This window comes from Gossypium arboreum, chromosome 10, assembly GCF_025698485.1.
Source record: "Gossypium arboreum isolate Shixiya-1 chromosome 10, ASM2569848v2, whole genome shotgun sequence".
NCBI classification, from domain to species: Eukaryota; Viridiplantae; Streptophyta; class Magnoliopsida; order Malvales; family Malvaceae; genus Gossypium; species Gossypium arboreum.
Window position 1 is genome coordinate 9,535,859 of NC_069079.1, and position 72,089 is coordinate 9,607,947.

Here is a 72,089-nt window from a genome sequence, read left to right on the forward strand (position 1 = left end):
ACTAAAACTCACAAAAAACCCTAAAAATCATGATAGTTACCCTGGAACATCATTACGGTACAAGAGGAAAAACAAGAGCAATGGATCAAAGGTTAGAGAGATTGGAACAAATGCAAAAAGAGATGCAGGATCAATTACAAACACGTATGCAAGAACAACTTGCCAAAATCCAGTAAGATATGAGGGACCAGATGCTGGAGTCCCAGAAAAGCATGATGGACCAACTAACACGTTTATTGGCTAGCGGATTAGAAAAAGGGAAAAGCCCCTTGATCAATGCGGGAGATGATAATGAAGATCCTACCTACCCTCCGGGTTTTACCCCAGTAGATGTTCAGACACAACCTGATATGTATCCAAGAAGGCCATCGATCACAATTAGACCCCAACCATTTCAGGCTGGTGTTTCGGCACCGATGAATTATCAGGCTGGCTCAGGCTCTAATCCGAGGGATAACCCAACTAACCCTGTGGTCCTCAATCTCGATGAAGTAACAGAAGCAGAAAAGACAAGTGTAGAACTCCCGAGAGAGCTTGAAGAAAGGTGTAGATGGTTAAAAGAAAAATTTAAAGAAATGGAAAGCACCGACTATCGTGGTGGAATCGACGCTAAGGAATTAAGTTTGGTTCCGGACCTGGTACTCCCTCCCAAGTTCAAACTCTGAAATTTGAGAAATACAACAGGACTAGTTGTCCCGAAGCTCACATCACTATGTTCTGCAGATGAATGGCAGGCCATGTCAATAATGACCAATTATTAATTCACTGCTTCCAAGAAAGTCTGGTTGGGGCCGCTTCTAGATGGTACAACCAACTGAGTCATACCCAGATTGGTTCATGGAAAGATCCAGCACAAGCTTTCATGAAGCAGTACGGACATGTAGCAGACATAGCCCCTGATAGAATCACTTTACAGAATATGGAGAAAAAGCATAATGAGAGTTTTAGGCAGTATGCCCAGCGATGGAGAGAGGTGGCCACACAAGTCCAACCCCATCTATTGGAAAAGGAAACCACTATGCTCTTCATCAACACCCTGAAGGCACCTTTTATTAACCACATGCTAGGTAGCGCAACCAAGAGTTTTTAAGACATAGTAATGTCTGGAGAAATGATAGAAAATGCGATAAGATGTGGGAAAATAGAGGCTGGGGAACACGCCAAGAGGTTAGGGCCAATAAAGAAAGAGCACGAGGTGAATAATGTGAGCTCATATTCGAAATCAATCACCGTAAGCAAACCGAGGTCGACAACTACTGGACAGCAGGGCCCACCTAGACAAGAGCCCAACACAAAACAAAATAGGGAGAAACTCCAACTTATGCCCATTCTAATGACGTACAAGGAGTTATACCAAAGTTTATTTGATGCAACTGTCGTGTTTCCCTTCTATCTAAAGCCAATGCAACCTCCATACCCCAAATGGTATGACGCAAATGCCCAATGCGAATACCATGCGGGAGCGACAGGACACTCGATAGAAAATTACACCACTTTCAAGAAATTGGTTGAAAGACTCATCAACATGGGGATCGTGAAATTTGATGATACATCCAGTACAAAGAATCCATTACCTCACCATGGGGATAAGGGAATAAATGCGATAATCGAGAGTTTGAGGAAAGAAATTAAGATGAATATTACAAAAGTGAATACCCCGTTGAGAGAGGTTTGGAAGAAAATGGTGGAAAGAGGGTTGATAACACAGAATTCAAGGGTTAGACCCCTAGAAGCAAAGAATTATTACGAGTTTCATGATCAAGAGGATCATGAGATTCAAAAATGCAGGGAATTCAGGGCTTTGTTACAAGGATTGATGGATGATAAGAAGATGGAATTCTTCGAATATGTCGGGAGCCCAGAAGAAACAGATGTGTGTGCCTCCGAAGAGGGATCGATGAAGGATGTTTACAAAGTCAACTACCCAGTAGTTATCATATCACGTCCGAGAATGAATGAAGCTGGGGCACAAGTTGCGCTAAGGGTTATGATCCAAAAGCCCGTTGCTTTCCCTTATAAAGATAGCAAAAGGGTACCGTGGAACTATAGCTGCAATGTGACATTCCCGGGAGAGGAGACCCCGATTAATGCGTTAGAGGAAGTTCAAGACGAGGGTTTTTATACGTGCAGCTGAAGGTGTTATACCCCGAATACAAAATTCGAGCAGGTTAAAGAAAAATCATTAGCAATTGAGCAAAAGAAAGAGAAGCCGGCGGGGCCTGAACCAACTGTTAATGAATCAGTGACTGAAAAAGAAGCAAAGGAATTCTTAAAATTCCTAAAGCAGAGCGAATATAGTGTCGTAGAACAGTTGCACAAACAGCCAGCTCGTATATCGGTACTGGCATTACTCTTAAGCTCCGAAACCCATCGCAGCGCATTGATGAAGGTGCTGAATGAAACTTATGTTGATAACGATATCTCTGTAAACAAACTAGACCGCTTAGTCAAGAATATAAGTGCCGACAACTTCATATTCTTCAATGACGATGAGGTACCTCTAGGAGGCCAAGGATCAACTAAATCTTTGCACATCACGACTCACTGTAAAGGGTACACATTACCGGAGGTATTGATTGACAATGGGTCTGCATTGAATGTCCTACCCCTATCTACGCTGAGTAGGTTGCCAGTGGATAGTTCCTATATGAAGACATGCCAAAGTCTAGTGAGAGCTTTTGATGGCACGGAAAGGAAGGTAATGGGGAGAATTGAAATACCCCTCTTAATCGGGCTGAGCACGTAATAGATAGATTTCCTGGTCATGGACATTAAGCCTTCCTATAATTACCTATTGGGGAGGCCATGGATACACTCAGCAGGGGCAGTCCCTTTATCGCTGCACCAAAAGTTGAAATTGGTAACCGAAGGTCGGTTAGTAATGATCAATGCTGAAGAAGATATCATCGCAGCAATAACCAATGACGCTCCATATTTAGAGGCAAATTACGAAGCAATCGAGTGCTCTTTTCGATCTTTAGAGTTCGTGAACGTGACATTCATTACCGAAGGAAATAGGATTCCAATGCCCAGGTTATCTGAGACTATAAGAATGGGGCTACGACCAACTGTTGGAAAAGAGGCCCTACCAGGAAAAGAACTTGGGAGATACCTCCAAGGAAGGATTAATGCACCAATGGTGAAGGACAAACAAGACCGTTTTAGGTTAGGATTTAAGCCAGACACGAAAAAAAGAAAGAAAGAGCTAGAAAAGAAGCAAGAAAGAAGGAGAGCGCGATTGAGCGGATGAGGAATCGAATGGGAACCAATGATCTTCCCCCATATATCGAAGACTTTTGTGTCTGGAGGGGTCATTCACTCCGAGCGGAAGACGTCAGGAAAAGAAATTGTGGAAGGAATAATGGAGAGTTTGGACATCAACACAACATATGAAGAAGGAACTGGGGTAGAGAATTTGTCGGGCATTCGCCCCTATGAGTCGGGAAGTGTTCTGAATAATTGGACTGCAGAAGAGATTCCTGTAGTCTTTAGAACTAACTCAGAGTAATGTCCAAAACACACTTATTGCTCTAGGCCTAGGAGTAATAAGTGTCCTTTTGTGAAATAGGCTTATGTTCGAAATCGTTATTTCAATGAAATGCATCCTTTTGACTTATTCCGTGCAAATATTCTTTTATTCTTTCATTCATGATCATACCATAAATATCATTATTCTTAGATTCTCTTATTCTTTGTATCTTCCTTCGCACCTATAATAGGTCTCCAGATATCAATGATGTGAGTGACGTTGCTACTAATTCAGAGTCTCTTTTTGAGCGGGATATGTGTCTAGAGGGATCTCAGGACTTTGAGGATGACGGAGACTGTAACTTATCCCCTGATTTGTTAATGATGGTAGAACACGAGGAGAAACAGATTCTACCCCACAAAGAGACCGTAAAAGTCGTGAACTTGGAAGATAAACTAGAAAAGAAAGAAGTAATGATCAGACTTGCATTACCACAGAGACAAAGCGGGACCTTATTGAGTTACTCCAAGAGTTCAAGGATGTCTTTGAATGGTCATATCAAGATATGCCTGGGCTAAGTATTGACATTGTGGTACACAGGCTCCCTATCAAAGAAGAATGCAAGCCAGTTCAGCAAAAGCTTCGAAGGACGCGGCCCGATGTTTTGTTAAAAATAAAAGAGAAGGTCAAGAAGCAATTTGACGCTGGTTTCTTACAAATAGTTTAGTACTCGGAATGGGTAGCCAACATCGTCCCCGTCCCTAAAAAAGATGGAAAAGTACGGATGTGTGTAGACTACAGAGACTTAAACAAAGCCAGCCCGAAGGATAATTTCTCGTTCCCTCATATTGACACCGTAGTGGATAACACGGCAGGTTACTCACTCTTCTCCTTCATGGATGGTTTCTCAGGGTACAATCAAATCAAGATGCATCCTGAAGACATTAATAAAACCACATTTGTGACCATGTGGGGAACCGTTTGCTATAAGGTGATGTCGTTCGGATTGAAAAATGCGGGAGCAACATATCAGAGAGCCATGGTAACCCTATTCCATGATATGATGCATAAAGAAATTGAAGTCTACGTCGACGACATGATCGCCAAATCTCGAACTGAAGAAGAGCATGTGCAAGTCTTGAGGAAATTATTTTTGAGGTTTAGAAAATTCCAGTTGAAACTCAATCCAGCAAAATGTACCTTCGGGGCCAGGTCAGGAAAACTGCTAGGATTCGTGGTCAGTGAAAAAGGGATTGAGATTGACCCAGATAAAGTCAAAGCCATACAAAAGTTACCTCCACCACGTACTCAGAAGGAAGTTCGGGGATTCCTAGGAAGATTAAATTACATCGCTCAGTTTATTTCACAACTAACCGAGAAATTTGACCCCATATTCCGTCTCCTTAAGAAACACAACCCTGGTGTTTGGGACGAGGGATGCCAGAAGACTTTCGACAAAGTTAAGCAATATTTGTCTAATGCCCCAGTGTTGACACCACCTAGTCCAGATAAGCCATCGACATCAGATTTGACGGTACTTGAAAATTCTATGGGATGCGTGCTTGGCCAACACGATGAATCAGCAAGAAAAGAAAGAGCGATATATTACCTCATTAAAAAGTTTACTGAGTGTGAGACGAGTTACTCATTCATTGAAAAGTTGTGTTGTGCCTTAATCTGGACAACCCGAAGACTGAGACAATACATGTTGTACCACACAACTTGGCTGATCTCTAAAATGGATCCTCTAAAGTTGTTGATAGAGTTGACTGCTTTGAACGGGAGAATGGCCCGATGGCAAATTCTACTTTCTGAATTTGATATAGTCTATGTGAACCAGAAGGCCATAAAAGGGAGTGCGATAGCAGATTTCCTAGCCAGCAGAGCCCTAGAGGACTACAAGCCTCTGAACTTTGACTTCCCAAATGAAGATCTATTTTATATAGCAACCACTGAAGAAGACCCTCAAGAAGGTCATCTTTGGAAGGTAAACTTTGACGGAGCATTAAACGCTGTGGATAACGGAATTGGGGCAGTCCTGGTATCCCCGAACGGAGATCATTATCCATTCACTAGTAAATTGGATTTTGACTGCACGAACAATATGGCAGAGTACGAAGCATGCATCATGGGAATTCGCACGGCCATAGGGCGTAAAATCAAGGTGTTAGAAGTATACGGAGATTCTGCCCTAGTGATTTATCAACTCAAAGGTGAATGGGAGACATGAGACCCCAAATTAATCAATTACCGAAGGCTGATCCTTGAGTTAATTAAAGAGTTTGATGATATTGTCTTCTACTACCTCCCGTGAAAAGAAAATCAGATGGCTGACGCCCTAGCAACTTTAGCCTCTATGATCAAGGTGAACAAGCAAAAGAATGTGAAACCAATCCAAATGAGCATTTATGAAGCTCTGGCTCATTGCTATAACCTCGAAGAAGAAGAAGAAAATGATGATCACCCTTGGTACCACGATATCCTGCGATATGTGAAGAATCGTGAGTACCCCGACCAAGCTACTGAGAATGACAAAAGGACATTGAGAAGACTAGCCAGTGATTATGTCTTAGACGGGGAGATCCTATACAAAAGAAGGAAGGATCAGGTACTGTTGAGATGTGTAGATGCTATTGAAGCTAAGAAAATCTTGGAATAAGTCCATGAGGGCGTCTGTGGGACACACGCTAATAGTTTTACAATGGCCAGGAAAATTATGAGGTTCGGTTATTATTGGTCCACCATGGAAGGAGACTGTATTAACTACGCTAAAAGATGTCATAAGTGCCAAATCTATGGAGACAAGATTAATATACCTCCCTCACCTCTGCATGTCATGACTTCGCCATGGCCTTTCTTGATGTGGGGCATGGATGTGATTGGGCCAATTTCGCCAAAAGCTTTAAATGGGCATCGTTTCATCTTTGTGGTCATTGATTATTTCACCAAATGGGTGGAGGCCGCTTCATATGCCAATGTCACTAAATCAGCAGTTAGCAAGTTCCTGAAAAAGGAAATCATCTGTCAATATGGAATGCCGGAAAGGATCATATCTGACAACGCATTGAATTTGAACAACAGCATGATAGCAGATGTCTGCAGTCAATTCAAGATCAGATATCACAACTCGTTACCGTATCACCCAAAGATGAACGGTGCAGTCAAAGCAGCCAATAAGAACATCAAGAAGATTGTGGGAAACATGACAGAAACTTATAAAGATTGGCATTAGAAGCTACCATTCGCCCTCTATGCTTATCGAACGTCTATCAAGACTTCTACCGGGGCAACGCCTTTCTCATTGGTCTATGGAATGGAAGCGTTTTACCTATCGAGGTCGAGATTCCTTCCCTCAAAGTTTTGTTAGAAGTAAAGTTGAACGAAGTAGAATGGATCCAGTCCTGATACGATCAGTTGAATTTGATTGAAAAAAATAGGCTAAGGGTTATTCGTCATGGTCAGATGTACCAAAAACGAATGATGCGAGCTTACAACAAAAAGGTTCGTCCCAGAGAATTCCATGAATGAGACCTAGTATTGAAAAAGATCCTGCCCATACAAAAGTATATCAGAGGAAAATGGATGCCTAATTGGGAAAGACCTTATATGGTAAAGAAGGCATTTTCTAGAGGAGCATTGATATTGGCTGAAATGGATGGCAAGACTTTACCCAATCCCATGAATTCGGATTCGGTTAAGAAATACTTCGCCTAAATAAAAAAAGGGAGAGGCCAAGGTGAAAACTCGCAAAGGGTACCTTGAGACCAAAAGGATTTTGAATTGAAAACCCGTAAAAGGAGGATTCAAATATTGATCAAATGTGGGGCATACGATACCTAAATTAACAAGGAGGAGAGACGTTACATCTTGGGGCATCTACAAGGATACTCTAAATCCCCTAAAAACATATCGAGCAAAAAGGGAATCCTCAAGAAGTTCGTACATAGAAGCTCATGCTACGATATCTAGGGCACCTATTTTCTTTCTATCCATTTTGTATTCCAGCAATATTTGTTCCCCTCAAGTTTTGTTTCTGACAAATTTCATTCCTGTCATTGTTGTGATCTTTTTCAAGCATTTTGCATTGAAATGATGATTAATAGACTAAAGTCATTTTTGCAAAAAGAGTTCTGCATATTACTCTGAAAGTTTCTAAATAGTACAGGAACCTGAAATAGAGCTATTATTTAGAACTAACCAAACTTAAAGATTAGGAGCATTTGAGAAGAAAGAGTTTAAATCAGGACTACCTCTCCAGGTTTTCTGTTCAAAGAACTAAGCTGAACAAGAAGACAAAGTACCGTTTCAGTGAAAAAACCTTGATGAACAAAGAGCAATGACAACCCAAGCATTAAAAAGGGATCCATTCTCACTCATACATTTATTCGACACATTCATGACACATCTAGTTAGGAGCGTTTGATTATAGCTTCCTAATTACTTGGCATAAACATAGATGCATGAAACTGATTTTACAGATCATGTTCCTAAGAGGATGGTGCAGTGGAATCGGTAAATCCACGAGCCTTATCTCCCTAAGCAATAGGGTAACAGACCAAATTACAGATCTTAACCCCCTAAGCAGTAGGGAAACAGATCGAAGTCGAAGGGTCTTAAACCCCTAAGCAGTAGGGTAACAGACCAAATTGCAGATCTTATCTCCCTAAGCAGTAGTAGAGTAGATCGAAGACGAAGGGTCTTAAACCCCTAAGCAGTAGGGTAACAGACCAAATTGCAGATCTTATCCCCCTAAGCAGTAATGGAGCAGATCGAAGATTGACAAACCTTACCCCCCTAAACAGTAGGGTAACAGGTTGAATTCACAGATCTTAACCCCCTAAGCAGTAGGGAAACAGATCAAAGGTGACAAGCCCTAAACCCCTAAACAGTAGGGTAACAGGCTGAACATTGACGAATCTTAACCCCCCAAGCAGTAGGGAAACATAGCAGAAGTAATGGGCCTTAAACCCCTATGCAGTAGGGTAACAGGCTGAAAATTACAAATCTTTTCTCCCTGAAATGGCGTTGGAGCGGCTCGAAGCTACAACAGATCTCCTTGAAGTTTTAGCGGAAAAGATTGAAGTCACAAGTCTTATCTCCCTGAAGATTACAATGGAGTAGGCTGAAAATAGCGAATCTTATTTCCCTGAAGCTACAGTGGAACAGATTGAAGCTAAATTACAGATCCTATCTCTCTGAAGTTGAAGTGGAATAGACTAAAGATAGCAAATATTATTTCTCTGAAGTTGCAATGGAGCGAAGTAAAGCGACGAGTCGCACTAGATGGGAATGAAGCTACCTGAAGAATAAGAGCACCAAAGAAGTGGAGACTCGAGACCGGACAAGATTGGTCTTTCGAAAGTCTTTGCTCTATTCTCATTACATGACAACAAGCAAAAAGGGGCAGCTGTACAACCCAATCCTTGCCCGGGCCCAATATTACCTCACAAGCCCAATTTGCCCTACCCAATTACACCTACCCAAACCAAATACCCAACTTAAACCAAAATTCTTAGCCCAGACAAATCAAAACCCTAGCCCAACCCAAACACAAAAGAAAAGAAAAAAGCTAAGAAAACCCTAAGCTGCTTCAGCCACTTGCTCCTGTCCCATCCACCACCGCCTCTGCTCCCACCGACAGGTCAAGTCCACCGTCATTCACCTGCAAGCATTAAACGAGAGAAAAAAGAAAGCAAAAAGGAGCAGTGTGCACAAATATATAAACTAAAACGAAATTGTAAAAAGGATTCAGTTTTTTGGTGAGAAATAAAAAGAAGCATTTGATTTTAAAACACAAAATCAGTGAGTCAAAGGCACAAAATATCCAATCAAGAGAAAAACATTAAAAGAAGAAACGAAAACATAGAATCAAAAATCAGAAAAACAAAGGTGATTTCATTTTCTTTCGATTTATTTCTGTTTTCTTTCTTTTCTATTTTCACGCCCTTTTATTCGCATATATATACATATATTGTAAACAAAAAAAATAATAATAGAAAATAAATAAAAAAAAAGAAGAAAAAATATACCTCACGCGGTGGCCGGTGACGGTGCCGGATCGGCGACGGCGGGAGTGCGTGGTGGCCCTCCTGGCCGGAATCTGGGGCTTTCCCAGAAGAAGGGAAGAACTCTTCCCATTTTTTTCTGAAATAGCAAAAGAATGCATGTTTTTTAAAAAATTTTGGGTTTATATAATGGCATAATACGGCGCCGTTTTGGGCCTTAACTCACAGAGCCAAAACGATGCCGTTTCACGTGACCTATGCGCGACCCGACCCGATGCCTGAGGATCCGCGTGTTTTGCTGCTACTGGGATAATTACTTGCGTGGTCCTTCCGCATTTCTGTCATGTTTTAATCCAATTTTTTTTATTCCTTAATTATGCCTTGTAATTTTAATCTTTCTTAATTTGATCCTCTAACCATTTGAGGGATAGTTGATGGAACGACATCGTTTTAGGGATAGGGTATAATAGCGGAATTGGTCCCTCCATTTATCTCGCGTGTTTTATTCAGCCTTCTCTTTTTATTTTTATTTTAAATTGGCCTTGAACTTTCGTTCTACACTCAATTTAGTCCCTAGTTTAGTTATTTAGCTCCTCTATTATTAAGTTAGATAATTTTATTATTTTCTTTTACTACTATTTGTTATATTTTACTATTATAATTATATTTTTACTACTTTATTATTATTACTATTATTATATATTAGTGTATATCTTCATATATATATATATATATATATATACCTACACATGGTATTGTTTTTTATTACTTTAATTTAATATTTTTATTATATTTGCTTTTTGCATTTCTATATTATTATTATTATTATTATTATTATTATTATTATTATTATTATTATTATTATTATTATTATTATTATTATTATTATTATATAGTAGTGTGTATTTTTACTATATACGTATATACATATATATTTATATATAGTATTATTATTTACTTTACTTTAATGTTATTATTATCATTATCATCTTTGTAATTACTATTACCATTGTATTTTGATTATTATTGTTTTCATTTCCTTATTATTCATCTATTATGTTTCTTATCTATTTATATTTCCATTATTATACTATCTCTATTATTTATTAGCATTTTATTTTTACTATTATTAGCATTAGCATTTTTTAGGCGATCTTATATATATGTATTATGTTTTAATACTATTTTAATACCATACATGTTGTATATATATATTTTTAATAATAACTATATTATGTATATATTTTCATATATATCATGTATATACATTTTAAAATTATATCTTTATATATATTATGTATATATATTTTAATACTACATATATATTTTATTTCTATTATTACGTATATTTTAATACATACATGTATACATTTATATATCGTCATCATTTTTATATATTATTACTGTTTTCAACAAATATCGTATATATATTTTTTAATCTTGTATTATACATTTTACATATATGTATGTTCCTTACCGTTTCATATTTACATTCTTACTATTATTACTTATGTTATTCCTATTATTATCGTTTTCGTTATCACTGTCATTTTATTTTGCCATGTTTTATTTATTTATTTTGTTTATTTATTGGCCTATGTATTCGATCATCTCATTTTCCTCATGCGTTTGTTTACTAACCTTGCTATTATTTCACCTTTCATAATTGCTCGTATTATTATGTTAGACACTATCGTGCTTATTATTACGTATTAGCACCATAATTTGCTTTCATGTTTTACTATAAATCACATTATGTTTTTCACCCGATGCCTTAACCCAAAATAATTCTTTCATAAAAGTAAATACTCCGTATTTGGTAATTCGAGACAATCGTGCCCTAACTTACTGGGTTTCGATATTTCTCTTTTAACCTAAATCACGGAATATTCTTTTAAACCACAATACGAATTTTAAAAATGCTTATTTTCGGGGATGCGAGTGTGGTGCCCTAACTTACCGGGTATGACATTTTGTTACTTCGAAATAAGATTTTTCGCAAATAAAGGCGATATTTGGTGTTCGAAAATTCGAGGAAACGTACCCTAACTCACTGGGTTTCGATTTTCCTCGTTCACCCTAACTAACCGAATATCCTTTTAAACATGTTAATTTTAAATAAAAGGCAAGCTTGTTCTCAAAGTTCGAGATGCTGTGTCCTAACTTACTGGACATGGTGTTTTATTAGTTCGAGACAAGAAGGTCTTTAACATTTGAGCATTTTTTTTTTGCAAAAAAGGGATCGCATTTCAAAGTCTTTCAAGTTTTCAAATTTTCGACAACAAGGACACTAATTAATCAACTAGGTACCAATTTTGGGCGTTACAAGGGTGCTAATCCTTCCTCGTGCGTAACTGACTCCCGAACTCATTTTCTGATTTTCTTAGACCAAAAATTATCGTTTTAGTAAATCTTAACTTTTATTAAAATGATTAATTTAAGGTGACCCGATCACACCTCATCAAAAAGGATTGGTGGCGACTCCAGTTCTTCGTTTCCATTTTCAAAATCCAAGTCGATTCCCGTTTTCCAAAAAAATGGTTACGACAACTGCATTACATTGTGTCAACAAAATTCTCATATGAGCAAGGTAAAGAACATAGAACAATCAATGCTTGATCCTTGTCCATGATTTTAATACCAATATTATTGAGATGCATAATAATAAAGTTGAAAGTGTTAAGATGTTGTAAAATAGTTGAACCTTCCTCCATCTTCAGGATGTATAGTCATTGCTTGAGGTAGAGTCGATTCATCAATGGCTTCATCATATACTTACTCTCTAATCGGAGCCACAAACCTAACGTCATATTCTCTTCAGCTACCTCTAGTAATATTTCATTGCCTAAACATAGTAGAATAACACTATGTTCTTTCTCTAGTATCTCATCCTTTTGCTCTTCCGAAAGCGTGTTTGGTACTTTGTCTCTACCAGACAACGCTTTAAGCAATACTTGTTGAATCAACATCACCCGCATCTTGATGCGCCATAGGTGGAAACTATTTTTCCTGGTGAATTCCTCGACTTCATATTTAGTCGATGATACACTTGCATCCATATCAATATTTAAAGTGACAACGGAAGCAACAAAAATAAATCACGAGGACAACCACTTTGCAATTACCACAAAAATAGTCAAAACAAAGTTTTGATACTAGATCAGATTAACTACGTCAATATGACCACAAATAATTTTATCAGGAATAAATAGCACCACAATAAATAATGTGCGAAAAAGAATAAATAAAGAGACATAACTATTTACGTGATTCGACTTTAAAGCCTACCTCCATGAGTAGAGACAACAAAAAATTTCACTATAACAAAAAGGTGAAGATTACAAATGTTTTGACACTCAAAACACAATCTAAAAAGCTTACAACTCACCCCCGAAAAATACCTAAGAGTTATTATACAATTGCTCTCAATTAGCCACTCACTAGCTAATTCGATCTCAAAGTTGATGTGTCTCATGGCTAAAAACTAAGTCCTATTTATACTAGTTTACATCACCTTCAAGTCAATAGCCACATTTAATAAGGCTTGACAATTGAAAGAGCAAATCTTCCGTGTAGCTTTCGGCGCCCACTTTTGCCAGCAAAAATTGACATTATGCTTCAATTGGCTTTTAAATCCAAGCCTTCTACATCTATTGAAACTTGGCTTTCATGGCTTGTGAACTCAAGCCAAAGTTTTGACACATTTCGCTGCTCTAGTTTGGTGCATGCATATGTAAACTTTGCGTTTAATTAGCTTGAAAATTAAAGCTATCATTTTAACAATATGCTTATAAGATTTTCAATGATGTCTGCGCCAACTACAAATTGAAACAACAAATTTTCAATGAACTTTAGAAATTTAAAACTAGCAGCCGAATTACATACCATCCATTACTTCAAACAATTAAACATAATCAAGGACGGCAAACAGTAACTGATTAGTGAGAAATTATAGCCCTATGGTTTGGACTAAACCTCAATTATTAATAGAAGCCCAATAATAAGCTAACATCCTTTAGTTGCAAAAGTTATTTAAAATGTAATAACAACCGTGTTGTGTCGACTTCCATAGCTTGCACTGCTCACTTTTACTCTTGGACGATGATGTTGAAGATGAAATGAATACAAACATAGATACGATGTATAGCTTAGACTTGTGGTGCAGTCACCACTTAATAGCAAACAACAATATATAATACATGGAAAATCAAGCCAGTCTGCATAGCTTGCAGCTGCACCATGCCCAATTATTTAATTACAAGACTTTTTTTTTTTGGAAATAAAAAAAAATTCTTTTATACAATTTAATTTAACATTATACGTTGAAATCTATTGGTATGAGTTTTATTTAAATTACAATTATTTAAATTATAATTCTAGTGCGATAAAGTTGTGTTTAAGGATCAAACTAATAGAGTTTTTATATATGGAGGGTTAAATTTATTAAATTATTTAAAATTAGGAACAAATTGATAGAATATGCAAGTATTTAGAACTAAATATATTACATACTAATTAAAAAAGTCACATCATCATTTTAATTAAATTATTTAGAACTTAACAGAGAGTTTTTATATGACGGATATATATACATAGAGACAGAGATGATTCAAGAGAGATTTCAATCTCTCAAAAATCATGTAAGAATAATCTATTTGATTAGATAAGATAAAAATTGTAACACCCCTAATTCGTATTTGCCGCCGGAACAGAGTTTCAGAGCATTATTACCATTTGCAGATCACTTAAAAAATTTCACTTAAATACTTACCGATTCAATGCATCAATAAATATATTATCATTCAATCAATAGCTTGGCACTTGCCTAAGCATCAACAACAACACTTGTTAGTGTACTTACACATATTTCATATAAATTCTTATTTTCTCAACATGTCATATTTGAATTTAATACTCGTCTTAACTTAGATATTTTCCTTATATTAACATATAAAAGATAATCACATATGTACATGTCAAGATACATATCATTCTCTTACCGTTTCTTTAATAACATATATCATTCATTTCATTTTATCAATATTTCATGTATCATATACTTTCCACACCATGTGTCCATATAACATGTACAAATCATTACATAAATTCAATACAAAGATAAATGATTAATGAGCTCATTAATTTCATAATTTTCATATTCTTCCATTTCTCATATTTATCCCGTTGAATTCCTTAGAATTTCTATGGATATTCAATAGTACACTTTTGTGTACAATTCCGGGTCTGTCAATTCGTACACATATGGGTATACCCTTTTTCCAGAAAGCAGACTCCAGCGAACCTCATCCTTACAGCAGGATTACCAGTCCAGGCGAAATCTCCTGTAATATAAACTCATAGAGTATTGTCGGGATTATTAGTCCATGCTAAATTCCCTGCAATGACAATTACTCTAATGAGCTTGGATCTGAATTACCAGTCCAGGCTAAATTTAGACCCTAATTCGAATTACCCGTCTGGGCTAAATCCATTTTACACATATTCTTCGGGAGGGCTATATCAGGATAGGATCACCCGTCCGGGCTAGATCTTTTTTACCATCTCGAGCTATTTAATGGAAAGCTCATAAAGAGCAATATCGGGAAGCTAATTGGGCTATAATAGGAAGCTCAATAGAGCCAAAATTAGGTAGTTCACAAAGAACCATATCGGGAAGCTCACGAAGAACCTATCGGGAAGCTCCGGATAGCCATATATCAGGAAGTTCAAGCGAGCACTATCGGAAAGCTCACAAAGAACCTATCGGGAAGCTCACGAAGAGCCATATATCGGGACGCTCTTAAGAGCTACGGTGTGTCCACAACACATGCAGATCACAACCTATCGGGACGCTCCGAAGAGCTATAACGGGAAGCTAGCAAGAACCATATAACAGGAAGCTCGAGAGGACTAATATCGGGACACTCTTTCGAGCTATGGTGTGTCTGCAACATATGCAGAACTACAACCAATTCGGGAAACTTACATCCATCGATTTTCCTTTGTTCAACGGGATTTATCATTTTATCGGGCATTATCAAATATATCCATATCAATTTCATATGCATGACAAAAATACAATTCACAAGTATAATCATGAATTCCATTCCATTCAACCGAGATTTATTTTCAATTTATATCGAGTATTATCAATATTTCATCAATTATCATGAATTGAAAATTCAAATCATATTTTCATCACATAACCACATATTTCAAGTATTTAAAAATACAATTCAAGTTACACAAACTTACTTCATTGATTGTTTGTGTTTATAATTTCATTAATCTGATATCTTTTTTTTCCACGATCAAGTCTCGTATTTGAGTCGTCTGGATCTTTATAAATAAATTTGAACATAATTTTCATTCATTTCATTTTCTAATGCATTTAATTAATGATCTAGGAAAAATTACCATTTTGCCCCTCAACTTTTAATTAATGACGATTTCATCCTTAGGGCCAGGAAAATAAAATTCTTGCAATTTAATCCTTATTTCCAGCTATTATTATCATACATATCGATAACAGTCCATGAATTCTATAAAATATCAAAATTTTTCCATAATTTCAACACTTTTCAATTTAATCCCTAAAACATGTTTTCCCCTGATCTTGAACTAAATTAATAATTTCATTAAATTTTGTAATTTAAATAATAAAATAATTCATTTCTTTCAATTTGGTCATTTTTGACCTTTTTATAAAAGTGCCCATAAAGTTTTACTTTTATTCAATTTAGTCCCTGAGCCTAAAACATGCAAATTAGCCATGCTAGATGAATATTCATACATATTTTTTCCTCCTCCTCCTCTCCATTCCACATCCTTAATGTATATATCACACTTGTAAGTAACATTATCTATAATTTTTATTATTTACTTTTATGAATATTCAAGCTATCCATTTGTGTCATAGTCACTAAATTATTTATATCTGGAGCTATAGAACTCCAAATTTAGATCCACTAATTTTCCTTGAAACTAGACTCATATATGTTCTTACCATAAAATTTTCAGAATTTTTGGTTTATCCAATAAGTACAGTTTATTCTTTAAAGTTACCCCTGTTCTGCTATCTGACAGTTCTGACCCTTCTTCACTAAAAATTAATTATCTCCTCGTACAGAATTCAAATGATGTTCTTGTTTATTTATCTTGAAAATAGACTCATTCAGGATTCTAAAAATATAAATTTAATCCCATAATTATTTTTCTCTATTTTTTTATGATTTTCCAAATCAGAACAGGGGAACCCAAAATCATTCTAACCTTGTCTCACAAAATTTATTATATCTCATGATTTACAATTTCACTGCTTACATAATTTCTTCTATAAGAAACTAGACTTAATAATATTTAATTTCATGTTTTATTCATCCTATAATTAGATTTCTACAATTTTTGATGATTTTTTAAAGTTAGACTATTGCTGCTGTCCAAAACTGTTTTAGTGCAAGATATTAATTACCATGTTTATAACACCCTTATTTTTTTTTTCTACACTATTTCTCATCACTTTCTCTTATTTTCTCTTCACTAACATATCAAGAACATAGAACCTTATGTAAGAAAACTCTACTATAACATTATTTCCATGCTTTGTCAATAATAATAAGCTTAAAAACATATTGAAATCTTGATGTACTTACCTTGTTCTATTGATACCAATCTTTAACTTGATTTTTTTCTCTCCTCCAGCTTCTATTTCTTGAATCCAACTTGATATTCTAACTCCCCATGGTCTCCTTAACATTTTTCTCTCTTAGTAGCTATGAAAATTCTTTTGATTTCTAGGTGAAAATGGTAAATTTTTGGTGGAAAGACCAAATTGTAAAGAAAAGAAAATTTCTTTCTTTTCCTTCTCTTCTAACGTTGGTTGCATGCATGGAAAGAGGATGAAAATTCATCATCTTTCCTTCCTTTTATACTAAATAATTAATAATAAAATAATAATAAAATAATAAAATATCTCATTAAAATAATATATATCTAATTAAATAATCATAAAATATCATCAACATCATCATTACTTTCTAGATTTCTCTCTCTTCCAATTGATCATTTTGCTCTTGATTGTCTTTTAAAATTCCATCCTTGAGTCATCATTTAATTTGGTAAAATTACGATTTAATCCCTCATAATTTCTTCACTTATTCAATTTGGTCCTAATTCATCCATTTTCCTGTCTTTAGATCATTCCAGCCTTAAAATATTTGTACTATTGGTCCTTTAACTTTTTCATATTTACACTTTAACCCCTCAAGTTCTGAATATTTACTCTTGAACCACAAAACTTTTCTCATTTTTACAATTTAGTCTTTTCTGGAATTAATTCTATCATAATTTACTTCTCAATGTTGTCATAACTCAAAATTTCCTTTTTTATTGTTTTTATTTCCTTATTTTACTTTATCAAAGATAATATCTTACAATAGAAATTTTCGGGTATTACAAAATACCAAATAAAATGAGTTGTATTAAATATGGAAACAATGGACATAATTTTTATATTTACTGACACTTTAAAAGATGACATTTGATATTGAAAATATTTAATACACCTTTATAAAATGAACAATGTTAATTGATTAAAATAATATTATTACAGATAAAAATCGAGATTGAAAATGTTAACTAGTGCTTATAAGCATTAACCTTATGCCCCTAACACAACCTAAGCCCACAACTTAGAACCTAAATCCCTACCACATGACAAACAAAACCAAAGGGTGTTGGATAAGGTGAGAGCACATAAGCTAATTACCCATACGGAAAAAGCAGTTATATCCTATAAATGGCTTCCAATTAGTTTTCAAAACTTAAGATTGATAGGGGCTGCGCGAACGCAAGCCCCCACTGCCACAAATTATGACGTAGGTTCTCCCTCTTGGGGAGACCTTAAAGTAGCACCCCTACCAAGTGCAATGCAGGTCACTACTCTAGGCCATGAGTCTTCCTGATCACTCATTGACCCCGTCCAGGTAAGTATGTTTTAATGTTGCCCTATCCTCTCTCTTTATACACCACTCCTTATGTTTTGTTTACCATATGCTAGCAATGTGGGATTCAGGTTGCATTGGGGGCATAAAGATCTAAAACATTTTTACCTTTCAATGCTTCTAATCAATCTTGATTTCTATCAATAATAATATTGTTTTATTTTTATTAACATTATTCTTAATTTTATAGTAATGTGTTAAATACTTCTCAATACTAAATATCAGTAATTTAAAATACCCATAAATATAAAAAGTATGCACATTGTTGTCATATATATATATACACACACATTAACACTTAAAGAAAAATTATTTGATTTCCAATCAAACACAATTATTAAACATTTGTTTGTTTTTATTCAAACAGATAGATCGAATAAATACTTTGATTTTTATATATTACATCTTATCCATTCAAACTCATATATATTACAAAATTCTTAAATTTTTAATATGTTTACATTATAAAAATTTTACATGTGACAAGGAAGAAAGTAAGCATTTGTGGAGGGAAAATTGCAACATAAACCACTTTATCTTCTTTATATAATTTTTAATTGTGTTTTGTAAGTTATATTTTATAATAAATCCTTCTAATTTGTTTACATTTAATAATTCAACTAACAATTTTATAAAATAAGCCACTCTAAAATTTAAAATTATTTAAAAATTCTTTTAAATTAATTATCACCATTTTACAAATTAAATATACTATTAAAACTGAATTAGATATTTAAAAATATCAATAATGTTACAATTAATTATTTAATGGCCAGAATATTTAAATTAAATTAGCAATCTACATCCATTAACTAATAAATAAAATTAAGTTAAAAACTATATATAAAAAATAAATTTTTGCACAATATGCTATTATAATGTTTATATTTTAAAAATAATTCCAAAATATTGTTTATTTAAATTAAATCTTATCATGTTTTTAAAATTAAATTTATATGTTATTAAATTTTAATTTCGTATTACAAAATTTATAAAAAAAATTAAATATTATTTAATTAATCGGCTAAAAACAACTGCTAGTTATAATAACAATCACTCTTTTATTTTGTAATAATTCACGATCACTCTTTTTATTTTATAGCTTAATCATTAAATTACTAAAATTCACATCTTCACTTTTTTGAAAAAGAAATGAATGCCTCAAAGCATATTTCTCTTTAGAGCCATTAGTTTAAAATGATAAAAACAAGTAATGGTTAGATCTAATAATTTGAGATACAACACAATAATTTTTAATTTATAATCTATTTATATCTATCTATAATTTATTATTTATTTAAAAGCACGAGCTTAAAATTTTTTGATTCAAAAGAATACCTCTATTTTTATCATATTACTAAATTGACTTTTAAAATAATTATAATATTTAATTTAAAATTATTAATTAAAATTGACATAAAATAAAATTTATAATAATTATATACTTAACAATAATTATAATTCAATAGAATTTGAGATAATTGCATATTTAAAAATAATTATTAATTTAATTTACATTTATTATATTTTTAATTAAAATAATTATAATTGAAATAAAAGTTGACGTATTTTTATAACCGAGTAAAACTAAAATAATTTTACACTCTGTTGTATATTTTTGTATGATTAATATTTTAGTGATCCAACCTCATATTTCATATTTTATTTATATAGATCATGCATGTCAAATTTGGTGTAAATTAAAAATTTTGAACTGTTTATTTTAAATTAAAAAATTTAATTCATTCAATAAGTATTAATATTGACACTTTTTAGATCGATATGATAGAGATATCAAATTAATTAAAAATTTATATACATAACAAGTAAAATTATATCGATAAATTCAACAGTTAAATCTTTAAAATATTAATTGTACAAAAACATGCAAAAGGGTTTAAAAGTGTAAATAGATCCTCCTCTTATATATTGTTTACAAATTATTTTAATCAATTTATTGCCTATTAAGAAAATAAAAATAAAAATTGAATAGTAAATAATTTATTTTACAATATATCATATATTTTATTGTTTCTACAAATGCTTCAATAATAGGAATTTTTATTAGTACTATGTCTCGTTATCAAAATAATTAATATATTTTAATAGTGTTTATTAGTTATTTTACATGAAGTAAAATCGTATTGTATATTGATGTATGTTTTAATTATGATTTGAGATATTTTAATATTATTAAAATTTATTGATCTACAAAATATCAATTTTCTAATATGATATTTAGAAATTTCTTTTACTATATTTGAATTTTAAATAAATTAATATATTTTGATTATATTTAAAAATAAATTAAAAATTAATTATAATAATTAAAAATATCTTATTTAAAATTAATTATAAATTAATCGCCTAAAATCATATACAATATAATCACTGAAAATGAAAAATACTTAGATATCAGTTCATAAAAAAAAGGCTTCCATTTGGAAAAAATCAGAATCCCAAATGAAAGCCCAACCCATGAACTCACCAAAAACCTAAAGAATTCCGAAGACTTTCTCCCGGGGAGATCTTTCTAGAAGCCACGGTATCTCTAGACACCTCTAGTCGTGGATGGACACCACTCAATTCCATTCCATAACTCCTTCCAAATCAAAACTTTTTTAATAAATTATTAAATCGAAAATTCCACACAAACCCTCGTAAATAAAAGCCCCCTCGCTCCCCCCCCCCCCCCACCCGCAAAAAGAAAAAAAAAACTCTCTGTTTCGCTTCTGTGAGTGTGAGGTTGTTTTCGTATGCTATCTCTCGCGAACGTACAAGAACATAACACCAAATAAAGAGAGAGGTCTTTTTGAAAAGAAATTTCCTGAACTGCTTTCGCCTCAATTTTCCTTTCCAAGGGTAAGATCGCCGCCCTTGGCTCTTTGTGCTTTTCTTCTTTCGATTTCTTTTTTAATTGTCGTTGTTGCATTTATTTCTCCGTCATGAACTTAGATCTGTTTTGTTTTATATTCAGCACGTCGGTCGATGGTTTTTTTTTCGCATTGATTTTTGCTTCTCTTTAGATTTAGCTGTTTGTACAGAATCAAGTAATTTCCTTATTTGATTTCTATTTTTTCGATTCGTTTGGGGAAAAAATTAACTTATTTTTATATTTTGTGAATTTATTATTATGATTCGACGTTTTTTCATCGTTGGAATTTATTTTGAAGTTACAATTAGTTGTTTTAGGTTTATTTGAATGCGATTTCGATTTGGTCATTGCAAAGAGTTCCCATTTCTTATTAATTTTATTTGAAGGAGTGTTCATTTTGGGTTGATATCTGATTGTAAAGGTTTTTAGGGTTTGTTTCCAATGGTTTGATTTATGTATGTGAACTACTTGGTTTTTTAACCTTTAACTGAAGTGTTTTCATTTTGATTTGAGTTGCATTATATATCCGCTTGCATTTGTTTAGCCCTTACACTTGCCTCTGACCCTTATCTAGTTATTTGGCCTGTGTTCTTGTGTGAATGATCAACTCATGAAGCGCTTTTGAGTCTTTAAATGAGAACATAAGGGGGGATGTATATTGGATATTGTTATTTATATTAAAGATTTTTTTTAATGTAATAAGAGTCTTTAAATGGGAACATAAGGAGGAATGTTTATTGAATATTGTTATGATCTTTGTTATATCAATGGTATTATGTGTTCAAGTCCATGGAAGTTGACATGGAATATTGAGCAGCAACTTGTTGCCCATAACGTATTGATATCACCTTGGTTGATGCAATGTGTTATTTATTTAATGTGCAAAGTATGGTGCTCCAGTAGCTAGATTCCTAAAATAGTGATTATGAATTTTTGCCACTTCTTTAATACTTATGATTGCACGGTACTCCAGTTGGCTAGATTCAAAACGTGATTATGATTTTTTTAAATTTTTTTTGCTTTCCTGGTTAAGTACTTATATATAATCTAATTTCTTTTTGTTTTGTTGGATGCCAGGTTAATCTTATTTTATAAAGTAAATTTGTGTAATTTCTGTTTAAGATGAGCGTTGTTGGGTTTGATTTCGGCAATGAGAGCTGCATTGTTGCAGTTGCGAGGCAGAGAGGGATTGATGTCGTGCTTAATGATGAATCAAAGCGCGAAACTCCAGCTATTGTTTGCTTTGGGGAGAAGCAGAGATTCATTGGTACTGCAGGGGCAGCATCTTCTACAATGAACCCTAAAAACTCAATTTCTCAGATAAAACGGTTAATTGGCCGTCAGTTCTCAGATCCTGAGTTGCAAAGAGATCTCAAGTCATTGCCCTTCAATGTCACTGAGGGTCCTGATGGATATCCTTTGATTCATGCTCGGTACTTAGGTGAAATGAGAACTTTTACCCCAACCCAAGTTTTGGGAATGGTTTTGTCGAATTTGAAAAGCATAGCTGAGAAGAATTTGAATGCAGCCGTAGTGGATTGCTGTATTGGAATTCCTGTGTACTTCACTGATCTTCAAAGAAGAGCAGTTTTAGATGCTGCCACAATTGCAGGCTTGCACCCTCTTCGCCTGATTCATGAAACTACTGCAACCGCATTGGCTTATGGTATTTATAAAACTGATTTACCTGAAAATGACCAATTAAATGTTGCATTTGTTGATATCGGACATGCTAGCATGCAAGTCTGTATTGCTGGCTTCAAGAAAGGGCAACTCAAGATCTTGGCTCATTCATTTGACCGCTCTTTGGGTGGTAGGGATTTTGATGAAGTTCTTTTTCAGCATTTTGCTGCAAAATTTAAAGAGGAATACAAGATTGATGTCCTCCAGAATGCAAGGGCTTGTATTAGGCTTCGGACAGCTTGTGAGAAGCTAAAGAAAGTACTTAGTGCCAATCCTGAGGCCCCTTTGAATATTGAGTGCTTGATGGATGAGAAGGATGTTAGGGGTTTCATCAAGAGAGAGGAGTTCGAACAGATCAGTGCTCCAATTTTGCAACGTGTGAAGAGGCCACTTGAGAAGGCTCTTGCTGATGCTGGACTTGCAGTTGAAAATGTTCATATGGTTGAGGTTGTTGGCTCAGCCTCCCGGGTTCCTGCTATGTTGAAAATCCTCACAGAGTTCTTTGGTAAAGAGCCTAGGCGTACAATGAATGCTAGTGAATGTGTTGCAAGGGGTTGTGCTTTAGAATGTGCAATTCTCAGTCCCACATTCAAAGTTCGAGAGTTTCAGGTGTGTATTTTCCAATTGACTTTTTACGAAGTTATCGTGATAATTTTGCTGTCTGTGTTGAATGTTATCTCAGCTGTGTATGCATTTGGTTGCATTGTAGTATGATTTCAAGGTGTTACTTTCTTTATTCTCCCGAATACGGAATAATGCAAGATTTTTCCTTGTATTTCCGTTCCTTATATTCCCATTATTGTTGCTGCATGTCCTGTTGTAAAATTTGTGTCCTTTGACTCTTTTTCCCCTGAACACAGCTGACATCTTAACCTGTCTGATTTGAAAAAGGTCAATGAGAGCTTCCCTTTCCCAGTTTCACTATCATGGAAAGGTTCTGGTCCAGATTCTCAGGCTGGAGGAGCAGAACAACAACAACTTGTCTTTCCAAAAGGAAATCCGATACCCAGTATCAAGGCTGTGACATTCCACAAGTCAAGTACTTTCACTGTTGATGTTCAATATTCTGATGTTAGTGATTTGCAGGCCCCTCCAAAGATCAGTACATACACGGTAATTAATTCATAGACCTTGTATAAGACACTGAGTATCTTTTGTTTTAGTCTGTTTCCTTCAGCATCAGGTTACTTGTTTATTATGCTAAATTCTTGCTCGGCTTTTTCATTTGTTATAAATTGTGGCATTTCTTAAATGGTAGATTGGGCCTTTTCCGACAATAAGAAGTGAACAGCCAAAATTGAAGGTCAAAGTTCGTCTGAATTTGCATGGGATTGTGTCCGTTGAGTCAGCAACAGTAAGTTGTTGAATTAGCTTTTTAAATTTTAATTTTATCTCAACTTGAATTCTTTTTTTCCCCTTGCTTTCCTGAATACTTTAATGTAATTTTAGCTCTTGGAAGAGGAAGAAGTTGAAGTTCCAGTTTCAAAAGAGCCTGAAAAAGACAATTCGAAGATGGTGACTGATGAAGCACCTAGTGGTACTGCTGCTCCCAGTGCCAATGAGACAGATGTCAACATGCAAGATGCTAAGGGTACAGCAGATGCTGCAGGGGCTGAAAATGGTGTTGCTGAGTCGGGTGACAAGCCTGTGAAAATGGAAACTGATACTAAAGTAAGTGATTTTTCTCTGCAATATATACATGAATTGCCAGAGTTCACATTGTAGCCTTTTAGGCCAGTGTGTTCCTGATTCGCTGAATTTTTAGTGTGGGTTACTTATGTGGTATTTTTTTACAGCCTTGGTTCTTGCTTGTTTTGGTTGGTTGGTTTATGCATTTTGTTCTGGCTGTCATGTAGGTTGAGGCTCCCAAGAAGAAGGTAAAGAAAACAAACGTACCAGTGGCAGAGCTAGTCTATGGTGCAATGTTGCCTGCAGATGTTCAAAAGGCAGTAGAGAAGGAGTTTGAAATGGCTTTGCAAGACAGGGTTATGGAAGAAACCAAGGATAAAAAGAATGCTGTTGAGGCCTATGTTTATGACATGAGGAATAAGGTACGATGTTGTCTGCTAATTTTACTGAAACCTTGAACTTTTCTTGGCTGTTATGATTGTAAAACTAATTATATGTTGTGTCTTCAGCTTAGTGATAAATATCGTGATTTTGTTACTGCTCCGGAGAAAGAAGAGTTTACTGCTAAGCTTCAGGAAACAGAGGATTGGCTATATGAAGACGGTGAGGATGAAACAAAGGGTGTTTATGTTGCCAAGCTTGAAGAGCTTAAGAAGGTAATTCTTGTTCTTCTCTTGCTTTGTCAAGTTTTGTTGTACACATTGTATACCTAACAAATTGTCTTGATTTTGAAAAGCAAGGGGATCCTATAGAAGAACGTTACAAAGAGTATATGGAGAGGGGAACTGTCATTGATCAACTTGCTTACTGTATTAACAGTTACAGGGAGGCAGCAATGTCAAATGATCCCAAATTTGATCACATCGAACTTGCTGAAAAGCAAAAGGTAGTTGCTTGGTCCCTATCTTTACCGCTCTCCACTTCTTTCTGTTAGTGACGAGGTCAATGGTGGATTGTAATTGTAGGTCTTGAATGAGTGCGTAGAAGCCGAGGCCTGGTTGAGAGAGAAAAAGCAGCAGCAGGATCAACTTCCCAAATATGCCACTCCAGTTCTCTTGTCAGCTGATGTGAGAAAGAAGGCTGAAGCACTAGATAGGTACACTATTTGACATGCTTAAGATTTTGTATCCAGTACGTAGATTCTTGTTTCATTCGTTGATTTTCATACCCTGCACCTCCATGCCTATCTTAAATATGGCTATATGTGTTATCTATATTAGGTGCTGATATGCGGATTTGCCTTGAACAGGTTTTGCAGGCCAATAATGACGAATCCTAAACCAACTAAACCAGCCTCGCCTGAAACACGAGCTAACCCACCACCTCAAGGAGAGGGTCAGTGCCAAGGAGCGGATGCCAATGCAAGCCCTAACCACAACAATGTGCCTAGTGAAAATGCAACGGCAGGCAGTGGTGAGGCAGCTCCAGCTTCTGCAGAACCAATGGAAACTGACAAATCAGAAACTGCTTCGACTACTGCATAATTCAGTAGCTTGGTGGTGTGTTGATGATATATGTGGCCAAAATTTTCGTTCCTATGTACAACCGCTATTTTCGGAACCACTATTTTAGGGAAGGCTTGGGTTCGGCTGTGTTATTCGGGTCATAATTTTTAGATTGTAAAAGCCATCTCTTTGCATTGCCTGCCGAGATTTGTTTTTTTTTTTTAAGACCGAGGGTTTTTCAAAAGACGGTTTTAAGAGGGAAAAAAGAACTGCTATTGTGATTTCCTTGCTAACATGTTTTTTTGTTAGTGGGAGGCTAAAAATTTACACTTTAAAAGGGAAATATCGAGTGTTAAATGTTTAGGTTGTGTTGGGATTGGTGAAATTATGTTGTGGGTAATGTCGGAAATTTATTTTTCATAAAATCTTCACATTCGTTATGGATGCCGTCCAGTCTTGGTGTTCCCTTTGGTCTCAACATTTTTTCTAAGTTGAGTTGGCCGATGATTGAAGGGAGTTCCCACAGCTGAAACTAATAGCCCTAGCCTCAAGCCATATCCAGATTCTACAAATTTTTGGATTTCCCTCAATTTTATCTCTTCAATTTCGGCGGCAATTTTTTAGAAAAATCTTGTTCTTGCTTTGTGGTTTCTTGATTGCTTTTATCCGTTCAAGCTCTCTCTATGTAAACAAAAACCAACTAATAACTGCAATAAGTTTGCTGGGATCAGATTTTGATGTTTCTTTTTTTTTTTTTTTTGGTTCTAAAATTGCTTTTGTGTTTCAGTATGTCACTGAAGTCCACTTAAAAGGTTGCAATTATGATTTTTTTTGTCCTTAAAAAACTTTCGTTTTACCATTGACAGTAGCCGTAATCTGTTTATTTACCCCATATTTTCCCGAATTGCGGAGAAAATGATATATGAGAAGGAAGTATTAATTCAATTTGTTCTGGTTGCTCGTTTGATTATGTTGCTTGGATGTTTATAGCTTTAAAGCCACCAGCTGCGATCTGATATGCAAAGTTGGGTGCTGTCAATGAAAATGATGAGGCCTTCATTTTCTGAGTCGATTCATTTCGACTCTGACTCACCTCTGTGAGAGGATCAGTCAAGCTAAGAGGTGAGTGAGCTTCCCAAAGAGCCTTTCCAGCTTTTGTATGTGCGTGTTTGTGTTTCTTAATAGAATTTGTGTCAAATTGGTTTTTACCCGTTACTTTGGTAGCTAGGGGCTGACATCCAACAGCAAGCAAGTACTCTGTATATTTGATTTTGTCATTCGCATGGAAGGAGAATGGATTGCAGCCTACATCAAATATGATACAACCTTAATAGATATCTGTTTTAAGCTAGATAAGATTTGAGCACAAGTCCAGGAGATGAAGGGACTAGGCTTTATGGATATGTTGCGCTTTTTACCTGGATGACAGGCAGAATTAAATGAGTGAGATGGACAATAACATATTGGAAAGAAACAAAACAACAAATAGAAGGTACTGCTCAGTACCTCTCCATTTATCTTACATAAGAAGAATTGAAGGGTTGGATGAGGTTCACACATTAATGCTGTGGCTTGTGGTCTACGATGACCATCATAAATGATATAAGAGAAGAAAAGGATGAGGAAAAAAAGATGATTCAATTGTTTAGATCAGAAGTTAAAACAGAGGCAAGGGATGAAAAGGAAAAAAAAAAAAAAGATGATGATAGGCCGAAATAAAGACAACGAAGCAATGGGACAAAAAAAGAGCAAGGAAGTGGGGGTGGGGGGAGAAGAAGTCGAAGAAGATGAGAAACAAGCAAGCAAAATAAAGGAAAAGGAAGAAAATGGCTGCAAAAAGCCAGGTTACGGCCGAAGAATGAGATTAAGACAAGGGTGAAAGATTGAAAGTGATTGCCCACGCAAATGGCGAGGAAGAAGCTCTCAAGCGAGAGACAATTGGGTATCCTTTTTAGGACAACCAGTGCTAGGGTTATATGTCGAAAACATTTTGTAAAGTGTGAGCGTCCTATTGAAGTAATGATTAGAGGAGTTTCTAGGAAGGTGTTCTTTTATTGTCAAACAACATTATAGGTGCCATTAATCAGCTCTTGAAGGATGCTCCGATTCTTAGAAATGATTACATTAATCAAGTTGGAGAAAATTCAGGATTCAAAACTCCTATAACCTGTTATGTATATTTGAAATGTCTATCAATTTTGAGGACAACTTATGCAGAAAAAGAAACTCAACTAGACAAGACCAAAACATCTAGGCACTTGGCCATTCATTCACCTTGAAAAAATGACACATCAGTTAAACTATAACATGGAATCTCTAAATTCAGTACAAGTTTCTACTTGATTTTGAATGATAACAGCATGTATACCGTGTTATTATTGTCTATCACAACTGCATCTGGCAACAGTCTCCCATATACCATACAACAACATTTAACAGCCAAAATCTGATGAATGTTATAAAGAAGATAACGGGGTTTTGCATATGTTACCCACTAGCATTCTCACCGGAGGCATCATTTGCCTCATTCTCACCATGCTGTAGTTCCGCAATTTCAGCCTGCGCTCTTTCCATGATCTGCCTCTTCTGCATTTCCAACTCCCTGTGAAAATCCATTCTCATCTTCTCCAATTCCAACATCTGCTGCCTTTTACTATTCTCGATTTTTTCATATATGTCGCTGAATTTCTGGATAGAATCTGCAAGCAATTTGACTGAAGAATCCTCGCCAGATTGCCTCCCAAATCTTCTCTTTTTAGGTGGCAGTCCATCTGAGACATCCTCCTCACTGTCAGCGAATTCAGAATTGGCTGGACTATCCCTCATTTCATCCAAACCATTTGCTCGGTTCAAATAAACTCGAGGGTTCATGAATACGTATTCACCCGAGTCAAATCCGCAAGAGAGACGACCCTGCTGTGGAGGAGTTGACATCAACATATCCATCTTCTTGAAATAAACCCATTTGCTAGTGGTACCACCAGTCTCTGTCAGCATAGCCTTTTCCTTTTTATATTTCTTCTTCAATGTATCCAACCGATTCCGACATTGTGTCTCAGTCCTTTCAATCTTTGAAATCTCTGAAACCTTCTCTGCAACTTCTTGCCATTCCTCGGTTCGGAGACTCTTCCTCCCACATTGCAAAAAGTAGTCACCCCAGGCATCTAGCAAAACCAATGTCTCATGCTCAGTCCAATCCGTAAGAGAATTCCTCCCACCGTATGAGGACTTTAGCACAGATGGAGCTGCAACTGCTGGTGTTGGTACTCGAGGAGCAAATTCATAACTTGACACTAAACTCTTCAATTTCCTCTTTTTTGGGTGCCTCCCCAAGTTTGCAACAACATTCTTTCGATCATCACCACCTTCATTATAATCATCCTCCTCCTCATCATCATCAAGCAAGTCATCCTCCTCCTCCTCCTCCTCGTCATCATCATCATCTTCATCTTCATCTTCATCTTCATCTTCATCTTCATCTTCATCGTCCATGCCTTTTCCTACATACCGGACACCATTACTTCGGTTAAGAGTTTCCTCTTCTTCTCCCAAATCCTCCACTTCGTCCTCCCCATCTTCATCATCGTCAACATATTGATTCCTAATTGGTCTAGAACTCGGAATATTTCTTAGAGGAAGCTTTTGGCGATTTGAAGAACCATACCCCTGCTGGTGGCTAACACCATAAGGATTTGGAGGATATCTAGCATCATCCTCAATGTCATCCATTAAAACCAAAAACTGACCTCAACAATGAGACAACCCTAAAGTATCCTTAACAATCTAAGCCAATCTCAAAAACAAAATTTCTAATTGGAGGTACTTCCAATCCCCAATTTGCTCTTCCCCATCCAATCAATCTTTGACAACATTACAACAATCATTATTGTTTTGCCAATTACGATCCCCACTAGCACTCATTAACATTCCTAAAACCCTCGATTATTTTTCTTGATAAAAAGGAAAGAAGTCATTATCGAATCAAATAACAAAAACCCATAACAGATTGATATAAAAAAGGACAAATAAAAAAGTTTTTCAACTCAAAATCACGGAATTCTCAAACTTTCAACACACAAGTTCACAAAATTCAACCCCCACCATGTTTGTTTACCAAAAGCAAAAAGGGAAAAGCCAATTAAAATTCAATTTCCTTTCTATCTTGTTACTTTCCAGCTGTTGATCACTGATTCATCCTTCACCAACCAACAGAAAAAAAATTTCAAATTCCAATTAAACCCATCATCTCAAAATCAATAAAATAACCCTAATGTCAAATCAGACCATTCATAACTTACCTGGAAAGTTCTCAAAAATGCTTATAACTTCTCTTAATCATCAAACTTTTAATTGAAGCTCCAAGAAACCCCTAACTCACAAAATTAAGGCAAATTGAAAACGCTTCATTTCTATTTCTCTCAGGAAGAAGATTTAACACGAAAAGAGAAGAAAAAAACAGACACTGATACAGGCGAGTGTAAAATCTTGGAAGAAAAAAAGAAAAGGGGTAATTGAGAGTGTAAAACGAGGATTGCTGCAATTGCACGCCTTGTTCTTAATATGATTGGATAACAGGCCTTGATATTTAGGAGCCCATTTGGGTAGGTAGATTGTTAAATGGGTTTTCATGATAACGTAGGCACTGGGTTGTTTTGTCTTTTCATTTAAGGTTCTTGGTTTTCCAAGTGAAATCAAAAGTTTTCAGCCCATTGGGTGACAGGAAAAGCTTGATTCTTTCTACAAGAAGAAATTAACTCGGCTTAAAGAAAAAAGAGAGATTAACTTTCCCTCCGTTGAAATGTAGCTGACTTTTATATACAGGTAAGAGAATTACTACAAAAAAAACTTAAGCTTCAATCCCCCTCAAAAGAAGGTTCCACGGAGGGTGGAGTCCAGCTGACCTGAAGCTTTATAATATTTTACTAATATGAAAAAGAAGGTTCTTAGAAGCGAAAATTGTAGAATTTGTTAATGGATACGCCTCTCTCCTCTATCAGCCTCCACGGTCAGTTTTCAATCTTTCAACTTTTTTTTTCTTTTGAATCAAAACCTGTATTAGTTTTCCTCAAATAACAGCCGGTTTTTTATTCTCAGCTTCGTTCCAATAAAAGGCATTTAGGTTCGGGTTTGTTTCTCTCAGGACTCACTGATTTACCAGATCCGAGTTCACCAAGTCTCAATTTTGGGCACACTGGCGTTGAATTTTCATTCTCCAAAAAAACTGGGTTTTTTCTTGTAACTTCGAAAAATTCCAGCTGGGCAACCAGTGGTTCTACTAATCCCTTTTTTTTTCTGAGAATTAGGGTTTCCAAGAAAAAAAAGCATTGGAGGAACTAGTTCCTTTTTAGGGTTTGCCACTTGGGTATAAGGAAAGTTTTAGTGTACATTGAGGAATTGGTTTGAAATTGTTTCGGTTTTGTGCTGATCTGGGAGAATCCGGAATTTGAAGGGGTATTGAATTGTAGACATGTTCTATGGTGCGGTGGTATGGGATCCTTGGCTTATTGTAGCCCAAATTGTTTGCCTTCAATGTTTATACTACCTTACTCTTGGAGTTTTCTTATCGTTTCTTGTTGGCATTCGCGTTTCTCGTATGAGTTTGGTCTATTTCTTTGACTTTGCATCGGTTACTACCTCTACCGTTACAGGCTGGTGTGTCATTGCTTCCTTTCTGCTCAGCTCAATTGCGGGGTGAGAATACAATTTCAATCTTGTCTTTTATAACTATGATTCATTTGTATGCTTCTTCAGGTCTGCTATCTTGAAATTTTGATTGTATTTATAGAACAAATGCTAGGGTTTTAATTTGCTGCATTTCAGATTTATTACTTATTAAATTTGCTTGAACATGAATACTTGATTTCAAGATGAATGATATTTAAAAGTTCTGCAGAACTAGGCCTAACTTATTTAAAAACTAGTTTGTGTGCTTTATAGCACCTTTGGGTTATGATTTAACTAAAAAATCTCCATTTCTCTTGTTTTTTCCCTTGATTATAGATTTTAGGACTGGCTTGGATCAATGTACAGATTACATTGTATGGTTGTGATATTTGTCTGTGTCATTTGTTCTATGATATCTATAAAGGTTAACATAAGAATATCTAAGCTTGAAAAGTTATTAATTATGGTTATTTTTGCTTATACGGTTTGTGTCCTGTATGAGGGAGGTGTTTTTAGTTCTGAATTAGATATTGCTTCTGTGAAGATCTAATTTTAACCTAAGTTATATTTTATATGTTCAGATACATGTCACTTGAAGTAAATTATATAAGAAGTTCTGAGATGATAATAATATTTGGCGTTTTCTAAACTGAGCTCATTTTAACTTCAATTTTGCTTTATTTGGATCTATGCAGCGCTGGGTATATGCTTTATTTGATTGAAAGGGCAAAGAAATGCTTAGATTTTTCAGCCACACTCTATATTATACATCTTTTTATATGCATCATGTATGGAGGTTGGCCTTCCTCAATAACATGGTGGGTTGTGAATGGTACTGGAGTTGCAGTGATGGCTTTGCTAGGTGAATATTTATGCATTAGACGGGAACTCAGAGAGATTCCCATAACACGATATCGATCAAGTAAGAAATAATTCCTAAATATGTTAAATTGATTTCTTAAGATAAGTGTAATGTAGAATATATATATATATTCAAGTCATTCTTTCTTGCATTTGTAAGATTGCTATTCATCTCCCTGCTCTACTTAATATATTCTGTTCAATGCTTTTCTGCCACATTAATTCTGTATCTGGTAAATAAGCAAAAGAATAGAAGTTGTTGAACTATGTCAAGTTAAAACATAAATGATTGAAAGACTTACCTGAGACCTTGCTAGTTTATGGTTGAACTTAGTATTTACATTTGCTCTTTTCAGTTAACAATTCTTTCTTTGGTTCCTCAATTGAAATATATTGGCTGACTTTTATCTGATGCAGATGTTTGACTGATAAAGAATCAGGTATGAAGAAATTCCTTGTGGCATTAAAATACATTGTTTCCCAATGCTTTGAAGGATATAATTATTTAAAAACCAAATATAATCCGCAATGAGAAAGATGAAAGAGAGCAACCATGAAAGTTTGGGATAGTGATGCTGAGGTGATATGAAGCTGAAGGCATTCATTTGGGTTTGATCTTTGAGAACTGTTTTCATATTTTGGCTGCATAGCTGATTAGTTTTTTAGTTTTTTAAGTCTGCATATGATTAGATAAATTTGGGGTTATCTGACCTAAGTATTTTCTTGATCTACAGTTTATTTAATTACTTTTTTCCTTTTCTGCTTTCAAGCATTTGCCACACATGTTAAGTATAAATGATGTGATTTGCTTGTGGATAATATCTTTGATTTTAGGGTAAACTTCTAAAATTAGATATTTTTATTTTTGTTAATTTGGTGACCGCTATTAATTAAATTGATCAATTTAATTATTTTTTATTTTTTCCTTATTTCTTTCGTTCCTTTTTTTTTCTTACCTTTCTCTCTCCTCTCCTTTTCCCCCATATTCTTCCTTAAATCCAACACACAAATGCAATGACAGTTATTCCAAATGAAAATCCAGAATGCTGAGCGGAATGAGCAACCGTTGGTGTTTGAAGTGGCTATGAAAGCAATGTCGATGATGGAAATAAGCAAAATCCATATCAATAACAACCCGTGTTGTGCGGTCTGCAAGAGCAATTCTGGTTAGGGGTCAAAGTTCTTAATATGCCTTGGGATAATTTGTATCATTCCAACTGCATACTCTCATGGCTTCAATTATGAAACTCAAGCTTTGTTGCCACAAATTACCCGCCAACGTTGACGGTAATGAAGAAGCCGAAATCGATTGTGTATATTCAAATTTGGGTGAGATTCTAGCTGGGCTGATTGTTTGGAGGTTACCCGGCAAAGGGTTTGCAATGGATAGGTTTCCAAGAAGAATTAGAGGAGGCGGAGAGAATAGAGATTTTTTAATGGTTTACACAGAAGTGGACGGTGGTTTTAGCGATGGAGGGTTGCGACAAAGGGTTTCATGGGTGAACCAAGGTCATAAAGGGAGGCAAAAAGGACGGGTTTTTTCTTTTTTTCTTTTGGGGACTTTTTTTGTGAGAGGATTGTCTTACTGGTTCAAGTTCTTCTAATTTTAGGTTAGTTTCTAGTATTTTTAAACCCTAGATTGTGAAATCTCAAATCATCCGTAAATATTGAGGAAACATAAAAATGGGTGTCTCTCAATTTACTACATTTTTGTCAAGAATTGAGAGCATTCAAATAAAAAGAATGGAAAAGAAAGAAAGGAAAATAAATAAATTAATAATTGTATTTAACAGTGGAATAGTGAATTTGATAGCAATTTAGTTAATTTAATTAACAACAATGATCAAAATAACAATAAGAAAAAATTAATTATAGAGTGATTAATGAGTAACTTATCCTAAAGTATGATGAGTATGAAATGAAAACCTTGACATGTGAACAATAATATATACAAGGTCTATATAGCCATAAAATTTCGATACCAAGCCATTGCATTCCCGAACGCTTAGAAGACATTGAATTTTTGAAAAAAAAAATTTATCAATGTCAAAATGTTTTTCAGTATGTTATATGTCACTTGAGTTAATACTATATTATAGGCTCAATCTTCAGTATTATTAGAATATTTTTTATTTCATTTTAGTAATTGAATTTTATCTCGTTAATCGACCTTAATAAAAGGTTGATTGATCAGAACGTGTTATGTTATCAATAACATGACAAGTTGACCAATAATGTGACATGTTAATCAAGTTGATTGATGACATGGTATATTGACCGACTTTGACTGATCAATATTATTAAAAATAAAAATTAGTAAAAATTATTTTAAAAATTTAATTTTAAAAAAAATCTTAAAATTGAAAAATCTTAAAAATTTGTTAAGTTTTATTAAGAATTATAATAATTACAATAATTTTTTAAAAATTATAAAATATTGAATTTTTTAAAACTATTATAAAAAAGAGCACAATATTATTCAAATAAAGAGATTAAAATTCATCCCTATGCTCATTGCAATGACAAATTTTATGTGTTATTTGATTAATTTGTCCTCACTACCTAATTGAAAATTTTTCAATAAAATGTTTGGAACATTTTGGTAAATAAATTAAATTTTAAATTAAAAACAAGCATTAAATTCAAATATTTGAAGACAGATTTAAGAAAAATTGTAAAAATGTAATTCCTCAAGATTATCTGGTATTCGACCTAATGAAGAACAGATAATTCTAAGTTTTAGAAATCTTCAATTTTGTTTTCAATATTTTTGAGTTCTAGTTTAACTATCTTTGTTTATGTATTAATATTTTTGCTGAATATTAATACACAGTCAAGTTAGCCATGGATTAGTCATATTAATGACAGAGTATCTCTATAGGCAATTGTAGTAATCCAGAAATTCTGATAGAAAAATATGTCCTTTCTTTAGAAAAACCAATTCTTTTGCAAGCTTTCCCTCCGACCAATCCCAAAAGTCTGACCAAACCTCAAATGGCATTGTTAATGAACAAGAACATTATGAAAATGTTCCCCAAAGATTTGATAATTGAACTCTCTCAAGAATTCCAACAAACAAAATTTATAAGAAAATAACTTTTGAAACTTTAAATGCTTTTTATAGTTATGTTATAAAGACAAAAGAAAAAGTTTACCTATTAAAAAAGAATATAAAACAATCCAATTATTAGATTGTTTTTTGGTTACTCAACTAGGACCCATTTTATTTTTAGTCACTCAACTATGTTTTTTATTTTTTAAAATGGTTACCTAACTAATCAAGATTGTTTTTTGGTCCATTTCTGTTAATTGCACTAACGAGAGAGTGATGTGGCAGTTGAAAAATAGGTGTAATAACAAATTTAGCCTTTAATTTTTACATATTATATCGATTTAGTCATAATTTTTAAAAAATTAATCCTAAAAATTTATAAATGGTCTCAATTTGATCCTAATTCTAAAAACTTTAAAGAAACATATAAAAATATTTTTAAATATATATATAAATTAAAAAATTTATTGACAAATAATAATATATAAAATTTTAAAAATATAAAAATACATAAATATATTTTAAAAATAATAATAAATTTAAATTTTATATTAATGTAGTAGAGATTCTTTGGCCACTAGTGCTAGTAGTACTGGGAAGTCTAGTACCCCATTTTCAAACTTGTATTGTACATAGCCACCCCCACCTTTCTTCACAAAATTTAATGTAATGACTCAAATTTTAAGGTCATTGAAAAAGTGAGTTTTAGATTTTCGACTTTGAAAATTAGATTCGTAAATATTTATTAGAAATATTTACAAAGTTAAGTAAGAGGTTAATTAGATTTTAATTAAGTAAATTTAGCTTAATTAGGGTTAAATAAGTATATGGATTAAATTGAATAAAGTGTGAAAGTTTAATTATAAACTATAAAAAGTCAAGGGATTAAATTAGCAAATAAGCCTATATGACAAGTGTGTGGTAGGTATAAATACATGTGTATTATTTTAATTGGTACAAATGTATGTATATATATATATTTACTTATTATATAAGTAAATAGTAATATAAAGTAAAATATATTATATTATATAATTATAACATATTGATTAAATAAAAGAAATAAAACATAATAATAATAATAATAATAATAATAATAATAATAATAATAATAATAATAATAATAAAGAAAGAAAGAAAGAAGGCACGATTAGCAGGGAAAGAAAGAAGGAAAAAGGGAAAGAAAAAGAAAAGGGAAAATTTGGGTTTTAAGATTTCAAGTTTGATTGGTAAGTTAATTTAATCCATTTTCTTGTAATTTTGGTGTCTATGAAATCCTAGGAAGAAATACTATTTGAATTATGTTGAAATTTAGGAAGATACTGAATTTTTATATGTTGATTAAGTTGTATAAATTGAAAATTATGAGATAAAATGATAGAAATTCAAGTTAGAAGTGGGAGAAGGATTAAATAATAAAAGAGATATAAGTTTTGTTATAGTAGGGACTAAATTGTTTAAATTGTAGAATTGATGTTTTATATTGAATATGAAGAGTTGAAACTTGTTTAAAGTGATAATTTAATGAAAATATAGGATTTATTTTGAAGAAAGAGAATGGTTATGGTGGAAGGACTAACTTGGAATTTATGTAAAAGCTACATGGAAATAAAAGAGTGTGTTATCAAATAACATACATTGATAATTTTAAATGTTAAATTTTATGTAGCCAACATAGCACCGGAAACGTCATCGAAAAAGGGAAAAGAGAAAGTGAACGAGGATATCGAGTAAACTCGAGAATTTCGGTTTGTATTTCTATAAACTATGCTTAATAATTTAATAAATGTAATTGTTATTTCTTTTTAATTAATTAGTATGTATGATAAATATTGTGATAGAAAATTGTTACTGTTTCTATATTAAAATGAAATGATTCAAAACCCTATTAACAGTGTTAGGCTAAATCGGATATAGTTGGCATGCCATAGGATTGGAAGTGTTTAGGGATACTCCGAATGTGTGTCAATGAGACACTATATGTGTCGACTCATCATTATCGTTCAATTGTTCAAGAGGTACTCAGACTGACCGTTCAATTCAATGAAACACCGTATGATATCCCGTGTGTGGGTTGGATCCGTATCCGCCCGTGTCCGAGTTATGTTAGTAGGGTAAATAAAAGTATCAAGACAAATCTTCGATCGCTATTGATTATGTGGATGTGGATCGTTATATGATTATTAAAAGGTATCGAATGATATGAAATATATATAAAGAATTGCTTAATTACATTTAAGTGCTATAAGATGAAGACAAGAGATTAAGCTATTAAGATTATGAAAGTAAATGTTTTGAGTTACAATACAGATATACGGCTTATTATTGTTCTAAGCATTAGTTTATAGAAATACTACTGAGTGTATACTCAGCGTACGGTTTGTTTTCCGTGCACAGGATTAGGTACGAAAGAAAGTTAAGGACTCAGCATCCAAGCCAATCCCGAACTCAAAGTGGTGAAGTACCTTTCTTTTGGTAAAATGGCATGTACCTAGGCTGATAAGATTTTATTTTGTAAATGATAAGAATGAGCATGAAAGATGTTGAAACATGGTATGAAATATGCATATTTTGGAAGTTAAACTTACATGAGTTTGACTAGTATGATAATGCAGTATAATTTTTATATGAATTGTGATACATAATCCTTAAGAGGTATTGAAGTGAATGAATGAATATTTTCTAAGTTTGAATGACATAATTAATGATATTTGATTTAAGAACTATTAGTAAATGTTTGGGCGTGAATTAGATGTGTTTAGCATGTGAAAATAGCTTTAAAATGGTCAAAAATCATGTTTTCACACGGCCAAGTCACATGGGCGTGTGCTCAGGCCGTGTGGCTCTCTGTTTATGTCACACGGGCTGTCCCCACAGTCGTATGTGCAAGTCAGATCTGCCCATGGCCTGGCCCCATAGTCATGGGAACCCCACAGGCTGGCCACACGGCCATGTCCCAAGCCACACGGGCGTGTGCCATTATCTTCAAGGTAAAATTTCCAAAGTTACCGGTTTATTCCCGAATTACTTCTAAAGCATGTATTGGGCCCTGTAGACCCATTTTAGGGACTTTATAGTGTAATTTGAGAAGTTTCGATTTGGAATGCAAATTTATGACTCGATTTTGTATAAATGCTAGTGTATAAGTTCGGTAATACCTCGTAACCCTATTCTGGTGACGGTTTGAGGTTAGGGGGTGTTACATTTAATGTATGTAAATAAATATATAGTTTTCTTTAAAAATATTTGTGTATTTATATATATTAATTTTTTTTAGAATTAGGATTAAATTGAGAATATTTGTAAATTTTTAGGGTTAATTTATTAAAATTATAATTAACTTTATATAATATGTAATTAACTAAATTTGTTATTATACCGATTTTTCTAACTACTATGTCAGCTTGTTGTTCGTGATTTTAGCTGAAGTGATCATAATGACCGAACTATGTAAAGTTGGTGCTTAAATTGTAATTTTTTTATTTTGGGTGCCTAAAATGAAAATATTTTATAGCTGGGTGACTATCTATTTAGTTTACCTTAAAAAAACATATGTTTGAAATTAATAATAAAAGGTATGTATTTAAAAATAACATAGAATAAACAATGAAATGTATTGTAACACTCTGGTTCTAGTAGGTACTAGGTTTGGCGTATAGTCCTAAGGTAGTATGCTTGGTAAAGTAGGCTTTCCTCAAGTGCATCTTTCGACGTATAGAGCGGGCATGTATAGTTATGTGGTCAAGTTAATAAAGGTTCCTTGTCAGGTGGCTATGTTAGTTGGAATAAGATTAATGGCCAAGTAAAATGGTATCGAGAGTATGAGTTCAGGTCACGAATATAATAAGTTCGTTAACTGTGGTACTGTGCAAGTTAAGTTACAAGGTAAGTTGGTTAGGAACCAATTGACTGTGAACCTAATAATTAAAAGATAAGGTAATACTCAATTAGGTTTTTGAAAGTTACAGATTTTTTTATAAGACAATTCAGTAATGATGTGATGTTTTTCAAGTTCCCATAAGGACTTAGATTATAATAATGGATATTTAAGTTTGGGAAAAGGGGAGTTCTCTTCTTCTTTCTTAAAAAATATGGTTATCTAAGGTTTGAGGAATCGAAGACATTTCTTTAAACTAAAGTTGAGATCTCGAATTTTATCAGTGATTACCCCATGTCAAGGTAAGTTTTATGACTCTGCATGTTATGCTATGAAAGAGTAGTTCTGTAAAAGTGCATGAATAGTAAGATGAAGAAGTAAAACTTTGTATAGGGTTCATTTGGGTTTGAGATGTAACACCCCTAACCCGTATCCGTCGCCGGAATAAGGTTACGAGGTATTGCTGATCAATACACTTCATTTAACATACATTTATCAAACATAAAGCATTCATTCTCATAAATCATTCAACACAATCACATTGTCCCTTATAAGGGCCTACGAGGCCTTAAACATGGTTTATAAGTGGTTCGGGACTAAATCGATAACATATGAAAATTTTAGAAACATAGAAAAGTTTCAACCATACAAGGGTCACACGCCTGTGCGAACAGGTCGTGTGTTTCACATGGCTCCAGACACACACGTGTCTCAAGTCGTATGGAAACAGGGCATACATACTGACTTGGGTCACATGGCCAACCACATGCCCGTGTGTCTAGCCCGTGTGCCATTCGAAGTGGCCGCACACTCCCGTGTACCAGGCCGTGTGCTAAGCCATGCTAAAACTGTAGGGTATACTGACTTATGCAACACGGCCAAGTCACAAGCCCGTGTACTAGGCCGTATGCCAATTAGGGAGTATTCTGACTTGTACCATACGACTAGTCACACGCCCGTGTGTGAGACCATGTGCAGCATATTGACTTCAATTCAATTTCAGCACTAGGGGACACACGGCCGTATAACATGACCATGTGTCACACACGGCTAAGACACAGGCCCGTGTCTCTGCCCGTGTAGACAAAAATAGGCCATTTGCAAGGCCAATTTGCCACCCTTATTCATGTTCACCTAAGCAACCAAAATGGTACCATTTCATCATACAATTAGGCAGCCAAAATCATCAACCAAATACACAATTCATGCCATTATAATTTCATCTATTCCAAATCTCAAATCACTACCATTTACTAAGCCAAATACATGCCAGAACAATATCAATCTATATAGTTCAATTACCATAATTCACACTTACATAAATTCCTTATAAATAACCACACACCATCTAAAATCATACCTCATCAAAGCATTTCTCAAACATTTTATACTCCACAATCAATTAACCATTTAAGCAATTATAATACCATAACCACATTCATACCAAACATACCAAAATAAACCATCACTTATGGCTATATATACAAACCATAACGGCCTAATTTTCAGTGGTGTCGAAATGGTGATTTGAGATCACTAAATCCGACAAGTAAGATTGAACAAGATAGTAATATAATATTTATGAGTCAAGTAAGAATTTAGAAGAATTTGTGAATTGGTGAATTTGGTGAATTAAATGAATTTATTAGGTCAAATGGGTAAAAAACGAGGTATTGAGGCCTCAAATTTGAAAATCGAGCCATAAATATTTTTAGAAATATTTATGGAGTGTCATTAAGTTAGTATTAAAGTTTGGTTGAGAAATTTTAATGTTTGGGTAGTCAATTAAATATAAAGGACTAAATTGTAATAAATGCAAAATTTGCTAGAAGGATTAAATAGCTCAAGTGTTAAAAGAAAGAGGATCTAAACGGAAATTAAGCCTAAAAGTGAATAGGCTGGACAGCAAGGGCTAGAAAATCAGCAGAAAACTAAGGGAAATAAGGGCAAAATTGGAAATTTTACAATTTTAACATATAAAATAAGGACAAAATTGAAAAACATATAAAATAAGGACAAAATTGAAAAATCTAGAGATCTCTTCATATTTTCTCAGAAAAAATGCCATAGGAGGTCTGGAGAAAGCTTTTTTTTTCATATTTTTACATCATGTGAGTTTATGTTTTTATGAATTTTACGATTAGGTCCACTTATAGAATTCATTAGTTTTTGATTTTTTGGGTGAAATTGGAAGCTACCCTGGCTGAGTAAGAGAATTTTATGATGAATTATTATGAAATTTAAGTTCTAATTTCATATTAAAGTGGTTTTATTAAGTAATTTTAATAGAAAATGGTATTTAGGACCTAATTGTGAAAAAGTTGTGAATTAGAGGTTGGTGTTGAAATTAAGAATATAAAAGGTTGTGAAATAGTTTATAATGATAAAATAAAGTGTTAATTGAGAAAAATTAGTTCAATTGATGGGTGAATTGAGCAAGGACTAAATTGTAAAAATTATAAATTTTAGGGTTAAAGTGAATTTAAAAAGTTGAAGAGCATAAATTGTGAAATGAAATATAAATGAAATAAATACTAATGAGTGAAAATATTTTATATTATAGATCAAGAATCCAAAGACAAACGAGGAAAAGAAAAATTTGCGGAATAGTTCCTAGATTTCGAAATCTTCTACAAATCAGCCGAGTAAGTTCATATGGTTGAATGTACATGTTTATTTGTGAACAATTAAATGATATAATGTGTTATTATTTATGAATTTACTGTGGGATTGTGAAAATTATGTTAAAATGAAAGAATAAAGGTGGAAATTCAAATTAAGAAAAACACAGGATTGAGTATGTTCGTATCGTGACATGTAATGAATTGATGGATAAGACCATGGTTGATCCATGGAAAAGTGTGAAACGTAGGTATGGTATCATCTATACTGAGTTGAGAAACGTAGGTATGGTATTATCAAATCCATACTGAGTTAAGAAACGTAGGTATGGCATTTCCAATACCGAGTTGTAAAATGTAGGTATGGTATTTCAATGAGGAAAATCATACTGAGTTGTGAATCGTGGCACTGAGCAACGACGTACTTAATTTCGTAAGTCATTTCCTAATTTGATAATAAGTAATACAATAGGAGTGAACCAAATGAAAGAGATTGTATAGTTGTTAATGTTGAGCTCAACTATATGAAGTATTATAGCAGTGGTTATGAATGGCAGGGAATTTTAGTAAATGTTTTGTTATTGTTTGGAAATATTATGTTTGGTAAGCATTACTTTTAAACCTATGAACTTACTAAGCTTCGATAAGCTTACTTATGTGTGTTTGATATATTTAGGTAGATTGGATTAAAGGGAAGTTGGTAGATCGGATCATCACAACAAAGCTCACTATCCAGATCAATTCCGGTGGCTTTTGTTTTATGTTTAAAGATTTATATGGCATGTATAGAGTTTAAATGAAATGAAGTAAAGATGTTATAAACTAGTTAACAATATTTTGTACTAAAACAGATTTTGGTTAGTAGTAGTAGTTCGAATTTGAAAATTCACCATAAATTATGGAAATCAAATTAGAGGTTGAATAAGATATGAAATTGAAAATCCTATTGAATCTAGTTTCACATAGAAGAAACGTGTAAGCAAACGAATGTCATATTAGGAGATATTTGAATTTTTGTGAGACAATGTCAAAGTGATTTTGAGCTCCCCTGTTCTGACTTTGGAAAATCATTAAAAATTGTACAAAAATAATTATAGGTTATAATTTAAAATTCTTAATGAGTCTAGTTTCAAAAGAAACAAACGGGAACATCACCCAAATTCTAAACTATGAGATAATTAATTTTTAATAAAGAAAGGTCAAAATTGTCAAATAGAAGAATAAGGGTAACTTTGAAGAATAAACTGTACTTTTTGGCTAATCGATAAATTCTGAAAATTTTATGGTAGAATGATATATGAGTCTAGTTTCAAATTCATTTTACGGATCTTAATTTAGAATTTTTTAGCTTAAGATATAAATAATTTAGTGACTATGACTTTAGTGGACAACTTTGATGTGAATATAAGTAAATAATGAAATTTTTGTGTAATTATTTCGTAAACTTCGGTAACATCTTGTAACCCTGTTCCGGTGACGGATGTTGGTTAGGAGTGTTACAAAACATATACAATTTACAAGCCAAATCTCATAGCTATAATCTCAACCAAAATACCACATCTAGCCTATACATGCCATATGCCAAAAGTGTATAATTCAAAAGTACCAACTTAGATGTTTGACAGTGTGATGATATTCCCGACAACTTCCGGATCCGAGCTAGCCTTGATTCACTATAAACCATAGAAAAATAACACAAAGTAAGCTTCATAGCTTAGTAAGCTCGTATGATATAAACGTAACTAATCACAAATACAAATTCATCAATCTAAATATATTATCATGTACTTTAAGATTACTAACAAACCTTTCAATTGCTTATTCATAAGCTTATATACAAACTTTGTAACTTCTTTGATTTTAAGCTCATAATATACATGTACATACCTGTACCAATCCATAACAAGTTCATACATACATGGAACACATTAAGTGCCATACTCGATATCTCGCACACTAAGTGCCGTACATAGTTGAAGCTATCTCAAATCGCACACTAAGTGCCATATATATCTGAAACTATGTCGAATCACACACTAAGTGTCATATATAGCCGAAGCTATGTCGTATCGCACACTAAGTGCCATATATATCTGAAACTATGTCGAATCACACACTAAGTGTCATATATAGCCGAAGCTATGTCGTATCGCACACTAAGTGCCACAAATAACTGATTTGTCGTCGAACATATATGTAGTCTCGTATATACAATTTATGCAATATCAAGGCACTAACGCATAATTATTACAATGCTTAATACATACCAACTTACCTCGAATGCTAAAATAGCGAATCGAGTCGATTAGTCGATAACTTTATCTTTTCCCTGATCCAAGTCTGTATCCCACTTTTCTTGATCAAATTATATTCAAAATTAACTTATTCAATCATTTATTCATTCAATTTAGTCCAAAACATATATTTAGGCCTATTTACACATTAGCCCCTAAACTTTCACACTTTTAACAATTTAGTCCTCATTTCACAAAACACAAAATTCACATAATTCAACAAAACTCATGCTTGGCCGAATTATAAATGGGTCCCTAGCAGCCCAAAATTTTCATTTATTTCACATTTCAACCACTCAATTTGCACATTTCACATTTTAATCCCTATTATGCATTTTCATCAAAAATCACTTAACAAAACATATAAAACTATCATCAAGCTTTCATATTTCAACATTAAACATCTAAGAACTCAAAGATTCAACAATGGAAACTCTCAAAATCTTTAAAAGTTTCGAAATTAAAGGTACGGACTAGCTAGATTGAGCTGCAACGATTACAAAAACATAGAAATCATCAAAAATCGAGCTAAAACCATACTTTAGTCAAGCTAAGAGTTGCCCGAATATCTCAAGCCCTAAAATGGATTTCTTCATCCTTTTATTTTCGGCTGGAAAGATGATAATATGAACAAAATTTCTTTTTGTTTCATTAATATTAACATTATTTATCAAATACCAAAGTTAACATTAATTATTTAACATAAAAATCACTTAATGGTTGTCCAAACTTGTCCACTCACCATTAAAATAGTTTAATTACCATTTAAGGCCACCATATTTAGAAACCAAAGCTATTTGAGACTTTTAACTAATAGAACATGCATTTTACATTTTACGCGATTTAGTCCTTCTTCTCAAATTAAGCATTCAAACAATAAAATTTCTTTACGAAACTTTCACGTAATTAATCTATCATGCTATAAACATTATTAAAATAATAAAATAAATATTTTGACCTCAGATTTGTGGTCCTAAAACCACTATTCCGATTTGACTAAAAACAGGCTGTTACAACTCTCCCCCCTTAGGGATTTTCGTCTCCGAAAATCTTACCAGTGAATAGGTTCAAGTATTGTTTTCTCATAGCATCCTTGAGTTTCCATGTAGCTTCTTCAACCCCATGTCAATGCCATAATATTTTTACTAATGCGATTCTCTTATTTCTCGGCTCTTTAATCTCACGAGCTAAAATTCGAATCGGTTCTTTAGCATATGACAAATCAAATTAAATTTTAACCTCGGTCGGGGAAATGACATGTGACGGTTCAGATTGGTATCATCAAAGCATCGACACATGAAACACATTATGCATTTTCTCTAACTCAGATGGTAAAAACTGTCGATATGCCACTGGCCCAATTCGCTCGATAATCTCATACGGTTCAATGACTCTCGGACTAAATTTTCTTTTTCTGCTGAATCTGAGTATTTTCTTCCACGGTGAAACTTTTAAAAATACTTTATCTCTTATACGAAACTCAATATCTTTCAATTTCAAATCCGCGTACGATTGCTGTCGATCTGACGCAGCTTTCAAACTATCACGAATTATTTTCACTTTCTCTTTTGTTTCTCTGATCAGATCAATCCCATGAATCTTAATTTCGCTGAGCTCATTCCAATACAATAGTGTTCGACATTTATGACCGTATAGAGCTTCTTATGGTTCCATCTTTATACTCGATTGGAAGCTATTATTGTAAGCAAATGCAATCAACGGTAGATATTTCTCCCAACTACCTTCAAACTCAAGAATGCAACAACGCAACATATCCTCAAGTATTTGAATAACTCGTTTGGATTGACCATCCATTTACGGGTGAAATGCAGTGCTAGAATACAGTTTTGAACCTAAAGCTTCTTGTAATTTCTTCCAAAATTGCGAAGTAAATCTTGGATCTCTATCCGAAACAATCGATAGGGAACACCATATAATCTCACAATTTTAGAAATATACAACTTCGCTAATTTATCAAGTGAGAAATCTATACGTACCGGAATGAAATGAGCTGATTTTGTCAATCTATCAACAACAACCCAGATTACATCTTTCTTTTTTAGAGATAAGGGTAAACCCAATACGAAATCCATTGTTACTTTATCCCACTTCCACTCAGGAATCATAATAGGCTGTAATAAACCTGACGACACTTGATGCTCAGCTTTGACTTCATGACAAATCAAACATTTCGAAACAAATTCTGAAATATCTCGTTTCATACTGTGCCACCAATAAAGCTGTTTCAAATCGTTATACATTTTCATGCATCCCGGATGTACTGATAAACAACTACTGTGTGCTTCACTTAGAATCTTTCAAATGAGCTCAGAATTTCTTGGTACACATATTATGTCACAAAACATCAAATAGTCATTAGGCCCTATTGGAAACTCTGAATCAAAAGTCGACTCATACTGAGCTCGTTTTGCTTGCAATTTATTATCATATTTTTTAGCCTCACAAATCTCCTGTAGAAATAACAGTCTCACTTTCAACTCGACTACTATCAAACCATGGTCAGACAAAGCTAATTGTGTGTTCAAAGCACGCAAAGCAAATCATAACTTTCAACTTAAAGCATCAGCAACTACATTTGCTTTCCCCAGATGATAATCAATCACTAATTTACAGTCTTTTAGCAATTTTAACCATCACCGCTGTCGTAAATTCAAATTTTTCTGAGTCATCAGATATTTCAAGCTTTTTTGGTCGATATAAATATGACATTTCTCACCAAACAAGTAATGACGCCAAATTTTCAATGCAAACACTATCGCGGCTAACTCTAGATCATGCGTTAGATAATTCTTTTCATGCTGCTTCAACTGTCTCGAGGCATAAGCTACAACTTTGCCTTCCTGCATCAAAACACAACCCAGGCCATTTAACGATTCATCACTAAAAATTGCGAATCCTTTACCCGACTCAGGCTGAACTAATACTGGTGCCTTTGTCAATAATGCTTTCAACTGTTAGAAGTTCTACTAACACTTTTCTGACCACTCAAATTTAACATCTTTTTGAAGCAATCATGTTATCGGAGTTGCAATTATCGAGAAGCCTTTCACAAATCGTCCATAATAGCTAGCTAGTCCCAGAAAACTATGGACTTCAGATACATTTCTCAGAAGCTTAAATTTTACACGGGTCAACTCGGATACCCGCAGCTGAAACTATATATCCTAGAAAACCAACCTCTCATAGCCAAAACTCACATTTGCTGAACTTTGAAAACAACTGTTTATCTCTCAAAGTTTGTAACACGATTCTCAAATGCTTGGCATGCTCAGATTCATCACGAGAGTAAATTAAAATATCATTAATAAACACAACTACAAATCAGTCTAAGTACGACCTGAAAATCTGGTTCATCAAGTCCATAAAAATAGCAGGTGCATTTGTTAGTCCGAAAGGCATAACAAGAAATTCGTAGTATCCATACCTTGTTCTAAATGCAATCTTTGGCACATCTGAGTCTTTAACTTGCAATTGGTAATAACCCGATCTCAAATCAATTTTCGAAAACACTGTTGCCCCTTTTAACTAATGAAACAAATCATCTATTAATGGAAAAGGGTATTTATTCTTGATCATCACTTTGTTGAGCTATCGATAGTCTATACATATTCTCATTGTACCATCTTTCTTTTTCACAAATAACACTGGTGCACCCTCTAGAGAGAAACTCGGTCTAACAAAACATTTATCTATCAACTCTTGTAACTGAGCTTTCAATTCTTTTAATTCTGTCGGAGCCATTCTGTACGGAGCTATCGATATCGGTGTTGTTCCCGATACTAATTCAATTCCAAACTTAACCTCTCTGATAGGTGGTAAACCTGATAACTCTTCGGGAAATACATTTGGATATTCACACATAATTAGTACTAATTCAATCTTTGTTTCTGTTACTTTCGTATCAAGTACATAAGGACGATAAGCTTCACATACCTTTTGCACAAATCTCTGAGCTAACATAGACGAAATCACAACCGGTAAACTATTCAGATCATCAGATTCAATTCTAATAGTCTCATTATTCTGACATTTCAGTTCAATTGTCTTTCGTCTACAATTCACTATAGCATCATACATTGTCAACCAATCCATTCCCAGAATTATATTGAACTCATCAAATGGCAATAGTATCAAGTTAGCCAGAAAATAGTAACCCCGAGTCATTAAAGGACAGTTCTTGCATACTTTGTCAACTAAAACATACTTACCTAAGAGGTTCGATACTCTAATCACAAATTCAGTAGACTCTACAGGTAAAGTCTTACTAGATACTAAATTCATACATATATAAGAATGAGTTGATCCTAGATATATCGATGCAATCACATTAGTATCATAAAGAGTGAAAGTACCGATGATAATATCTAGAGATGATTCATCCTCCCGTGCATGAATAGCATAAGCTCGGGCACCTGCTTGTGCCTCAGACCTCACAGCAGAATCTCTCATCACACTTCTACTACTGGATACATTTCCCGTATTTCTTGGTCGTCTCTCTCTCATTGTCGTATTGCTCGATCTTGTATACTGAGATTTATCTTTTTCATTTAGCTCGGAACAATATATAATAAAATGATCTCACAAACCACAATTGTAACAAGCTCTATTATTATTTTTCAGCTAACAATCTCAAAAATGCTGTCTTCCACACTGTTGACACTTAGGTTTAAAATCTTTCACATTACCAATACTTGATACCGATGTAGCTTGAGCTTTTATTAGAATATCCCACTGAAGCTATCGATCTGTTAAAATAGTCTCTGGATCTCTTCAACGAGGACTGATAAGGTTTACTCATCGATCTTTTCCATATATCTCTAGCCTCTGATTCAGCTTTCTTCTTTTCTAGACTAAAGTCTTCAACTTTGCAAGCCCGTTCAACTAACATAACAAATTCTTTTACATCTAAAATCTCAACCAGAAGTTTAATATCTTCTTTCAGCCCATCAATAAACCCTTGCACATTATTTCTTTAGTAGACACATACTCACGAGCGTACTTGCTCAACCGTACAAATTCCCTCTCGTACTCGGTTACAGTCATGTGGCCTTGTTTCAATTCCAAAAACTCTTTATGCTTTTGATCAAGGAATCGCTGACTTATATATTTCTTTCGGAACTCCGTCTGAAATAATTCTTAGGTCACTCGTTCTCTCGGTACTACAAACACCAATGTATTCCACCAATGATATGCGGTATCTCTCAAAAGGGATATAGCACACTTTAAACATTCAGCTGGCATGCAAGAAAATTCATCAAATACTCGGATCATATTTTCAAGCCAAAACTCAGCTCTCTTAGGGTCATCATCAACATTAACTCTAAACTCTTCCACTCTGTGTTTACAGATTTTGTCAATAGAAGGTTTATTCAATCTTAAAAGCTCAACTCCTTGAGGAGCTACAGGTACAGGTTGAGGATTAGGAGGGGTGGCGGTTGTTGAGTAGCCGGGTTCATACGAATGTATTAAGTGAACCATTCGTTCATCATTTGGAATAAGGCTTCTTTAGCCTCCCCTCCCTGGCTACCTATCACAGGCCTAGAATCAGATGGTACTGTCCCTTGTGCTGGAGCAGGTGCATTACTCTCAACCTAATCGGCTATAGCTCGATTGGGATCTATTACTATACGAAAATACAGTTTAAAATGTCAAGAATCATCACACTATCTCAGTTTATATATATGACATGTATAGCTAGACTCACATACGCTACGTTAGTCCTAGAATCGACTAAATTGTAGCTCTGATACCAATAAATTGTAACTCCCCTAACCCGTATCCATAGCCGGAATAAGGTTACGAGGTATTACCAATTAACACTTCATTTAACATACATTTATCAAACATAAAGCATTCATTCTCATAAATCATTCAACACAATCACATTGTCCCTTATAAGGGCCTACGAGGCCTTAAATATGCTTTATAAGTGGTTCGGGACTAAACCAATAACATATGAAAATTTTGGAAACAAAGAAAAATTTCAACCATACAGGGGTCACACGCCCGTGTGAACAGGTTGTGCCCCTCACACGGCTCTAGACACGGCCGTGTCTCAGGCCTTGTGGAAACAGGGCTTACATACTAACTTGGGTTACACGGCCAATCACACGCCTGTGTGTCTATCCCGTGTGCCCTTCAAAGTGGCCACACATGCCCATGTGCCAGGCTGTGTGCTAGGCCGTGCCAAAACTGTAGAGTACTAACTTATGTAATACGACCAAGTCACACACCCGTGTGCTAGGCCGTGTGCCAATTAGGGAGTATTCTAACTTGTACCACACGGCTAGTCACAAGCCCGTATGTGAGACCGTATGGAGCATACTGACTTCAATTCAATTCATGACAAGGGGACACACGGCCATATAACATGACCGTGTGCCACATACGCCCGTGTCTCTGTCCGTGCGGACAAAAATAGGCCATTTGGAAGGCCAATTTGCTACCCTTATAAAGTGGTACCATTTCATCATACAATCAGGCAACCAAAATCATCAACCAAATGCACAATTCCTTCCATTATAATTTCATCTATTCCAAATCTCAAATTACTACTATTTACTAAGCCAAATACATGCCAAAACAATATCAATCTATATAGTTCAATTACCATAATTCATAGTCACATAACTTCCTTATAAATAACCGCACAACATATAAAATCATACATCATCATAGTATTTCTTAAACATTTTATACTTTACAATCAATTAACCATTTGGGCAACTATAATACCATAATCACATTCATACCAAACATACCAAAATAAACCATCACTCATGGCTATATATACAAACCAAAACATATACAATTTACAAGCCGAATCTCATGGCTATAATCTCAACCAAAATACCACATCTAGCCTATACGTGCCATATGCCAAAAGTGTATAATTCAAAAGTACCAACTTAGATGTTTGACAGTGTGATGATGTTCCCGACGACTTCCGGATTCGAATAGCCTTGATTCATTATAAAACATAGAAAAATAACACAAAATAAGCTTCATAGCTTAGTAAGCTAGTATGATATAAACTTAACTAATCACAAATACAACATTCATCAATCTAAATGTATTATCATGTACTTTAAGATTTCTAACAAACCTTTCAACTGTTTATTTATAAGCTTATATACAAACTTTATAATTTCTTCGATTTTAAGCTCATAATATACATGTACATACTTGTACCAATCCATAACACGTGCATACATACACGGAGTGTCGTTGAATACTCAATGTCTTACACACTAAGTGACATGCTCAATATCTAGCACACTAAGTGTCATACATAGTCGAAGCTATCTCAAATCAGACACTAAGTGCCATATATATTTGAAACTATGTCGAATCGCACACTAAGTGCCATATATAGCCGAAGCTATGTCGTATCGCACACAAAGTGCCACAAATAACCGATTTGTCGTCAAACATATATGTAGTCCTGTATATAGAATTTATGCAATATCAAGGCACTAAAACATAATTATTACAATGCTTAATACATACGAACTTACCTCGAATGCTAAAACAGCGGATCGAGTCGATTAGTCGATAACTTTATCTTTTCCCCGATCCAAGTTCGTATTCCATTTTTCTTGATCTAATTATATTCAAAATTAACTTATTCAATCATTTATTCATTCAATTTAGTCCAAAACATACATTTAGGCCTATTTACACATTAGCCCTTAAACTTTCACACTTTTAACAATTTAGTCCTTATTTCACAAAACACAAAATTCACATAATTCAACAAAACCCATGCTTGGCCGAATTATATATGGGTCCCTAGCAGCCCGAAAATTTCATTTATTTCACATTTCAACCACTCAATTTTCACATTTCACAATTTAATCCCTATTATGCATTTTCACCAAAAATCAGTTAAAAAAACATGTAAAACTATCATCAAGCTTTCATATTTCAACATTAAACATTAAAGAACTCATATATTCAACAATAGAAACTCTCAAAATATTTAACAATTTCAAAATTAAAGGTACGATACGGGCTAGCTAGATTTAGTTGCAACAATTACAAAAACATATAAATCATCAAAAATCGAGCTAAAATCATACCTTAATCAAGCTAAGAGTTGGCCGAATATCTCAAGCCCTAAAATGGCTTTCTTCATCCTTTTATTTTCTGTTGGAAAGATGATAATATGAACAAAATTTCTTTTTTTTTTTATTAATATTAACATTTTTTATCAAATACCAAAATTAACCTTAATTATTTAACATAAAAATCACTTAATGGTTGTCCAAAATTGTCTATTCACCATTCAAATGGTTTAATTACCATTTAAGGCCACTATATTTAGAAACCAAAGCTATTTGAGACTTTTAACTAATAGAACATGCATTTTACATTTTACGTAATTCAGCCATTCTTCTCGAATTAAGCATTCAAACAGTAAAATTTCTTTACGAAACTTTCACGTAATTAATCTATCTTGCTAAAATCCTTATTAAAATAATAAAATAAATATTTTTACCTCAGATTTGTGGTCCCGAAACCACTAATCCGATTTGACTAAAAACGGGTTGTTACATGAGATGATGGTAAGGTTATTCGAATGAGCTTTAACGGTGTTCCTCTATTTTATAAGCAGTGGTTGTTGTAGTATCTTGAAAAAGGTTGGACCTGAAGTTCAAACTGTTATCCCTAGTTGTCAGGTGAGTCTTTAAACTGATTCTTGCATGAATATTGTTCATATAAGATATCTCTATAGAAACTGATGAACGATGAAATCGAAGATAGAAAAGTATATTATGATGGTCATGCAACTATATGAATGATTGTTGAGGATAGATCACATGTTATCATATAGAATATGAGAAGTTTAGGTTTGGTCGTATATGTGTCTTAGATGTATGTTATGGGTATGCTTTATGAATAACAAGTTGTGGTTTTTAAAGATGAATGTGAATTGTGTCTCTACATGAAAAGTCTGTTAAGTGAGTCTGTATTTGTTCATCGCGGTGGAGTCTAAAGGGGTTTGTCGAGACTAAAAACACGGTATCTGATATGAAACTTGAAGAATGACACCTTTCGAAAGGAACTAAAGGACGATGATTACCTAATGGGGTTCTCTGTGTCTCCCAAGACTATGATGGGCAAACCTCTTATAACGTGGGTTTAGGCAAATCCATATCATAAACACATTAGGAAAGGAACGCCTTTGTGGCGAATTATGAAATGAACATCTTTATGGCACAATATAAAAAGAAAGCCTTTGTGGCGCAATATGAAAGGAACGCCTTTATGGCGAATCATGAAGGGATAGTCTCTATGGCGAACCCTGCAATGATAGCCTTTGTGGCAATAATTTGAGAGATAAGGTCTTGCGGCGCACTCTGAAGGAATAATTTATATGGATAATTCTAAAACAGTGCCCTTGTGGCGTATCACAATGAGGCTCTCAATGGTTTACCTTAAACAAATGATTCATGTGGCAGATTTTGTATTAAACTATTTTGGTGCGATCAGTATGGCTTGTAAGTGTGATTAGAAAGATAAAAAATGCACAATGTCTTCATGGGCTATGGTAAAATATTATCCAATTCCATGATTCGAATGTGAACAATGAAGTGGTGAAATGATGGCTTAACGTTACATATACAAGAGTAATAGTGTTTCGGTCGACTGGACATCTGTAAAGAAAATGGGTAAAGATTTATGAAAGATTAGATTGAAAAAGCTAAGTGGCATATTGAAGATGTTGATGGGTAAGTAATGAGTTTAGAGTAGAGCGTGATATTCATAGAGAATGATAAATGAAATTCTAATAGAAGTATTTGCTAGAAATAAGTTGAAAACCAGAATAATAAGAATGTCATAATAAATCTTTAGTAACAATGTGCAAGCATTGTGTAGGTAAAGGACATTTTCCTCACTAAGTTCTTACGAACTTATTTTTGTTTGCGATATGTTACAGGTAAGTTGATACGAGTCTGCACTAGGAGGGATGATGCTAGGACTACGCCAAGAAGTGGTGTATCGAGTCATTATGCATACAGAACGAGCTAGCAACACATTTAAACATGTTTTGGGGTATCTGTAATAGATTCGGTTTTAAAATAAGATATTGTTGCAATTTAATTACCCCGAGTTGAAGTTGTAATTACTCATTGTATTTACTGATGCATTTTAGTTTGAAATTTTGTAATTAAGTAAGTTGTAATTATCGGTAAATTGTATGAGTAGATTTTGCTTGTGCCTATATTCGTGTGATAATACCCAAGACCTGGTTAATCGGATTTGATTGAGGGCATTACACGTATAGTTTGTAACTAATTAATAATAATACATGCAATATATACAATATTAAAAAATAGATTAAATTATGAGTAAAATAAAATTTAAACACGAAAATACCATATTAATGCACTACGATTGTTTATCATGATCTTATCAATCTTTAGTTAACGTCGAGTTAACTTGTGACACAAAATGAATGTAATAAAGTATACAAATGTAATAAAATATGTATAATAAAATTAAGATGTACAAAATAAATTAAAATAAAGTTTTTATTGAGTGGTAAAATTGAAGTTTTATTAATAAAATTTGTATGGATTCAACTACTATCACATGTAATTTTTATTGATTTTAAAAAATAAAATTTTTCAAATAATGTAATTTATTTTAAATATAACAATATTTTCGTAATTTTGGTAATTGAAAATATTCACGTGGCAAAATGTTCTTTATTTTGGGTTAATGGCAAATAATACAAGATTTTAAAACTCATTTGGGAGCCTTGGAACAATCGAAATATAAGAGATCCAAAAACATGGGACTACTTGCTGCCTGCCGGTGGTGACTAAGGAAGCAAGGAACCCCCTTCTCTATTTATTCCTCTGTCATTTTCACGACGCCTGCTTCCCTGAAAGAACCCGATTTGCTCCTCCATTTTTTTTTTTTTTGTTTTATAACATGGTCAAAACAATGCACCTGTAAACTTAATCTTGACCGTTAATTCCAACGGACAAGATCGCATGGAATGACACTGCATAGAGGGAGACTGAAAAGTCTCTGGCGACTGTAAGATATTCTATAAAGGCATGGTCATTTTCCTTAATGGCAAAGCTTCCCCATACAATATATACGGTTATCGGCTTCTCCAATTCATATACTCTCAATCCGATTCATTGATTACAAGCAAGTATTTCAGTTTTTAAGCATATTTCTCTTTTACAACTTCAACAAAATGGTGAGACTTTAGTTTCGTATTTCCTATATTTCTTCTACTGAGTTTTAGGGTCTGTTAACTTTGTTTTATCCTAAATCAACATAAACAAATTATCAAGTACTATGACGTATAAATATATGTCTATGTATGATTAAACATAAAAGAATTCATTAATCATATGGATGAATTCTTAACAAAATTTAACTGAAATGTATGTTGGTCTTAACTTTTTAGTGATAATTTAATTTGTGTTTTTGCCTCTTTTTTGCATGACTATTTGGAATGAGGCAGGCCCACTCACTTAAATTTGAGGTATAGGACCAGTATAATCTTCTGTTTCTCCTTGTTTGGAATATAGATATACACTTAATTATGTAGATATAATGATATATATAAGATGAAGGTGATTTACTGATCAGTTTGATGGAAATTTATGTTTTGGGCAGAAAGAAATGGTTCAAACTTCAGAGAGGGTGAAATGTGTGGATCTACATCCATCCAAACCATGGTATTCATTGAAGTTTCTTATTACTTTCCAATTGCAATTTTCAAGGTTACTAAAGCTAGACAAATTTTGGTGCAGGATTTTAGCCGCTTTGTACTCCGGAAATGTCTGTATTTGGAACTACCACTCACAGGTAAGGCAATTCTATTGTTGTTCCCAGCTGACAGTACATATAGTTGATGAGGAAGAAAAACACAAGCTTGTTAAGCTTTTTTAACATTACAAGGATTTTTTATTTTTGTTAATACTAACTCGAATTTCCATCTGTAGAAAATAGAAAAGTCCTTCAAGGTCACTGAATCACCAGGTATATCTCTAATAAATATTCACATTTCTAGCAATTTTCTCTAGTTAGGGATATATAGTCTCTAACGTGCATGTAAATAAAAACGTGGGAATTGCAGTAAGATCAGCCAAGTTCCTAGTGCGTGAAAACTGGATTGTTGTTGGAGCTGATGATGGACATATTCATGTATACGACTATGATACAATGGAAATGATCAAAGACATCGAGGCACATACAGATTACATTAGGAGTCTGATTATTCATCCGACCCTTCCGTACGTGTTATCGTCATCGGATGACAAGCTTATAAAGCTATGGGACTGGGAGAAGGACTGGATTTGCAGTAAGGTGTTTGAGGGCCATCAACACTATGTGATGCAAGCTGCTTTCGATCCGAATGACCTCAACACTTTTGCAAGCGCATCACTTGATGGCACCATTAAGGTACGTAACAACAATTAGTTCTGAATCGAAATGTTCTGTTTATGTTGTCTGAAAATGTCCCCTATTTTCAGATTTGGAATATGGATTCTGGATCTCTAGATTTTACATTGGATGCTCATTCGAAAGGGATTAATTGCATTGAATACTTCATGGCCGATGATAAACCGTTTCTGATCAGTGGTTCTGATGATTACACTGCTAAGGTTTGTAACAAAAAGTTCTTAGTTACGGACACATGCATTTTCAGTTATAAATTGCAATCTGATCTCAACTATGGTATTGAATATGATGATCAATAGGTATGGGACTATGAAACCAAATGTTGTGTCCGAAAACTAGAAGGCCATACACATAATGTTACTGCAGCAAGTGTCCACCCACAGCTTCCCATTATAATTACTTGTTCGGAAGATGGAACTGTTCGTGTCTGGGACAAAACAAGTTACAGGTGAGTTTCTTTTGCCGTTAATAACTTTTGTTACATTCTAAGATCATATAACGTCTGAGAATTTCGAACCCGAACTTACAGGCTTGACAACACATTGGCATATGGTCTTGAAAGAGTCTGGACTGTTGCGTACATGAAAGACTCCAGCAAGTAAGTTTCATGAAATTGGTTTCTCTCATAGACTTGTCGAATTTATAGGCAATTGTTTCTGGCTCTGACCCCGGTTCTATAACAGAGTCGTGTTTGGGTGCGATAAAGGGACGATTGTGGTCAAAATTAGTGGCTCTAATGGCTCCGATTCTGCTGATGTTTGACGGCAAGGAGGCGTACTTGATTGCATTTTTTATCATCAGCTTGAAGATGCAAACTTATTTCACCGACTGGTTTCTATGTTTAGTGTGTGGGGCAACCAATAAAGGCTTCTTTGGTGTTGTAATTTATAGGCTCATATTTTAACCTGTTCTTCCTGTATTGTAATGCTATAAAATTCCAGGGAATAAAAGTCCTATTTTTGTATTAATATATAAAAAATAATAATGCAAAATATTGACGCAATGCAGTTCTTATATATATGTTATTTGGATATGTTACTTTCCCACTTTGTTTACAAAATGTATCCTTCAATTTCTTTGATTATGATTCCACCAAAAATTCCTTGCAATCCTGATAATCTTTTCTACAATTGGTCTTCGCTTGAGGATTAATTTATTGAGATCTTAGATAATTGTGGGTCAATTGACCTCAAAAAGAACTTTATTTTAAAGAATTATTTTATAAAACTACTAATTTCTTTTCGTTGACTATAACTTCTAAAAATAATTACTTGGAAAACTCTTAAAATAAGGTAATGATAAAGTAAATTGAAAATTAATATTTTCTTAATAAATTAAAATTTTAAGTGTTGAAAATTTAAATATTAAATTTTTACTGCTAAATTTTATAAATGTTGAATTTATATTAAAAATTATGTAGTAAATTAATAAATATAAGTACCCAATATAATTAGGTTGTTTGATAAAAGTAAATATTAATTTTAAAAGAATTTTTAACTTTAATCTTATTAATATAATATTTTATATTATTTTCAATAGTTTTAAATAAAGTATACATATTGTAATTTGAATATATCTTTTTCTGGAAAAAAGATAATTTATTTTAATTTTAATAAAAATAAAATTAACTATATTTTCTACATAATTTCTTACCTACTTATCGAACACATCCTTAATTTTTTAAACATGTTTAATAACCCACAATTAAATTTACTAGATAGATTTTTTCCCCAAAATAAAGTATAAAAATATAAATAGAGACCTTTTATCACTTAACAGTGATAAATTTAATTTTTTTATTTATTAAATAATCTAATTATAATCCTTATTCAATTTTAAGTAACGGAGTAAGCCGATTTTATAACTTAAATTCAACATTTAATTTTGATACTTATTTTTAAAATTTCTTAATACTTAATTTTCTAATTTATCAAATATACCACCAATTTAAAAAACATGAGAATTAAATTATATTTTAACTAGGAAGATATTTAGTAGTTGAGAAAATGAAGCATAAAGGAAGTCAAAAGGCATAATGCAAGTCAAATATCTAATAACTAACTTTACAAATGAAAAATTAAAGTGATACCAAAAAATTAAAACTTTAGAAAATTTTGATCATAAGTTTAGAGTGGTTCCAATTATTGGAAGTATATTAAAAGAATTTAAGAATTGATTGAAGCAATGGTTAGATTTTATGTCTAATATTTATATGACACAAGTTAAAATTATCTCATCCCTCTCTCTTTAATATTGTAATAATAAAAAATTTAAGTTTATTTAAAAGATTTATCCAAAACCTATCTACATCAAGGTTTAATGGAAAAACATAAATATATGACCAAATTATTATAAACTCATAAATGATAAAAGTATTTAAAGCAAAAATAAATTTATCACTAGCAAAATTTGGTATGCATAATAAAGAAAAAACATATTAATGATGTAGAGGTATTTATGAGTCGGGTCGGGTTCAATAAAAATTTAAGACCCATTTGTTTGGCCTAAGTCTGATTTGGCCCAAAAAATGGGCCTAAAATTTTGCCCGACTTGTATAAAAATGCTAAAATTTGGACCCGACCCGTCCACATTAATTTTTATATACATTTTAAAATATATATAATACATCAATAATACTAAAAACTTTAAAATAAATGTTTCTCAATAAATTAAAAATAAATTTAAAAAATATGTAGACTTAAATAATAATTATGAAATTGTAGCAAAATAATGAAAAAAAAAAGAAAATAGATATTCGGGCCAAGCCAAAAAATTCTTACTCAAGACTCAGTTCATTTTTTAAATGAGTACTATTTTTTTAGCTCAAGCGCTCATATTTTATTCAAATTTTTTCACTTTTCAGGCAAGCCTTTAGACCGAACCAGATAATTCGGCTATGTACAATTCTATTAACGAGTCCTAAAAATTGAAAGGTTTAAAATAAGTATTCAATAAATCATGAATATCTATCCATTATCAAATTAAGGAATTGAAGCACTTAGAGTAAATTACTTTTTGCAATTTTAGCCTTTAGACAGGCAAAGATTCGATACCTATGAATGAGAGATCATTCCCATGTTGTTTTTGCAGAGTCTCAATGCAATTTTATGGGTTATTTTTATCATAAATTTAATTTTTTTTTATTTTTTTGTGCTAAAAATAAGATTTGGAACATTTTTAATTTGGAACATATTAAAATATCATTTACATTTTATAAATTTATTATGTGAAAATTTCACCCAAGTGCTATAATCTAGCCTTGTTTGTTACATATGGTCATCTTCACGGCATCTGCTTCCCCGAAATAACCCGACTGGCTCCTCCATTTTTAAATATTTTTTATTTTTATTGCATGGTCAAAACTATTGGTGAACAACGTGTAAGCTTAATCTTGACCGTTAATTCCAGCACGCCCCAAGTAATCAACGGACAAGACCGCATGGAATGACACTGCATAGAGGGAGAGTGGGAGACTGAAAAGTCTCTGGCAACGGCAGATCTGTAACTGTAAATGCATCATCATTTTACTTAATGGCAAAGCCTCCCCATACTATATATTCATAAACAGTTGTTGCCTTTTCAAATTTATTACAAGAAATTATTTCAGCTTTCAAACATATTTCTCTTTTGCCGCAAAAACCAACTTCAACAAAATGGTGAGACTTTAGTTTTCGTCTACTATTAATTGCTGGAAATTTCCTGTTTTAGGGCTTCAAGTTTTCTATTATCTTTGTTTAAACAAAAGTCTGTTAACAAAATTCAACTAAAATGCATGCACAGCATTATCCAAATGAGATGCCTTATCTTCAGCAGTGAGCTTCAAGTTTGTTGCAGGCAATGAGCAATGCAAAATTTGATTCGTTCAGTTTTAGCCATGTCCTTTCTAATGACATTTCATTGAATGAGTATAGTAATACCATTTGGTGCATCATTTTTTTCGTTTAAAGAAAAAAAGAAAAAGCGGGGAGTGGCACTTCCGTAAATAATCGATCCCTTTTAACTCCAAAGCGTCTCGTCTCTTTTCTAATTCATATTTTTACGCTAAAACGCACGAAACAGGGGCGAGCTCTCTGTCTCTATTATTTTTACATTGCACCAATCAAAGAACACCTCTTTCTCTGTTAAAACCACGATCTCGATCCAGGCTTCTTCTTTAATTAGTCTTCGAAAATGGTTAGTTGATTTCTTGATCTGTTTCGTTCCGCATTAGATCTGGTTCAATTCCCCCTTTGCTTGCTTTCCCAGTTCCAATCTTCTCTTTAATTTATAGAAACGGAAATGGGAAGGTTTTTCAATTATGTTTTGCCCCAGTTATACCGCCTTTCTACGTCGCCCTTTGTTGTTCTCATTTCAGTACTATTCAGCCAAGCTGGAGTGTTAGGGATTTGAATATAGTTGAGATCTGCCGAGTGAATTTGTTTTTTTTTTTCCTTATTTGACTCGTTCATTATGAATGTTGCAATTCCAGTTTTGATTTCTTTCCTACTTCGTCCAATGAGTTTGATTTAAGACCTTTGTTCAGTTTACTAATTGCGTGTTTTTTTCTTTTCTTTCAAACAGCCTCTCAGACTCGAAATTAAGGTATGTGTAATCAATTTCATTTCACTTCGGTTTTATGTGCGGGATAGATCTTCTTATTGTTTTTGTGTGAATGTTTTGCAAATGTGTAAGTAATGTTCTTAATTGTGATGTTTGGTTCAGAGGAAACTTGCTCAAAGGTCAGAGAGAGTAAAATCCGTAGATCTCCATCCAACGGAACCATGGTAGTTTCTACTTTTTATTCGGTTTCCCATTTATTTGAATTTTGGCCTTTTCAAGCTTGAAGAATAAATGTGATATATTATAAATCTTATTGCAGGATTCTAGCAAGTTTGTATTCTGGAACTGTGTGCATCTGGAACTATCAGTCACAGGTATGAGAGTTTTATTGATTGCCAAAACTGGAAGGTTTGCCGTGTTACATGTTAGTGCATTGCCAGAATCTGAAAAAATGGTTGAATAAATGGATATACATGATGATTTCTGTTAGTATATAAAATAAATAACTATCCTGTTTGCTTCTCTTTAATGCTTTTCGTAACTATATTTTGAAGTAATGATGGAAAGAAGCTATTTCGCAAAGTTCATAATAGAGCTTTATCTTTTGTTACTCTGAAACATTTTTTCCACCATCTGTCACAGTGCACTTACATGGGTGTTGTGGGATGCCATGCAAGAAATTTTGATTGGAGTATTTAGATGGTTGTTTTTCTATAGAAAACATTCATATAACTCAATTAGTTTAAGTAAGCCTTAATCCATACTGGTTTTGTCCTTTCTGATTACTCCAACGCTTTTTTCTTAGTTATCACACCAACAAATGTGTTATAAAAACTTACCTCTCTCTTTACTTGGCTTGAGAATTTCTTTTATGTTAAAGCAACTTTAGGCCTGCTGTGTGACACTCAGATTGACTCTGTCTTCATTATGAATAATTCCATTTTTTATTCCGTCACTTCTTTTATGGTTATTTGTTTTCTTCATTTTATTCTGACTCATCTTGTGGATATATTGCTAGTATCCTGTTGTTATGACTTTTGACTTGGTACTGGTATTATCTTACAATTATGGAGCATTTTTTGGCACTTCTCCAATCACTTCACTCACTCTAGTCTTATGAGTAGAGTCCCCTTTGACTCCTGCTTAGGAGTAATTGAACTTTGAGACTCATTGATGAAATAGGTCCCTTTCACAAACTTCTTAACTGTTATTTGACTCCTTTTTCCTTTTTTCAATTTCTAATTATAATTGAATTTCACTCCATACGTTGGAGCTAAACCTAAAATCATTGGACTGTATAGTGCTCTTCTAGTCATGTTTATGATTAAACTATCATCCTTAGTCTCATCTATGGGTGCTATATTGTATGTAGGGCTACTGGCATAAAACTCTGTTTAAATCCATGGAAAATGGGAACAAGGATCTTTTTAGCTCTCTACGTATATGGCTTATCCTTTTTCTGTGGAATATATTTTTGTTTCTTTTTCTTGTTTCTTCAATGAACAATAATTTTTTTTTGCACGTTGATATAATTACTTCATAATATAAGTCTAGAAATTATTATTAATTTCATGGAATTTATTTGGTTTAAGGTTTTGATTTCTTAACATATTATTGAATCAGTATTAGGCTTCTTCTTCTTTTTTTTAACTTCCCAGTCATTATATGTAGATTTTGAATTGTTTGGAATTTTACTTATCTTTTAGACTTAACTTAACTGTCCTTGGTGTACAGACCATGGCTAAGTCATTTGAAGTCACTGAGTTGCCAGGTATGTATTCATTTGTTTTCAGTGATTCATCTGTGTCTACTGATGCTATTTTTCCGTCTGTTTTCATCATGATGAAGTTATTACCATTCTCTGAAGTTGACATTTTCCATCTGCAGTTAGGTCAGCCAAGTTTGTTGCACGCAAACAATGGGTTGTTGCTGGAGCTGATGACATGTTTATTCGAGTATACAATTACAACACAATGGATAAGGTCAAAGTATTTGAGGCACACACCGATTACATTAGATGTGTCGCTGTCCATCCTACTCTTCCTTATGTGTTGTCATCATCTGATGATATGCTCATAAAGCTTTGGGATTGGGATAAGGGTTGGGTGTGTACTCAGATATTTGAGGGACATTCCCATTATGTCATGCAAGTGACCTTTAATCCGAAGGACACTAATACTTTTGCTAGTGCATCTCTTGACCGTACTATAAAGGTACAAAGAACACCTTTCTGTATGTATTTTTTTTTTCTGTTTTATTTCTTACTTCATTTGATATAACCTTTGCTAAATCAGTCTTGGCTCTCTTTGAAATTTCCAGATTTGGAACCTTGGCTCCCCTGACCCAAATTTTACTCTGGATGCCCATCAGAAAGGTGTAAATTGTGTTGATTACTTTACAGGAGGTGATAAGCCCTATCTGATCACTGGTTCTGATGACCACACTGCTAAGGTATACACTTTACAGCTGCTATTTATATTCTGTTATCTTTTGGTCATAAATAAATCTTGAGGAACTATTCTCAGATACATTACATGGCTGCAGGTATGGGACTACCAGACAAAGAGTTGTGTTCAGACATTGGAAGGCCACACGCACAATGTTTCTGCTGTTTGTTTCCATCCTGACGTTCCCATTATTATCACTGGTTCTGAGGATGGGACAGTTCGTATCTGGCATGCTACTACTTATAGGTAGGAATATTTCTGCTTTGGCATGCCCGCCCCCTTCTGATTTCCAGTGCCCGTATTTTTTTAGGGAGACTAACATTATCCAGTTCTGTTTCTGCATAACAATTCAAGATTCCACCTCTGTTTTCAATTTCATGTCTCATTCTTGCATTGGTTAAAGCGTGACCATGCTTTTTTATCATAGAAAAATGTTGGGATGAGCATCTTGAGTAAACATGTCCAAGAGCCAAGCCCTGGGGAAGGAAATTGTATTTTGGGGTTGAAAATATATTGGATTCAGTTATTAAAATATATAAATATCAATATAAAATATTTTCAATATTTTTATTATTATATTTAACAGTAATTTGAGTTTGGAACCATACCAGAACAAGCATGGCTAAGCAAAATATGAAATTCTGGGCCACATGGCCTCTGGACCAGTCTAATCCTAGATGTAGAAATCCATGGTCTGGAGCCACTTTAGTGCTTCACCATTAATATTTTTAACTTGCATGATACATTAGTGTTTGCCTAAGATATTTTGATCTTAATAGTCTTTGACGTACACGATGGTATCTTTATGTTATTCAACTTATTGACCTTTTTAAACAATTCATTTGTTTTCAGGCTAGAAAATACATTGAATTATGGTCTTGAGAGAGTTTGGGCAATCGGATATATGAAAGGTTCACGGAGGTAATTTCTTTTGGTTAAATCATGCAACAGTTCTATATTTATTTCATTTTTCAGGTTTTAACTTTTTTTCTAGGTTATTTATACTTAAATACTAGGATGAATATTTTGGCCATTAAATGCTAGAACAGCTTGTCGTTTAGTTTAGAGTATGTCTATTTGCTGAAACAATGTGATAAATAAGCTAAAAACTCTCTTCGAAAGAATGTGAGAGTTCAATTATAACCATCAATATTTTAGGTTGCTTGACCTGACTTCTTTAGTTGGATGTTTCTTTCTGCATGCAAATTGATGATATTGGGTTTCTGAACCGAGATCTTGATTAGTTTTCATGTCAGGATAAAACTCTTGCTGTTTTCTTCTTACAGGATTGTGATTGGGTATGACGAAGGAACTATTATGGTGAAAATTGGCCGTGAAGTCCCTGTAGCAAGTATGGACAACAGTGGGAAAATCATATGGGCTAAGCAAAATGAAATTCAAACTGTGAATATTAAGAGTGTAGGAGCAGATTTTGAGGTAGTGTATTTGTCATAAAAAAATTTCTTTCTCCACTCATGGTGTGACCTTTAATATTGGATTTTTCACCTTAAGATGATGGTGTAAATTTTTATTTTCTTTTATTTTTTCTCTGGTTCTTAGGGTTCTGATGGAGAAAGATTGCCCTTAGCTGTTAAGGAATTGGGGACCTGTGATCTGTACCCTCAAGTGAGTTGATGCTTTCTAGCATCATTTAAAATGAATTTGTGCATAATTTTAAGGGCCGCTACTAAAATATTTTGTTAAATTTTTTTGTGAGCTGTATTTGTGTATGTCTATGCGTAATCTTTTACCCTTTATCTTGTTTTTCTCAGAGCTTAAAGCATAACCCAAATGGGAGGTTTGTTGTTGTATGTGGAGATGGTGAGTACATTATATATACTGCTTTGGCTTGGAGAAATAGGTCATTTGGTTCTGCATTAGAATGTGTTTGGTCAGCTGATGGTGAGTATGCTGTTAGAGAAAGCACATCAAAGATTAAGATTTTCAGCAAAAGTTTCCAGGTTTGTACTAATTTTTCATTTAGATGGTTTCTTACCTTAGAAAGTATTTTTTTTCATATAAAAAAGTTTGTGTTGTGCTTGCAGACTTTGTTTTCTTTTGTTGAAAGATATATGATATAAGCGACAGATCTGTTGCTGCTGGAGAGCTGGGCTTAACTGGATGAATAAAATTTTGGTTGGGGAAAGGGATTTCATGTTTCAAGGAAATTTAAACTTTGAACAAATTGACTTGCTATTGTAGGAGTGTATATAATTATATGATTAATATCTTATTATGTATATAATGTAGTTCTATTTGTTAAGGAATTTTATCTAATGCTATATTCAAGTTCCATATTTACGATGTAGTGGTATTGACAAAGATTTAAACTTCCAGGAAAAGAGGAGTGTCCGGCCAACCTTCTCTGCTGAGCGTATTTTTGGGGGTACTCTACTGGCAATGTGCTCCAATGATTTTATTTGTTTTTACGATTGGGCTGAATGCAGGTTGATTCGTCGAATTGATGTTACTGTGAAAGTAAGCTAAAATAGCTCTACGTGCTCCATTTGCTTCTTAGCTACCATGCATCCTAAATGTCTTTTTTGTTTTACTGAACATGTCAGAATCTCTACTGGGCTGATAGTGGTGACTTGGTGGCAATCGCGAGTGAGACATCTTTTTATATCCTGAAGTACAATGTAAGTCTCCTTTGATGTAATCTGCTTATTATATCAGCAGAACCAGCGGATGCTTCCTTTGTTGAATGAACAATTTCTTACAGTTATGTGGTAATGAATTTTGATAATTTCATGATGCAGCGAGATGTAGTTCAATCTTACTTGGATAGTGGAAGACCGGTTGATGAAGAAGGAGTTGAGGATGCATTTGAACTACTTCATGAAACCAATGAACGTGTCAGGACCGGCATTTGGGTTGGGGACTGTTTCATTTACAACAACTCTTCTTGGAGGCTTAATTACTGTGTCGGTGGAGAGGTATTTGTTATATGTTTATCCTTGGGTTGAAATTGTTCCATACATTTAGATGCATTGGGCTTTGTAGGTTTTGATGGTTTCACTTTGACGATTTAATGATTTTAGGTAACGACAATGTTTCATTTGGATCGTCCAATGTACTTGTTGGGATATCTTGCAAGCCAAAGTCGGGTATATCTGATAGACAAAGAGTTCAAGTAAGTTGACTTATGATTGCTAATTTTTATATAAAATTGCATGTTTGTTTTGCTTTGAAAAGGCATTTTAAAGTCTATTTTCACTCATTTGTGTCATATTATACAGTGTTATGGGATACACGTTACTTCTCAGCCTGATTGAGTACAAGACTCTTGTGATGCGTGGAGAGTTGGAAAGGGCCAATGAAATTTTACCTTCTATTCCCAAAGAGCACCATAATAGGTATCTATACACCTCAATATATTTTCCTTCCATTTACAAAGAATATAGATGGTTATGTTTCCAGTATTCTTCAACTGTTTCAAATTGGGCTGCAGGTGTAGAATTTACTTTTTCTCCCTTCCCATTCTTTTCACTTATTCCTATGTGTCATTTTTCTGGGTTCTTGATTAGCCATCTCATGCTGAATATTTTTGCCCCTTGTGGGTGAAAATTTGTCTTCATCTTTGGTAATATCTCTATCATATTTGAATGTGTTGAGAAACTCCAAATTCCAAGTCTAATCTGTCGCCATAAGTAACTTAATCTAAAGCTAGTCCCTGTAACCTTTGGGCATTCCTTTTCCCTGAACGCAATTTATTTTTAAATTTGTTATATTCAATTTCTCCTTATTTAAGTTGTGATTTTTGAAATGCTTTTTGGATTTAATCTGTGGTTTGCTTGATTGATAGTGTGGCTCATTTCCTGGAATCACGAGGCATGGTAGAGGATGCACTAGAAGTAGCTACAGACCCTGATTACAGATTTGAGCTTGCCATACAGCTTGGTAAACTAGAGATTGCTAAGGTATGAGTTATTTAATTGGTTTGGGGATGGAAGTACTTCTTAAATCTTTTCTTTGCTTGAATATTTTGAGTTATATATTTGATTTTGTGTTAAGCTTTAATTGTATCTTTAAGAAATTTCTATCGTCACTAGAGATTCATGCTCAATTGTGCAGGAAATTGCCGCAGAAGTTCAGAGTGAGTCTAAATGGAAACAGTTGGGAAAATTGGCTTTGTCCACTGGAAAGGTGTTGTGTGTTCTCTAATTTGCCAACTTTTTTCCTGTGCCATTTCACTCTGTTATGATTGTCTTTCTCCTATCACCCATATTTAGTAGCTTTTGATTCTCTACTAGTGTCCTGACGTGGTTGCAAATCACAATTTGAAAATGTTCAATGTGTTTGCTCTTGAATGCATATCTCTTAAGGATGTAGAAAGGCAGAGCTTCCCTTTTAATTATTATTTCTCAGTTGATGTGAGCTATGACTTGGTTATTTAATTGATAAATGAATTATAAGATGGCCTTAGGTTTGCTCTGCATCTTCTTCAATGCCTGATGTACATTACAATTTTCTGATGTAGATTTTGAATTGTATGACATGCTGTTTGTCTTAATGTAGCCCAATGGACATAAAAATGTCATATATGTTGTTAGTTTTCCTTCATTTCCTTTAGTTATGTTAAACTTCTCCATTGTCATTGCAGCTAGCAATGGCTGAGGAATGCATGAAGCATGCAATGGACCTGAGTGGCTTATTGCTCCTTTATTCCTCTTTGGGAGATGCAGAAGGATTATCAAGACTGGCATCCCTTTCCAAAGAGCAGGGGAAGAACAATGTTGCTTTCCTTTGTTTATTCATGTTGGGTAAATTGGAGGATTGCCTTCAGCTTTTAGTGGAAAGGTAATTATTAATCAAGTACCTGAAGAAAATAGACTTCCATATGTCTCGGTAGTCATGATATATTGAAGTATTCCTTTTGCAGCAATCGGATACCAGAGGCTGCTCTTATGGCTCGATCTTATCTTCCAAGCAAGGTTTCAGAGATAGTGACAATTTGGAGAAAAGACCTCAACAAGGTTAGTTCCCATTGTATTTCTGGTGTTCCTTATCCTGCTGTCTTCTTCTTGAGTTGGGTTAGTTTTATCTTAAACTTTTGATAGATTCAGTTCTGCTTGTTTGGTTTTCTGAATGGTTTACTAGATTTGAAAATATCACGTTTATATAATCAATGATATTAAAGCTATATTCTTCTTACTCTCTAAGCTTGTTGTTCATGAGTTGTGCATGTATCTCAACTTGTCAACATATCTACTTTCCCCCACTTTTTTATCCCAGATGTAAACTAGTGTAGTTTGATATCTTTCTCTTTTGTTCAAGTTGATGGTTAATGTTATTATATAACACCTCATTTTTCTGGATAAGATTGGCTTGACAAGTCATTGTCGGTGCAGCATTTTAGTATCTTCCTGCTTCTACTTAAGTGTCATGATATTTAATTTCTTTGTACTCTTGCAACATGAATCAGTTGGACTTGCATGTTTCTATTATTATACTTAAAAGTCAAAACTATGTTATTAAATTTATTAATGCTATAAATTGCAAAATGATTTGAAGGTTTTTTTACATTGTTTGCAGGTTAATCCCAAAGCTGCTGAATCTTTGGCCGATCCTGGAGAGTATCCTAACTTGTTTGAGGATTGGGAGCTTTCTCTTTCTGTTGAGTCTAAAGTGGCAGAAACAAGGTATCAAACAGGAATCCTTCCTGTCAGTTAGTGTTAGTTGTTATTGGTTACTATTTCGTTAGTTAATTGTGTCAAACAGTATGCCTCACTGCTATTTATTGTTATCACTTTTATATGATCTCTTTGGACAAATCATCTTCAGATTACAGTGGTTTGGCCTTCTTGGTTGACCTATGATTTTCTTCTACCTCTTGCTTTGGTTGCAAAGCCTTGGTGGTGCATCCTATTTTTTTGTCTTAGATGGATATGCTATCAACTTCTGATTGTTTTGTAGGGGTGTTTATCCTCCTGCATCGGGCTATTTGAACCATGCTGATACATCGCAGATGACACTTGTGGAAGCTTTCAGAAACATGCAAGTAGAGGATGAGGAGCCACTTGAAAATGGTGATCTTTATCATGAGGTATATAATCAATATGTACATGTTTCTATTTTAAGTCGGCAGTATATTAAATGTAGGAACTGCCCTGAGTAGTTCAGGACTCCAGTCTGATTTTACTGTTTTTATCTTTTATTTGTGGACTTCAGTCTGCAGAACCAAATGGATGTAATCAGATTTCAGAGCAGAATGGAGAAGAGGGTAGCCAAGAGGAGGCTGTTGTTGTGGATGCTGATTCTAATGATGGAGCAGTACTTGTCAATGGTAACGAGCCTGAAGAAGAGTGGGGTACGAATAATGAAGGATCCTGGTCAGCCTAAAAGCTATTGGTTGGGGCAGTGTGAAAATCGAAATTTTGTCTCTGGTGATTAATTGATTCTAAAATGTCATTCTAACCCCTTTACCTTTTGGGCTTCTCTAACTTCGTTTCTATGATTTCTTCTATCACACCACTAATTGTAACACTTTGTACTGCCAGCTGAACATTAAACAGTATTCCTGACTTGTTTTAGTCTGTTTTGCTATTTGGAGTTGGGCACATGTTTTTTAATGGTTGCTAAATGCACCTTATACTTTTGCAAAATTATGATATTACTAACTGCACCTTTCTTTTCCATATTAACAGATTTGTTTCCCAAACTTAGGCAAAGATCAAATTAATTTGACGCCTCTTGATATTGACTAATATGATGTGCATTTATTGGCCTCCAGTCCCTCTTATACTCTAGCAGTTTAGTGCATTCTAACATCAAATTAATAATAGTATCCTGTATACCATAGAACATTAATATGAATCTTTGATTTTATTAATATATACGTTGTTTTTGGCAGTTCTTTTGCTATATCATGCCTTGATTCTAACATTTTTATCATTCTTTTGTGCCTTTGGCAGTGCTAACACCAGACCACTAGGTCCCAGGAAGACATTCATTTCGAGCTCTACTCAGCATTTATTTAAGGTGAGAAACCGATATTCTTATTATATCTTGAAGGAGAAAGCCTTTGTAGGTTTTCTGGTTAGAATGGGCCTTTAAAAAAGTGCATGCACCTTTGGTTATTTGTTCCTTCCCAAATAAATCTAAATAGAGTGCTTCAATAGGATAAAAAATTGTATTTTCAGATTTCAAGTTTTGCTAGAATAGAGATAAAAAATAATAATTTACTGAAAAAGTGCAGTTAGCATTATCGTCGTCATTTTTATAACTGTGTATATAACCAGCAGATTTTGATCTATAAGGTCTGATCATCTTGCATTCCTGGTGGTTTGGAGCCATTGAGAACATTGATTTTGGGCATGGGGAAGGCATATACAAGTATTTGGTTAGCTTTGGAACTATGATTTTAGTTGCTTGTTTTAATCTTTAGCATATATATAATATTCTTTTGAGGCATTGTCCTAAAAAAAATTTGTCCGATGTGCCATTGTGAATGTAGAAAAGAATTCGAGAATTAGTGATGATGATCACCCAATTGCAGCCCATTTTTATGTTGTTTAAAGTTTAGATACTACTACTAGTATTTTTATTTCCCCGTGGAGGCATGAATGATTCAACTGTTTGGGTAGTGGGGATTTATTTTTTCTTTTAATTTTTGGTTCTCTATATAAAAGTTGTACTGTTAAAAACATCTACATAAAAGGCGTAATATTTAATTGTTCTTACTAATTACTATTGCTCCTCAACTATCAACTGTTATTATAGGAAGAGAATAATGTTTTGCCACTTTTTGACTGGAAATTTGATCGTAAAAATTAAATACGTTTTGCTGAATGAAGAGTGTCATTTTTAACTTTGGAACTGGGCGGTTCCGTAACCAAGTTCTTAACAAATTACCTGTTCATAATTTAAAAATTAAAGTAACATGCCCAACTCACTTATTTTCGTATATTTTACCAATAAATGCCTATTTTTAACTTTATTTATGGAAATGGGTTATTTTTTTCATTATTTATTGGAATGGGCTGAAAACTTCAAAATGCATTCACGTAAGAGCGTTTTAAGGGGAAATTTTGGCAAAATACGTTTGAGGGAGCGATTTTGTCATGTTCGCATAAAATGCGCTGACATGGACGTGTTTTGTTAATGTGGCAAAATTGCTCCCTTAAATGCGTGTTTTAGCCCGTGTTTTTTACTGACGGTCATTTAAAAT

At 33.8% G+C, this 72,089-nt stretch overlaps 5 protein-coding genes and 1 non-coding gene across 12 annotated transcripts; 4 read left to right on the plus strand and 2 right to left on the minus strand.

The window, feature by feature from the left end:
• Positions 1-18,305: 18,305 nt before the first annotated feature.
• LOC128283000 (U1 spliceosomal RNA) lies at positions 18,306-18,466 on the minus strand. Its single transcript, XR_008273346.1, has one exon. It is a non-coding gene; the product is annotated as a U1 spliceosomal RNA (small nuclear RNA).
• A 2,519-nt stretch (positions 18,467-20,985) lies between these two features.
• LOC108488341 (heat shock 70 kDa protein 14-like) lies at positions 20,986-26,533 on the plus strand. Its single transcript, XM_017792628.2, has 10 exons — positions 20,986-21,338; positions 22,429-23,643; positions 23,926-24,147; positions 24,293-24,388; positions 24,484-24,705; positions 24,891-25,085; positions 25,173-25,319; positions 25,400-25,549; positions 25,629-25,759; positions 25,913-26,533. The coding sequence occupies exons 2-10, from the start codon at positions 22,474-22,476 to the stop codon at positions 26,145-26,147; spliced, it is 2,568 nt and encodes an 855-aa protein (XP_017648117.1). The 5' UTR covers positions 20,986-21,338; positions 22,429-22,473; the 3' UTR covers positions 26,148-26,533.
• Positions 26,534-28,340: 1,807 nt separating this feature from the next.
• On the minus strand, positions 28,341-30,652 carry LOC108488342 (trihelix transcription factor ENAP1-like). The gene is made up of 2 exons (XM_017792629.2): positions 30,407-30,652; positions 28,341-30,304 (listed from the first exon to the last, which is right to left on the minus strand). The coding sequence occupies exon 2, from the start codon at positions 29,835-29,837 to the stop codon at positions 28,596-28,598; it is 1,242 nt and encodes a 413-aa protein (XP_017648118.1). The 5' UTR covers positions 29,838-30,304; positions 30,407-30,652; the 3' UTR covers positions 28,341-28,595.
• An 81-nt stretch (positions 30,653-30,733) lies between these two features.
• On the plus strand, positions 30,734-34,265 carry LOC108488344 (uncharacterized). The gene is made up of 4 exons (XM_017792631.2): positions 30,734-31,113; positions 31,203-31,799; positions 32,468-32,694; positions 33,051-34,265. Exons 2-4 carry the CDS (start codon positions 31,576-31,578, stop codon positions 33,056-33,058), a joined length of 459 nt encoding a protein of 152 aa, XP_017648120.1. The 5' UTR covers positions 30,734-31,113; positions 31,203-31,575; the 3' UTR covers positions 33,059-34,265.
• Positions 34,266-55,272: 21,007 nt separating this feature from the next.
• Positions 55,273-57,966, plus strand: LOC108488343 (coatomer subunit beta'-2-like). 2 transcript variants are annotated; one of them, XM_017792630.2, is made up of 10 exons: positions 55,273-55,719; positions 55,990-56,010; positions 56,145-56,206; positions 56,282-56,336; positions 56,474-56,510; positions 56,608-56,933; positions 57,005-57,136; positions 57,233-57,381; positions 57,463-57,531; positions 57,617-57,966. In XM_017792630.2, the coding sequence occupies exons 1-10, from the start codon at positions 55,717-55,719 to the stop codon at positions 57,693-57,695; spliced, it is 933 nt and encodes a 310-aa protein (XP_017648119.1). In that variant the 5' UTR covers positions 55,273-55,716; the 3' UTR covers positions 57,696-57,966. The 2 variants fall into 2 exon arrangements, with proteins under 2 accessions (XP_017648119.1, XP_052875577.1); XM_053019617.1 differs by lacking the exon at positions 55,990-56,010.
• A 2,889-nt stretch (positions 57,967-60,855) lies between these two features.
• On the plus strand, positions 60,856-71,605 carry LOC108488340 (coatomer subunit beta'-2-like). Of its 6 annotated transcripts, none has more exons than XM_017792627.2 (26): positions 60,856-61,106; positions 61,494-61,514; positions 61,635-61,696; positions 61,792-61,846; positions 63,207-63,243; positions 63,360-63,685; positions 63,792-63,923; positions 64,017-64,165; positions 64,772-64,840; positions 65,206-65,356; positions 65,480-65,545; positions 65,692-65,880; positions 66,257-66,397; positions 66,484-66,558; positions 66,679-66,855; positions 66,961-67,052; positions 67,159-67,275; positions 67,725-67,839; positions 67,994-68,065; positions 68,523-68,719; positions 68,802-68,895; positions 69,455-69,561; positions 69,836-69,965; positions 70,091-70,229; positions 70,834-70,900; positions 71,164-71,605. In XM_017792627.2, the coding sequence occupies exons 1-25, from the start codon at positions 61,104-61,106 to the stop codon at positions 70,851-70,853; spliced, it is 2,736 nt and encodes a 911-aa protein (XP_017648116.1). In that variant the 5' UTR covers positions 60,856-61,103; the 3' UTR covers positions 70,854-70,900; positions 71,164-71,605. The 6 variants fall into 6 exon arrangements, 2 of the variants coding, with proteins under 2 accessions (XP_017648116.1, XP_017648115.1); XM_017792626.2 differs by having other exon boundaries at positions 60,857-61,106; positions 71,179-71,605; XR_001871733.2 differs by having other exon boundaries at positions 60,858-61,106; positions 70,091-70,326.
• Positions 71,606-72,089: the final 484 nt, after the last annotated feature.

Coding starts and splice junctions, on each gene's coding strand:
- LOC108488341 (XM_017792628.2), top strand. CDS start 22,474: ATGAGCGTTGTTGGGTTTGATTTCGGCAATGAGAGCTGCATTGTTGCA. Junction 24,389..24,483: donor TGTCCGTTGAGTCAGCAACA/GTAAGTTGTTGA, acceptor ATGTAATTTTAG/CTCTTGGAAGAGGAAGAAGT. Junction 25,086..25,172: donor TTTATGACATGAGGAATAAG/GTACGATGTTGT, acceptor TTGTGTCTTCAG/CTTAGTGATAAATATCGTGA.
- LOC108488344 (XM_017792631.2), top strand. CDS start 31,576: ATGTTCTATGGTGCGGTGGTATGGGATCCTTGGCTTATTGTAGCCCAA. Junction 31,800..32,467: donor CTGCTCAGCTCAATTGCGGG/GTGAGAATACAA, acceptor GGATCTATGCAG/CGCTGGGTATATGCTTTATT.
- LOC108488340 (XM_017792627.2), top strand. Junction 64,841..65,205: donor TATATGAAAGGTTCACGGAG/GTAATTTCTTTT, acceptor TTCTTCTTACAG/GATTGTGATTGGGTATGACG. Junction 66,856..66,960: donor ATTACTGTGTCGGTGGAGAG/GTATTTGTTATA, acceptor TAATGATTTTAG/GTAACGACAATGTTTCATTT.
- LOC108488343 (XM_017792630.2), top strand. Junction 56,511..56,607: donor CAAGGTCACTGAATCACCAG/GTATATCTCTAA, acceptor TGGGAATTGCAG/TAAGATCAGCCAAGTTCCTA. Junction 57,137..57,232: donor CTGATGATTACACTGCTAAG/GTTTGTAACAAA, acceptor GATGATCAATAG/GTATGGGACTATGAAACCAA.
- LOC108488342 (XM_017792629.2), bottom strand. CDS start 29,837: ATGGATGACATTGAGGATGATGCTAGATATCCTCCAAATCCTTATGGT.